This window comes from Lolium perenne, chromosome 4, assembly GCF_019359855.2.
Source record: "Lolium perenne isolate Kyuss_39 chromosome 4, Kyuss_2.0, whole genome shotgun sequence".
NCBI classification, from domain to species: Eukaryota; Viridiplantae; Streptophyta; class Magnoliopsida; order Poales; family Poaceae; genus Lolium; species Lolium perenne.
The window spans coordinates 383486650-383558738 of NC_067247.2; the positions used below are offsets into that span (position 1 = coordinate 383486650).

Genomic DNA, 72089 nt, shown 5'->3' on the forward strand with positions numbered 1-72089 from the left:
CCGGATGTGTCCGGGGAATCCTTCATGGAAGTGGGAGGCGGTGCCACATGGGGTTGATGCTTTTCTTGTTGATATACCTACAGCCGAGGATCTGTCGAGGATAGATGGGATGCAGATGAGTGTGCCCAAGATTAGTGCACTGACACGCGTACAGCACGCGACCGTTGGGAACCCCAAGTGGAAGGTGTGATGCGTATAGCAGTAAGTTTCCCTCAGTAAGAAACCAAGGTTTATCGAACCAGTAGGAGTCAAGAAGCACGTTGAAGGTTGATGGCGGCGGAGTGTAGTGCGGCGCAACACCAGGAATTCCGGCGCCAACGTGGAACCTGCACAACACAACCAAATTACTTTGCCCCAACGTGACAGTGAGGTTGTCAATCTCACCGGCTTGCTGTAACAAAGGATTAGATGTATAGTGTGGATGATGATGTTTGCAGAGAACAGTAGAACAAGTATTGCAGTAGATTGTATTCGATGTAAAGAATGGACCGGGGTCCACAGTTCACTAGTGGTGTCTCTCCCATAAGATAAATAGCATGTTGGGTGAACAAATTACAGTTGGGCAATTGACAAATAAAGAGGGCATGACCATGCACATACATGTTATGATGAGTATTGTGAGATTTAATTGGGCATTACGACAAAGTACATAGACCGCTATCCAGCATGCATCTATGCCTAAAAAGTCTACCTTCAGGTTATCATCCGAACCCCCTCCAGTATTAAGTTGCAAACAACAGACAATTGCATTAAGTGTGGTGCGTAATGTAATCAACAAATACATCCTTAGACATAGCATTGATGTTTTATCCCTAGTGGCAACAGCACATCCACAACCTTAGAACTTTGTGTCAATGTCCCAGATTTAATGGAGGCATGAACCCACTATCGAGCATAAATACTCCCTCTTGGAGTTACAAGTAATGACTTGGCCAGAGCCTCTACTAATAACGGAGAGCATGCAAGATCATAAACGACACATAGATAATAGATTGATAATCAACATAGCATAGTATTCATTATTCATTGGATCCCAACAAACGCAACATGTAGCATTACAAATAGATGATCTTGATCATGTTAGGCAGCTCACAAGATCTAACAATGATAGCACAATTAGGAGAAGACGACCATCTAGCTACTGCTATGGACCCATAGTCCAGGGGTGAACTACTCACACATCACTCCGGAGGCGACCATGGCGGTGAAGAGTCCTCCGGGAGATGATTCCCCTCTCCGGCAGGGTGCTGGAGGTGATCTTCTGAATCCCCCGAGATGGGATTGGCGGCGGCGGCGTCTCTGTAAGGTTTTCCGTATCGTGGCTCTCGGTACTGGAACTATTATCGACGAAGGCTTATGTAGGCGGAAGGGTAGGTCAGGGGGTGCCACGAGGGCCCCACACGCCAGGGCCGCGCGGCCAGCACCTGGGCCGCGCCGCCCTGTTGTGTGGGCGCCTCGTCGCCCCACTTCGTTTCCCTTTCGGACTTCTGGAAGCTTCGTGGGAAAATAAGATCCTGGGCGTTGATTTCGTCCAATTCCGAGAATATTTCCTTACTAGGATTTCTGAAACCAAAAACAACAGAAAACAGCAACTGGCTCTTCGGCATCTCGTTAATAGGTTAGTGCCGGAAAATGCATAAATATGACATAAATTATGTATAAAACATGTGTGTATCATCATAAAAGTAGCATGGAACATAAGAAATTATCGATACGTTGGAGACGTATCAGCATCCCCAAGCTTAGTTCCTACTCGTCCCGAGTAGGTAAACGATAACAAAGATAATTTCTGAAGTCACATGCTATCATAATCTTGATCAACACTATTGTAAGCACATGTAATGAATGCAGGGATTCGAAGCAATGGTAAATAAAATGAGTAAACAATTGAATCATATAGCAAAGACTTTTCATGAATAGTACTTTCAAGACAAGCATCAATAAGTCTTGCATAAGAGTTAACTCATGAAGCAATAAATTCAAAGTAAAGGTATTGAAGCAACACAAAGGAAGATTAAGTTTCAGCGGTTGCTTTCAACTTGTAACATGTATATCTCATGGATATTGTCAACATAAAGTAATATAATAAGTGCAATATGCAAGTATGTAGGAATCAATGCACAGTTAACACAAGTGTTTGCTTCTTGAGATGGAGAGAAATTGGTAAACTGACTCAACATAAAAGTAGAAGAAAGGCCCTTCGCAGAGGGAAGCATTGATTGCTATATTTGTGCTAGAGCTTTTATTTTGAAAACAAGAAACAATTTTGTCAACAGTAGTAATAAAGCATATGTATTATGTAAATTATATCCTACAAGTTGCAAGCCTCATGCATAGTATACCAATAGTGCCCGCACCTTGTCCTAATTAGCCTGGATTACCTGGATTATCATCGCAATACATATGTTTTAACCAAGTATCACAAAGGGGTACCTCTATGCCGCATGTACAAAGGTCTAAGGAGAAAGCTCACATTGGATTTCTCGCTTTTGATTATTCTCAACTTAGACATCCATACCGGGACAACATAGACACCAGATAATGGACTCCTCTTTAATGCATAAGCATTTAGCAACAAATAATATTCTCATATGAGATTGAGGATAGTTGTCCAAAACTGAAACTTCCACCATGGATCATGGCTTTAGTTAGCGGCCCAATGTTCTTCTCTAACAATATGCATACTCAAACCATTCAACTCATGGTAAATCGCCCTTACTTCAGACAAGACGAACATGCATAGCAACTCACATGATATTCAACAAAGTGTTGATGGCGTCCCCAGGAACATGGTTATCGCTCAACAAGCAACTTATAAGAGATAAGATGCATAAGTACATATTCAATACCACAATAGTTTTTAGGCTATTTGTCCCATGAGCTATATATTGCAAAGGCGAAGAATAGAAATTTAAAGGTAGCACTCAAGCAATTTACTTTGGAATGGCAGAGAAATACCATGTAGTAGGTAGGTATGGTGGACACAAGTGGCATAGTGTTTGGCTCAAGGATTTTGGATGCATGAGAAGTATTCCCTCTCAATGCAAGGCTTAGGCTAGCAAGGTTATTTGAAACAAACACAAGTATGAACCGGTACAGCAAAAATCACATAAAAGACATATTGTAAGCATTATAAGACTCTACACCGTCTTCCTTGTTGTTCGACCCTTACTAGAAAATATCTAGACCTTAGAGAGACCAAATTTTAGCAAGCTCTATGTATTTCTTCACTAATAAGTGCAAAGTATATGATGCAAGAGCTTAAACATGAGCACAACAATTGCCAAGTATCACATTATTCAAGATATTATACCAATTACCACATGTAGCATTTCCCGTTTCCAACCATATAGCAATTTAACGAAGCAGATTCAACCTTCGCCATGAACATTAGGAGTAAAGCCTAAGGACATATTTGTCCATATGCAACAGCGGAGCGTGTCTCTCTCCCACACAATGAATGCTAGGATCCACTTTATTCAAACAAAACAAAAATAAAAACATACAGACGCTCCAAGTAAAGCACATAAGATGTGATGGAATAAAAATGTAGTTTCACTAGAGGAACCTAATAATGTTGTCGATGAAGAAGGGGATGCCTTGGGAATCCCCAAGCTTAGATGCTTGAGTCTTCTTGAAATATGCAGGGATGAACCACCGGGGCATCCCCAAGCTTAGAGCTTTCACTCTCCTTGATCATATTGTATCATTCTCCTCTCTTGATCCTTGAAAACTTCCTCCACACCAAACTCAAAACAACTCATTAGAGGGTTAGTGCATAATCAAAATTCACATGTTCAGAGGTGACATAATCATTCTTAACACTTCTGGACATTGCACAAAGCTACTGAAAGTTAATGGAATAAAGAAATCCATCAAACATAGCAAAACAGGCAATGCGAAATAAAGGGCAGAATCTGTCAAAACAGAACAGTCCGTAAAGACGAATTTTTTTGGTGCACCAGACTTTCTCAGATGAAAATGCTCAAATTGAATGAAAGTTGCGTACATATCTGAGGATCACTCACGTAAATTGGCAGAATTTTCTGAGTTACCTACAGAGCCTACTGCTCAAATTCGTGACAGCAAGAAATCTGTTTCTGCGCAGCAATCCAAATCTAGTATGAACCTTACTATCAAAGACTTTACTTGGCATAACAATGCAACAAAATTGAGATAAGGAGAGGTTGCTACAGTAGTAACAACTTCCAAGACTCAAATATAAAACAAAGTACTGTAGTAAAATCATGGGTTGTCTCCCATAAGCGCATTTCTTTAACGCCTTTCAGCTAGGCGCAGAAAGTGTATATCAAGTATTGTCAAGAGATGAAGCATCGGCATTCTTACCAGAGGCTCTGCGCCTACCCTTCTTACTCTTATTCTTACTCTTTGGTTTGGGGAATATATGATTGCATCCAGTATGGAGGATTTTAGAGTCCCCTTTTCCACATCTATGGTTACTCCAAAGAGCTTCAGAAGGGATCTTCCAAGTGTGATTTGTCCTGTACCTACACATTCAATAACGAGATAATCAGTGGATACAGTTTTTCCAAGAAGGGTTGTGAATACTCCTTCAGCTATTCCCTTAGGAATTATAACAGAGTTATCAGTGAGAGTTATTCCTTCTCCTCCTTCAGTAAGTCCCCAGAGTGTCAAAGATTTATAAATACTTTCAGGCATAAGGCAAAATTCAGTCATAATATCACAACGAGCATCAAAAATTTTACCATCAATATTAACTTTAATAGTGGGGTCCCACATTGATGGTTCAGAGTTTATTGGAACATAATCAAAATGCTCACGAATCCGACCATACCCTTCTTTCAAGCAAGACACATATGTCTCAAGAGTATTCAATCTATTATAAACACTAACAAGGGATGGATCATAATTATTAGTGGAGCTAGATGATGCAACCAATTTTTTTATGGCATTAAAAGCTTGATCCCCATCACAATGAAGGAAATCTCCTCCCACTACAGCATCTAAGGCATATCTATAACGAAGAATAAGCCCAAAATAAAAATTACTAAGAAGCAAACTTAGTGTCATTTTAGGTTCAGTTTTATTATATGAATCGAAAATTCTAGACCAAGCTTCTTTAAAGCCCTCTTCACCACCTTGTTTAAAAGTGAAGATCGATTCCTCGGGTGATAGTGTAACAACTACAGGACTAGTCATGGTAACAAAAATAAGGTAAATGCTAATAACTAATTTTTTTGTGTTTTTAATATGGAGAACACGACATTAAATAAAGTAAAGCTAGCAACTAATTTTTTTGTATTTTGTTTTAGTGCAGCAAACAAGAAAGTAAATAAAAGTAAAGCAAGACAAAAACAAAATAAAGAGATTGGAAGTGGAGACTCCCCATGCAGCGTGTCTTGATCTCCCCGGCAACGGCGCCAGAAATTTAGCTTGACACACGTACAGCACGCGACCGTTGGGAACCCCAAGTGGAAGGTGTGATGCGTACAGCAGTAAGTTTGCCTCAGTAAGAAACCAAGGTTTATCGAACCAGTAGGAGTCAAGAAGCACGTTAAAGGTTGATGGCGGCGGAGTGTAGTGCGGCGCAACACCAGGGATTCCGGCGCCAACGTGGAACCTGCACAACACAACCAAATTACTTTGCCCCAACGTCACAGTGAGGTTGTCAATCTCACCGGCTTGCTGTAACAAAGGATTAGATGTATAGTGTGGATGATGATGTTTGCAGAGAACAGTAGAACAAGTATTGCAGTAGATTGTATTCGATGTAAAGAATGGACCGGGGTCCACAGTTCACTAGTGGTGTCTCTCCCATAAGATAAATAGCATGTTGGGTGAACAAATTACAGTTGGGCAATTGACAAATAAAGAGGGCATGACCATGCACATACATGTTATGATGAGTATTGTGAGATTTAATTGGGCATTACGACAAAGTACATAGACCGCTATCCAGCATGCATCTATGCCTAAAAAGTCCACCTTCAGGTTATCATCCGAACCCCCTCCAGTATTAAGTTGCAAACAACAGACAATTGCATTAAGTGTGGTGCGTAATGTAATCAACAAATACATCCTTAGACATAGCATTGATGTTTTATCCCTAGTGGCAACAGCACATCCACAACCTTAGAACTTTGTGTCAATGTCCCAGATTTAATGGAGGCATGAACCCACTATCGAGCATAAATACTCCCTCTTGGAGTTACAAGTAATGACTTGGCCAGAGCCTCTACTAATAACAGAGAGCATGCAAGATCATAAACGACACATAGATAATAGATTGATAATCAACATAGCATAGTATTCATTATTCATCGGATCCCAACAAACGCAACATGTAGCATTACAAATAGATGATCTTGATCATGTTAGGCAGCTCACAAGATCTAACAATGATAGCACAATTAGGAGAAGACGACCATCTAGCTACTGCTATGGACCCATAGTCCAGGGGTGAACTACTCACACACCACTCCGGAGGCGACCATGGCGGTGAAGAGTCCTCCGGGAGATGATTCCCCTCTCCGGCAGGGTGCCGGAGGCGATCTCCTGAATCCCCCGAGATGGGATTGGCGGCGGCGGCGTCTCTGTAAGGTTTCCCGTATCGTGGCTCTCAGTACTGGAACTATTATCGACGAAGGCTTATGTAGGCGGAAGGGTAGGTCAGGGGGCGCCACGAGGGCCCCACACGCCAGGGCCGCACGGCCAGCACCTGGGTCGCGCCGCCCTGTTGTGTGGGCGCCTCGTCGCCCCACTTCGTTTCCCTTTCGGACTTCTGGAAGCTTCGTGGGAAAATAAGATCCTGGGCGTTGATTTCGTCCAATTCCGAGAATATTTCCTTACTAGAATTTCTGAAACCAAAAACAACAGCAAACAACAACTGGCTCTTCGGCATCTCGTTAATAGGTTAGTGCCGGAAAATGCATAAATACGACATAAATTGTGTATAAAACATGTGTGTATCATCATAAAAGTAGCATGGAACATAAGAAATTATCGATACGTTGGAGACGTATCAGCATCCCCAAGCTTAGTTCCTACTAGTCCCGAGTAGGTAAACGATAACAAAGATAATTTCTGAAGTCACATGCTATCATAATCTTGATCAATACTATTGTAAGCACATGTAATGAATGCAGGGATTCGAAGCAATGGTAAATACAATGAGTAAACAATTGAATCATATAGCAAAGACTTTTCATGAATAGTACTTTCAAGACAAGCATCAATAAGTCTTGCATAATAGTTAACTCATAAAGCAATAAATTCAAAGTAAAGGTATTGAAGCAACACAAAGGAAGATTAAGTTTCAGCGGTTGCTTTCAACTTGTAACATGTATATCTCATGGATATTGTCAACATAAAGTAATATAATAAGTGCAATATGCAACTATGTAGGAATCAATGCACAGTTAACACAAGTGTTTGCTTCTTGAGATGGAGAGAAATTGGTAAACTGACTCAACATAAAAGTAGAAGAAAGGCCCTTCGCAGAGGGAAGCATTGATTGCTATATTTGTGCTAGAGCTTTTATTTTGAAAACAAGAAACAATTTTGTCAACGGTAGTAATAAAGCATATGTATTATGTAAATTATATCCTACAAGTTGCAAGCCTCATGCATAGTATACCAATAGTGCCCGCACCTTGTCCTAATTAGCCTGGATTACCTGGATTATCATCGCAATACATATGTTTTAACCAAGTATCACAAAGGGGTACCTCTATGCCGCATGTACAAAGGTCTAAGGAGAAAGCTCACATTGGATTTCTCGCTTTTGATTATTCTCAACTTAGACATCCATACCGGGACAACATAGACACCAGATAATGGACTCCTCTTTAATGCATAAGCATTTAGCAACAAATAATATTCTCATATGAGATTGAGGATAGTTGTCCAAAACTGAAACTTCCACCATGGATCATGGCTTTAGTTAGCGGCCCAATGTTCTTCTCTAACAATATGCATACTCAAACCATTCAACTCATGGTAAATCGCCCTTAATTCAGACAAGACGAACATGCATAGAAATTCACATGATATTCAACAAAGTGTTGATGGCGTCCCCAGGAGCATGGTTATCGCTCAACAAGCAACTTATAAGAGATAAGATGCATAAGTACATATTCAATACCACAATAGTTTTTAGGCTATTTGTCCCATGAGCTATATATTGCAAAGGCGAAGAATGGAAATTTAAAGGTAGCACTCAAGCAATTTACTTTGGAATGGCGGAGAAATACCATGTAGTAGGTAGGTATGGTGGACACAAGTGGCATAGTGTTTGGCTCAAGGATTTTGGATGCATGAGAAGTATTCCCTCTCAATGCAAGGCTTAGGCTAGCAAGGTTATTTGAAACAAACACAAGTATGAACCGGTACAGCAAAAATCACATAAAAGACATATTGTAAGCATTATAAGACTCTACACCGTCTTCCTTGTTGTTCGACCCTTACTAGAAAATATCTAAACCTTAGAGAGACCAAATTTTAGCAAGCTCTATGTATTTCTTCACTAATAAGTGCAAAGTATATGATGCAAGAGCTTAAACATGAGCACAACAATTGCCAAGTATCACATTATTCAAGATATTATACCAATTACCACATGTAGCATTTCCCGTTTCCAACCATATAGCAATTTAACGAAGCAGATTCAACCTTCGCCATGAACATTAGGAGTAAAGCCTAAGGACATATTTGTCCATATGCAACAGCGGAGCGTGACTCTCTCCCACACAATGAATGCTAGGATCCACTTTATTCAAACAAAACAAAAATAAAAACATACAGACGCTCCAAGTAAAGCACATAAGATGTGATGGAATAAAAATGTAGTTTCACTAGAGGAACATAATAATGTTATCGATGAAGAAGGGGATGCCTTGGGCATCCCCAAGCTTAGATGCTTGAGTCTTCTTGAAATATGCAGGGATGAACCACCGGGGCATCCCCAAGCTTAGAGCTTTCACTCTCCTTGATCATATTGTATCATCCTCCTCTCTTGATCCTTGAAAACTTCCTCCACACCAAACTCAAAACAACTCATTAGAGGGTTAGTGCATAATCAAAATTCACATGTTCAGAGGTGACATAATCATTCTTAACACTTCTGGACATTTCACAAAGCTACTGAAAGTTAATGGAATAAAGAAATCCATCAAACATAGCAAAACAGGCAATGCGAAATAAAGGGCAGAATCTATCAAAACAGAACAGTCCGTAAAGACGAATTTTTTTGGTGCACCAGACTTTCTCAGATGAAAATGCTCAAATTGAATGAAAGTTGCGTACATATCTGAGGATCACTCACGTAAATTGGCAGAATTTTCTGAGTTACCTACAGAGCCTACTGCTCAAATTCGTGACAGCAAGAAATCTGTTTCTGCGCAGCAATCCAAATCTAGTATGAACCTTACTATCAAAGACTTTACTTGGCATAACAATGCAACAAAATTAAGATAAGGAGAGGTTGCTACAGTAGTAACAACTTCCAAGACTCAAATATAAAACAAAGTACTATAGTAAAATCATGGGTTGTCTCCCATAAGCGCATTTCTTTAACGCCTTTCAGCTAGGCGCAGAAAGTGTATATCAAGTATTGTCAAGAGATGAAGCATCGGCATTCTTACCAGAGGCTCTGCGCCTACCCTTCTTACTCTTATTCTTACTCTTTGGTTTGGGGAATATATGATTGCATCCAGTATGGAGGATTTTAGAGTCCCCTTTTCCACATCTATGGTTACTCCAAAGAGCTTCAGAAGGGATCTTCCAAGTGTGATTTGTCCTGTACCTACACATTCAATAACGAGATAATCAGTGGATACAGTTTTTCCAAGAAGGGTTGTGAATACTCCTTCAGCTATTCCCTTAGGAATTATAACAGAGTTATCAGTGAGAGTTATTCCTTCTCCTCCTTCAGTAAGTCCCCAGAGTGTCAAAGATTTATAAATACTTTCAGGCATAAGGCAAAATTCAGTCATAATATCACAACGAGCATCAAAATTTTTACCATCAATATTAACTTTAATAGTGGGGTCCCACATTGATGGTTCAGAGTTTATTGGAACATAATCAAAATGCTCACGAATCCGACCATACCCTTCTTTCAAGCAAGACACATATGTCTCAAGAGTATGCAATCTATTATAAACACTAACAAGGGATGGATCATAATTATTAGTGGAGCTAGATGATGCAACCAATTTTTTTATGGCATTAAAAGCTTGATCCCCATCACAATGAAGGAAATCTCCTCCCACTACAGCATCTAAGGCATATCTATAACGAAGAATAAGCCCAAAATAAAAATTACTAAGAAGCAAACTTAGTGTCATTTTAGGTTCAGTTTTATTATATGAATCGAAAATTCTAGACCAAGCTTCTTTAAAGCCCTCTTCACCACCTTGTTTAAAAGTGAAGATCGATTCCTCGGGTGATAGAGTAACAACTACAGGACTAGTCATGGTAACAAAAATAAGGTAAATGCTAATAACTAATTTTTTTGTGTTTTTAATATGGAGAACAAGATATTAAATAAAGTAAAGCTAGCAACTAATTTTTTTGTATTTTGTTTTAGTGCAGCAAACAAGAAAGTAAATAAAAGTAAAGCAAGACAAAAACAAAATAAAGAGATTGGAAGTGGAGACTCCCCATGCAGCGTGTCTTGATCTCCCCGGCAACGGCGCCAGAAATTTAGCTTGACACACGTACAGCACGCGACCGTTGGGAACCCCAAGTGGAAGGTGTGATGCGTACAGCAGTAAGTTTGCCTCAGTAAGAAACCAAGGTTTATCGAACCAGTAGGAGTCAAGAAGCACGTTAAAAGTTGATGGCGGCGGAGTGTAGTGCGGCGCAACACCAGGGATTCCGGCGCCAACGTGGAACCTGCACAACACAACCAAATTACTTTGCCCCAACGTCACAGTGAGGTTGTCAATCTCACCGGCTTGCTGTAACAAAGGATTAGATGTATAGTGTGGATGATGATGTTTGCAGAGAACAGTAGAACAAGTATTGCAGTAGATTGTATTCGATGTAAAGAATGGACCGGGGTCCACAGTTCACTAGTGGTGTCTCTCCCAAAAGATAAATAGCATGTTGGGTGAACAAATTACAGTTGGGCAATTGACAAATAAAGAGGGCATGACCATGCACATACATGTTATGATGAGTATTGTGAGATTTAATTGGGCATTACGACAAAGTACATAGACCGCTATCCAGCATGCATCTATGCCTAAAAAGTCCACCTTCAGGTTATCATCCGAACCCCCTCCAGTATTAAGTTGCAAACAACAGACAATTGCATTAAGTATGGTGCGTAATGTAATCAACAAATACATCCTTAGACATAGCATTGATGTTTTATCCCTAGTGGCAACAACACATCCACAACCTTAGAACTTTCTGTCACTGTCCCAGATTTAATGGAAGCATGACCCACTATCGAGCATAAATACTCCCTCTTGGAGTTACAAGTAATGACTTGGCCAGAGCCTCTACTAATAACGGAGAGCATGCAAGATCATAAACAACACATAGATAATAGATTGATAATCAACATAGCATAGTATTCATTATTCATCGGATCCCAACAAACGCAACATGTAGCATTACAAATAGATGATCTTGATCATGTTAGGCAGCTCACAAGATCTAACAATGATAGCACAATTAGGAGAAGATGACCATCTAGCTACTGCTATGGACCCATAGTCCAGGGGTGAACTACTCACACACCACTCCGGAGGCGACCATGGCGGTGAAGAGTCCTCCGGGAGATGATTCCCCTCTCCGGCAGGGTGCCGGAGGCGATCTCCTGAATCCCCCGAGATGGGATTGGCGGCGGCGGCGTCTCTGTAAGGTTTTCCGTATCGTGGCTCTCGGTACTGGAACTATTATCGACGAAGGCTTATGTAGGCGGAAGGGTAGGTAAGGGGGCGCCACGAGGGCCCCACACGCCAGGGCCGCGCGGCCAGCACCTGGGCCGCGCCGCCCTGTTGTGTGGGCGCCTCGTCGCCCCACTTCGTTTCCCTTTCGGACTTCTGGAAGCTTCGTGGAAAAATAAGATCCTGGGCGTTGATTTCGTCCAAATCCGAGAATATTTCCTTACTAGGATTTCTGAAACCAAAAATAGCAGAAAACAACAACTGGCTCTTCGGCATCTCGTTAATAGGTTAGTGCCGGAAAATGCATAAATATGACATAAATTATGTATAAAACATGTGTGTATCATCATAAAAGTAGCATGGAACATAAGAAATTACCGATACGTTGGAGACATATCATGCACAGGCTCTTGTCTCTTCTTGGGTGCACCAGGATGTTACCCCGGAGTTTGTTATGGAGCCTGTTTGGGTGCATGTCGACGGCGTACCTGATTCTGTGCGTCACTTTTTAGGTCTTTGGGCTGTGGGGTCTCTTATTGGCACCACTTTGGATGTTGATCTAGTTTCCCTTCGGAGTATGGGGATTATTCGTATTCTGGTGGCTATGCGTGACCCTTCGGCGTTGGAGAAAGATAATGGATGCTTGCAAGTGATCGCACTTTTACAGCTTAATGGTTACAAATTTTGCTTTCGTCGGGAAGCAGCTGGGTTCAAGCCAGACGCCAGGTTTCGTCCTTATTTCTGAAAGGACGGTGATGATGATGACGGCTCCCATGGTTTTGAGGAGGAGCGTATGGATGATGCGGCGGCGGATGCTGCGCCGGATGCGGCCAATATGGAGGTAGATGGACATCCATCGACGCAGCCACAGGGTGCTTCAGCGGTGTCGATGGCGCAGCTGGCTCTGACTCCATTTAACCACTCGCGGTGACGGTCAGGGGGCGCCAGATTGTGGAGCGTGCGAGGGTGGAGTCTCCGCACCTTGTAGCCTCGCCGCCTGTGTTCTCTCGTTCGTCTTCTTCGTCTAGGGTACGGACTTTCATGCAGGGTCGCACTCGTCCAGTTTCATCTTCTACTACTACGACTACGTCGCCACGCTCGCTGCAGGGTGTGCCGGACGGAACCGGCGCAAGCGCCTGTGGTGGTTCCGCCACAGTCGGCCACGGTGATGGGTACGGGACCCCAGCAGGGGCAGCAGCCGGCCTCGTCTATGTTGCAGTGCGCCTCGGCGGTCATGCCGCTGCATGCCCAGGCGGCCAAGGCGCCGCTCGTCCAGGCGGCTACGACGCAGCACGCCCAGGCGGCCACGGTGCGACACGCCCAGGCGGCCACGACGCAGCACGCCCAGGCGGCCAAGACGCAGCTCGCCCAGGCGGCCACGGCGCTGCACGCCCAGGCGGCCACGACGCAGCTCGCCCAGGCGGCCACGACGCAGCACGCCCAGGTGGCTTTGCCGCAGCACACGCAGCACACCCAGGCGGCCACACAGCAGCAGCGCCCTGGCGACGGCTCTTCAGAGGCCATGCAGCAGTCGGCCGTGGCGGGGTCCGGCTCGCTGCAGCGACGGCCCAGCGAGGACCCCGAGGAGGCGATGCCTGAGACAGTGGCTCTGCCACCTCGGGTGGATGGTCTGCTCGGGGCGTTGATGCCGCCCCCACGGGCGGAGGAGGAGCTTTCGTCTTCGTCACTGTCGCCTCTGAAGAGGGGTTCGCCGCGGGTGGAGTCTGTTCAGGGGGCTTCACCGACACCTCCCCCTGGTGCACTGAGCTCTTCATCTGCTTCGACAGCCTCTTCGTCAAGATCGGCTTCACCGTCGCCGGTACCTACCTTGCAGCAGCCTCCTCCTCCTCCTCCTCCTCCTGTCGTTCAGCCGATGGTGAGACGGAGTGGGAGGCATGCACTTGCGGAGGATGGATCAGGGGCTACGGACGAGGACGTCATGCAGCGTGCCATGCGATGCAAGGCGGAGATGAACCTTGATACAGCTGGTATGAAACAACCTTCCAAGTCTTTTATTTCTTTTCCAGATTCACGTATTTCATCTAATTTGAGTAGTCTTGGGGCCTCATTGGGTAATACATCTGATGAGATCTCGGTTTCGGCTAATGTGTTGAGACAGATGGAACTTGACCGTTTAACGGTTGTTTCGAACGTTTCCACTGGGCCTGAAACTTCCATCATAGCCGATGATGAAGAGGATGACATCCTAGATGGTCAGCTTCTCTCGGGTATCATTGGTAATATCTTAGAGGTCGACTTAGAACACTCGGAGCTTAGTTCAGTTTATGACCTAAAAGCTTCAGCACGTGGTTCTAGGTCGTCACCTGGTAAGAAGTCTCGTAGATATTGCAAGAGGTCTAAATCTAAAATAGTTTCTCAATGAATGGCATGTTTCGGAATAGCAGAGGTCTTGGTGACTTGGCTAAGCATTCGCACATTGTCGATGGTTGTAGAGAGTATGATTTAGATTTTATTGCAATATCGGAGACGGGTAGGCGGAGTTTCTCACAGAGTTTTCTTGACCGTTTATCGGGCGGGATTAACTTTCAGTGGTTTTCTCGCCCACCTCGTGGTCGGTCTGGGGGCATTTTACTTGGCGTCCGCATAGACACCATGACTGTTCTAGCTAGTTCTGATGGCGAGTATCACATTAAGCTCGACATTCAGAATAAGGCTGATGGGTTCATGTGGAGTCTGGTTGCTGTGTATGGTGCTGCCCAAGACACTTTTAAGGCTGACTTTTTACGTGAGTTGGTAAATCTTACTAAAGATAACCCATACCCGATTTTTATCGGTGGTGATTTTAATTTACTAAGATTTCCTCATGAAAAAAGTAAAGGTCTCTTTGCTGGACATTGGCCTTTCTTGTTTAATGCTGTCATTGATAGTCTTGACTTGAGAGAGGTGTTTATGTCCGGTCGACAGTTTACTTGGGCCAATAGCTTGCGTGAGCCCACATACGAAAAAATAGATCGTGTGTTGATGGATACCGAATGGGAGAATAAATACCCCATGGTGTCTGTCCGTGCACTAGAACGTATTGAAAAATTGTCTGACCATGCTCCTATCCTCTTAACTACTGGGAACCCTAGACCTGTTTGTAAACGGCCTTTCAAATTTGAACTCGGCTGGTTACAGAGAGAAGGGTTTCATGAGATGATTAAGACGGTTTGGGAAAGGCCAGTTGGTGGTAGTACTCCAATCTTGAGATGGAATAATAAGATGCGTGCAATGCGCAGACATCTGTCTGGTTGGGCTACCCATATGACATGTATTCTTAAAAAAGAAAAGGCTCGCTTATCAACCTTGATTGGTGAGCTTGAGGCTTTTGCTGAGGTAAGACCGTTGTCTGCGCACGAGATTGAAATTAAGAATCAGTCCAATGCGCAGATGGCGAGTCTACTTCGCGAGGAGGAACTCAAATCGTACCAACGGTCCAAGGCCCAATTCATTTTGGAAGGAGACTCAAATACGCAATATTTCCATGGTATAGCCAATGGGAGACATCGGAAAAAACGTATTCATTCTCTTATTCAAGATGAAGGGTTGATTGAAGGTCATGAGCAACTCAAATCGTACATTACTAATTATTATAAAGGCTTGTTTGGTCCTCCAGATGAAAGCTCTTTTTCTCTAGATGAGGACTTAACAGCCGACATACCCCAAGTTTCTATTGAGGAAAATGGTTTACTTACTGCACCTTATTCAGAGGAAGAGGTGCAGAAGGCTATTTTCCAAATGGAATGCAACAAAGCACCGGGTCCTGATGGTTTTATAGCGGAGTTTTACCAAACCTTCTGGGATACTATTAAAGTGGATCTTCTAGATTTGTTCAGTGCTTTGCATATTGGACAACTAGAATTATTTCGTCTAAATTTTGGTGAAGAAATCTTGTTACCAAAAGTTAATGAGGCAGAAAGGATTCAACAATATAGACCTATTTTCCTTTTAAACGTAAGTTTCAACATATTCACGAAAGTGGCCACCATTAGACTTAATACGGTTGCGGATCATGTAGTTCGGCCATCTCAAACCGCTTTCATGCAAGGAAGAAATATCCTTGATGGAGTGGCGGTTTTGCATGAGACGGTACATGAGATGCATACTAAGAAATTAAATGTGGTTATTTTAAAATTAGATTTTGAAAAGGCTTATGACAAGGTCAAGTGGTCTTTCCTACAACAGACACTCAGGATGAAAGGTTTTTCTCCTGAATGGCATGCTTTAATTAATGATTTTGTGTATGGAGGTAGTGTGGAAATTCGGGTTAATGATGACACCGGCCATTATTTCCAAACACGAAAAGGGTTACGCCAAGGGGATCCGTTATCACCGATGTTATTTAACATTGTGGCGGATATGCTGGCTATACTCATAGAGCGGGCCAAGTCTGATGGTCAAATTGAAGGGGTGATTCCTCATCTGGTTGATGGTGGTTTATCTATCCTTCAATATGCCGATGATACAATTCTGTTTATGGATCATGATCTCGAAAAAGCTCAAAACCTGAAATTAATTTCGGTGGCTTTTGAGCAGTTGTCGGGATTGAAAATCAATTTCCATAAAAGTGAATTGTTCTGTTTCGGCGATGCCCAAGATGATACAGCTCTCTATACAGAGTGTTCGGTTGCGGGCAAGGCCAATTTCCCATTCGCTATTTGGGTATTCCGATTTATTACCGGAGACTCACGATCGCTGAATGGAAAATAGTAGAAGAAAGATTACAGAAGCGCCTTAGTAGTTGGAAAGGCAAATTGCTATCCCTGGGAGGAAGATTGGTACTCATTAATTCGGTACTGACAAATATGGTATTGTATATGTTATCATTCTTCCTTTTACCAAAAGGAGTTCTGCATAAACTCGATTATTATCGATCCAGATTCTTTTGGCAAGGGGATATCGAGAAAAAGAAATATCGACTCGTGAAATGGAGTGTAGTTTGTAGTCCCAAAGATCAAGGCGGGCTTGGTGTACATGACCTGGAAGTCAAGAATACAGCCCTGCTGGGTAAATGGCTTTTTAAGCTCCTTACCGAGGATGGGATTTGGCAAACTTTACTTCGGAGAAAGTATATCGGCTGCAAGACGTTATCTCAGCTGGTTTGGAAACCTGGAGATTCACACTTCTGGGCTGGTCTAATGGCGTCAAAAAATGTCTTTTTTCGTCATGGTACTTTCTCAATTAAGAATGGAGCACAGATACGTTTCTGGGAAGTTGCTTGGTTAGACAATGCACCTCTAAGTGAACAGTATCCTGCGTTGTATAGTATCGTTCGTTGCAAAGGAGATACCATTGCCACAGTAATGGCTACCTCTCCACCGAATGTGACGTTCCGACGTGTTTTGCTAGGACAAAGGCTTGTGACATGGAACGCTTTAATTCATAGGTTGGGGGATGTTAACCTAACACCTGAACCAGATGAATTTAGGTGGAATTTACATGTAGATGGCTCTTTCTTGGTAAAATCCTTATACACCGCCATAATCTATTCTGATTTACCGGTTGATAATAATAAGAACATTTGGAAGATGAAGATACCATTAAAAATAAAAATATTAGGATGGTACCTTCGTCGAGGAGTCATCCTCACCAAAGACAATCTTGTTAAGCGGAATTGGCAAGGAAGCTCTAGATGTGTTTGTTGTCATCATGATGAAACTATTAAACACCTCTTCTTCCAGTGCCAGTTTGCGAGATCTATTTGGTCTGTCATCCAAGTAGCGTCTACCTTGTATCCTCCCACTAGTGTGGCCAATGTCTTCGGTAATTGGCTTCATGGTATAGATTCAAGGTTCAAGTCGCTTCTTAGGGTGGGGGCGCTAGCAGTTATCTGGGCGCTATGGCTGAGTAGAAATGACAAGATTTTTAATGACATTAACTCCTCTTTGTTGCAGGTCATCTACAGATGTACAGGGATTCTCGTTGATGGTTACCTCTTCAGCGTATGGAGAACCGAGACCTATTTACGGAGGTCTATACACGATTGGAGGTTACGGCGAGGGATACTTTTTCCCTACATGGGTGGCAGCATAGTCTACGGATTGAAGCCCCACCCACCCCTTAGGCGTTTTGCGATTCATCGTTCCGATATGTATTTCGCCTAGTTTTTTAGTTTGGCATCTTTTTTGGACTTGACTTTCATAAACGGCTGTGTGCATCCTGGTTATGCAGAGGCTAGATGTAATTGCTTTCCCAAAAGTAATAAAGCATCCTTTATCGAAAAAAAACCGGCGGTTCCAGAAATAAGTGGAATTCACATCATTTGCCTTATGGCATTTTAGCGTCAGCGTTATGCATGCGTATTTCACAATAAAGATTTATAATAATTTATCCATCACACATAGAGTACGGTCATAATTTAAACAACTCATTGTTTTCATTTGACCAGAGCAAAAACAACAATTATTAAGTTCTTTATTATAAATCTGAAGGGCTAGGTAGCATGCCAACGATGAACATAATAACATTTTATTTTTGTTCCATACGTGCATTATTACCATATTCCTTGTTAGTTACTTTAGGCCATTGTATTCTTATATTGCGTTGTGTTGTATGACATCTCATACCAACCAATATGGTACAAATACCTAAGAATTTCATTGTGTGACCAATCAAAGAATACATTCATAACATGTATATCATCTATATACACCCGAGCTAGACTCTAGTCTTTTCTTTCTTTCTGCCAATTTTTTTTGTAGTTTCTCTTTTGGCCTTCCTCATATTTGAGGAAACATTCAACATCAATAATTTCTAGGCTTGTTGGTCAAATACCAATAAACTTGAGGATCGTACTTTGAAGTTGATCGTCACATGAAAAGTGTTCCGGATTTCACTATTAGTAATATATATTTTAATATGATGAATAATTTCACTCATAATTTTATCCATCTAGTCGTCTCCAGCCGTCTCTCCGGCGAGGCCCCCAATAACCCTTTTTACATCCGGATAGCATTATTTGGCCTAGCCGCGCCCGGCTCCTCGTTTCCCCCGGATTTGGCCTTCAATCCATCCGGAGAGCCCAGGCCATCCCCGCCCCCCCGGGGTGCGCTCAGGGACTCCGGACGAGAGAAAAGCGGGGATGGGCCTGTTCTGTCAGCGAGAGAACACACGAGCCCCACCACTTTCTCGATGCAAATCCCCCTCCCCTCCCGTTGCTATGTTGCCGCCGGCACCGCCCCTCGCCAATCCGCCAGCCGGTTGCCTGAACTCCGCTGTCCCTCCATCCAACAGCCTATATTCTGCCGCCCGTCGTGCCCTCTGCGTATATTCCACCGTCGGGCAACTCCCTCGCATCGCGCCTCGTCGACACGCCCGACAGGTGTTTGTCCAATTTCCTGGCCGGACATGGACTCCGACGAGGAGGAGGAGCAGATGTCCACCGAGCTTTTTGAAGAAGAAATGGCAGCCACCGCCCAAGACAAGGAGCACATGTTGATCCTAGCTTGCATATCCGGCTTGTACGTTGAGTCGTCCATTAGTCGCCGTGGTGGGTCGGCACCAGGTCGCCGGAAGTGCAAGCCGAGGTAGACAATGGAGGGCTACTGCATGCTCTACGTCGACTACTTCACCGACGACCCATTGCATGGTGAGGCTGTTTTTAGGCGTCGTTTCAGGATATGAGCCGGAAGCTCTTCTTGAGAATTGTGTATGCCCTTCGAGAGTACGATTCCTATTTCAGATGCAAGTTGGATTGCACCAGCATGGCAGGGTTTTTTGCGGATGCTGGCATATGGAGCTCATGGCGATTCTGGCTATGACTATCTTCGTATGGCGGAGTCCACCACCCTTGATTGTTTCTACCGGTTCCGCATGGCGATGATAGCAGTGATCAGGGACATCTACTTGAGGTCGCCCACTATCGAACACACTGCTAAAATCCTCGCTGTCAATAAAGCTCGAGGATTTCCAAGGATGCTTGGAAGCATTGACTGCATGCATTGGAAATTGAAGAACTGTCTGTTTGCCTGGCAGGTATTGTAGAAGGGTCACAAAAAAGGCTGCATTGTGATACCTGAGGCAGTGGTTACCCATGATCTCTGGATTTGGCACTCCTTCTTTGGTATACCGGGATCCAACAACGACATCAACGTCTTGCAGTGCTGGCCCATCTTCTCCAAGCTTGTTGAGGGTCATGTTCCCCCGGTTAACTTTGTGATCAATGCCCGACAGAACAACAAGGGATACTATCATGCAAACGGTATCTATCCAAAGTGGGCAACATTTGTGAAGACTATCTATGGCCCCGACCTCCTGAAGGAGAAGGAGTTTGTCAAGGAACATGTTGCCGAAAGGATGTTGAGCGTGCATTTGGTGTCCTGCATCAGAGATTTGTTGTAGTCCGGTTCCCCGCTTTGACTTCGTCCAAAGATCAGATGTGGGAGGTGATGAACTGTTATGTGTGCTTACACAACATGATTATCGAGAATGAGCGAAAGCATCCGGTTCCTCTGAGCGAACAAGCTGCACCATATGACAGAGAGGGTCCTCTTGCACAGCCTAATCACCAGGTGCTGACATCGTGGGTTGTGTTCATCGCTATGCGTCAGGAGATTCGAGACTCCACAATGCATCAACAGCTGCAGGATGATCTGGTGGAGCACATATGGACGCTTCGAGGCAACACCAACTAGTTTCCATTTGATTTGTTTGAAAAATTATCAATTTATTTACTTGTTTGGTTGAACTGTAAACGTTTATTTGTAAATATTGGCAAAATTGGTCAAATTCGTGAACTGTGTTGGATATTTGGCAGCTAGGGATGTTTTTAAAAAAAAATGCCGAACACCAAGCGTCTACCGAGGAGACGGCTGGAACTTCGGCGCTCCCCGGTCGAAACTTTCATCCAATCCAACGCTATTTAGCGCCGAATTTAGCCGTGGACAACGCCAACAGCTGGAGATGCTCTAAATAGGGGACAAGGGAAGAGAAGAACATATCCTTGATCCTCAACGAGCCGCCCCTGCCAATCACGATTCCGTCGCCTGCGGTAGAGTCAGTAGATTGGGCGGACAAGCAGCGGGGCTTCAGTTCCGGTGCACTAGTGGAGAAGAGGCCTTTCGTCCCAAGCAAATGTCCCCGTTTTGAATCAAACCGGGTCCAATGGGGGCACTGGTCCCGGTTTGTGATACAAACCGGGTCTAAAGACCCATCGGCAGGGCGCGACAGGCTGTGTCAGGGCTCGGATGCCTTTAGTCCCGGTTGGTATTACAAACCGGGACTAAAGGGTAGACCTTTAGTGCCGGTTCACTTTACCAACCGGGACTAAAGAGTTTTCTAGGTTTTTCGGTTCCCCACGCACCTCCACCCCCCCCCCCCCCCGTGGATCGCCTTTTTTAACACTGTAAAATAATAAAGAAAATGATAGAAAATTCAAAAAATAAAATCTTTTGAGATTCCTGTATGTTAAGCAACCTACTATTAGGGAAAATTAACAAATTTGAATTTTCACTTTTATTGCAAAAAATGTTTGAAAAATGGTAAAACCGCAATAACTTTTGCATACGACATCAGAAAAAAACGTATAATATATCAAAATGATCGTGGGAAAAAGGAACAAACCATGGCATACATCAAGGAACCAACAACACTAGAATAGGGAACTCGAGACATGTACTCAATATCATCTTCAGAGCTAGGACATTGCAAAGCTGACAACTTGAAATGAGAAGCAATAGGAGTAGTAACTGACTTTGCATCATGCTTATTAAAACGATGAAGAACTTTCTCAATGTACTTTTCCTGACTAAGAAATAACAAACTAGACTTTCTGTCCCTTTTAATTTCCATGCCTAGTATTTTCTTAGCAGGACCAAGATCCTTCATCTCAAACTCACTACTTAATTGATTCTTTAAAATAGTGATCTCTTTCATGCTCTTGGCAGCAATCAACATATCATCAACATATAGCAGCAAATAAATAGGTGATCCATTAACAAACTTGATATACACACAACTATCATACTGAGATCTCTCAAAACCATGTGTAAGCATAAATGAATCAAACCTTTTATACCACTGTCGTGGCGACTCTTTCAGACCATAAAGGGACCTCTTTAATTTGCAAACAAGATCCTCCTTACCAGGCACAACATAACCTTCAAGTTGGTCCATATATATCTCCTCCTCCAACTCACCATGCAGAAAAGCAGTATTTACATCTAGCTGCTCAAGCTCAAGATCATGCATAGCAACAATACCAAAGAAAGCACGAATAGAACTATGCTTCACAACCGGGGAGAATACATCATTATAATCAACACCTGGAATTTGACTGAAACCTTTTGCTACTAACCTTGCCTTAAACCGTGGAGGCTCATTAGGAGACAAACCTTCCTTTCTTTTAAATATCCACTTGCAGCGGACAGCCTTCTTTTGTTTAGGTAAGTGCACAACATCCCATGTGCCATTCTTCTCAAGCGATTGCATCTCTTCTTGCATCGCACCTACCCACTTCTCTTTATCAACCGAAGCAATGGCTTCAGTATATGTACCTGGTTCAATATCATGCTCCACCTGTTCAGCACAACTCAAAGCATAATCAACAATATCACATTCTTGAATTAATCGGGTAGGGGGTGCAATATTTCTCTTAGGGCGGTCAGCAGCAATGGACCGTCCTTGTCGCTGAACAATAGGTGGTGAAGGTGGAACATCATTATCATCATTGTTGGCTTCAGGAACTACATTTTCATTCTCCTTTGCGTGCTCCACCTGCACGCCAATTCTGTGCTGCTCATCATCAGAAACATCAGGAGAATCAATAGCATCAGAAATATCAGTAGACGGACTATCATTAAACATAACCGCCTCAGTAAAAACGACATTCCTGCTCAACACAATTTTCTTAGTTTCAGGATTCCATAATCAATATGCCTTAACTCCTGAACCATAACCTAGGAAGATGCACTTAACAGCCCTTGGCTCCAACTTTCCATTATCAACATGAGCGTAAGCAGTGCAACCGAAAACTCTCAAATCTGAATAATCAGCAGGCGAACCAGACCATACCTCAATTGGAGTTTTCTTATCAAGTGGAACAGAAGGTGACCTGTTGATGAGATAACATGCGGTGGAGGCTGCTTCAGCCCAAAAACTTCTATGCATCTTTGCATTAGACAACATGCAGCGAGCCCTCGAAATAATGGTCCTGTTCATGCGTTCAGCCACGCCATTCTGTTGAGGGGTGTACGGAATGGTATGATGTCTTACCATCCCATCATTGCTGCAAAACTCGTCAAATTCATTTGAACAAAATTCCATACCATTGTCAATACGGAGTATCTTAACCTTCTTTTCAGTTTGGGTTTCTACCATAACTTTCCACTTCTTAAAAGCATTAAAAACATCAGATTTATGTTTCAGGAAATATGGCCACACTTTCCTTGAGTAATCATCAATAATAGTAAGCATGTAATTAGCACCACCATTAGAAGTTCTACGGGACGGACCCCAAACATCAGCATGTACATAATCTAAAATGCCTTTGGTGGTATGAACGGAAGCATTAAATTTTACTCTTTTATGCTTACCAAAGATGCAGTGCTCACAGAACTCAAGCTTACCTAAATCGTAGCCATCAATTAGCTCTCTCATTGCCAATTCTGCCATGTCAAGCTCACTCATATGTCCAAGATGCTTATGCCAAAGGTTAGTCTTACTAGATTCATCAGAACTAATAGCAGCAGCAATACCAGGCAAAGTGCTACCTCTAAGGACATATAATTTCGCAGAATTCATATCACCAATCATAATAATGAGAGAACCTGATGATACCTTCAAAAGTTTGTTCTCACCTTTGTACTTGTACCCGTCACAATCAAGGGTACTCAAAGAGATCAAATTCCTCGCCCTGGAGGGTATGTGTTTCACTCCTGTCAACGTGCGTGTCATCCCATCATGGGTCTTGATCTGAACAGAACCAATGCCAACAATATTGCACTGGTTGTCATTCCCCACACGCACAAAATCTCCACTCTGCACAGACTCATAAGAACTGAACCAATCTTTGTTACAGCAAATATGAAACGAACATGCAGTATCAAGAATCCATTCATCATCACGTGAAACACATGCAACCAAGACAGCTAAGCAATCTCCATCAGAACTACCACTACCATCATTACAAGCAACAACAGCAGCCTCACCCTTACCGGTGACAACGGCAGCCTTACCATTACCATCATTATTTTTCGGTTGGTAAATTCCATTCCTTTTTTCCTTGTTCTGCAGCTTCCAACAATCATCAATATTGTGGTTAGATTTCTTACAATACCTGCAGAACTTGTCACGTCCTTTGGATTTCGAGCGACCTCTGTCGCCCTTGCTCTTATCTCTGTTGTTGTGGTAGTAGTTATCTCGCTGCTCAGGCCTGCCACGGACCTCTAATGCCTCCGCCTTGGAGGACGAACTTTCAGCCTGCACCACAGAATTCATTTTCTCCTTCTGTTGGAGAGCATCATACACTTCCGCGAGAGTTAGTTTGTCGCGGCTCAATAATATGGTGTCACGAAAATTACTGAAAGAATTAGGCAGCGAGCATAAAAGGAGAAGACCTAAATCCTCATCCTCATACTTAACTTCTATAGACTGCAAATCAGAAACAATCTCTTTCCAGGAAGATAGGTGATTCATTACCGAACCTCCCTCTTGCAACTTATGCGAGAACAGCTTCATCTTCACGTGCAATCTGCCCGTGAGATCCTTGGACAAACAGATCTCCTCTAGTTTGATCCATAACTCGGCGGTGGTTTTCTCCTGCAGCACTTCCTGCAGAATATTATTGGACAGATGGAGTTGAATCAACGATAAAGCCTTACGGTCTTTCCGCTTCTCCGCATCGGTCCAGGTATCCTTTGCTTTCTCGCCGAAAGCATCGATCGCTTCATCCAGATCTGAAGATTGGGCGAGAATCGCCCTCATCTTCACTTGCCACAAAGCAAATCTCGTGTTGTAGTCCAGCTGCGGTAGATCGAACTTCAGTGACGACATCTCGTAAACCCTAGATCCAAAGAACACGAGCTCTGATACCACTTGTTATAATCGATGACGAGGCGGTTCCTCGGCAATGCCCACCATGAGGGGCTTGGGTTTTATAGAAAGGCGACGACGGAAGTTCCGGGAGCGAGGCGGTACACGATGTACCCAGGTTCACGTCCCCGCGGTGGAGGATCGCTACGTCCTGCTAGCAATCCAGTATATGAATATATGGGTACAGGGGGCCGCCATAGGCGGAGTAGTTGGATCTAGTCTAGTTCTAGTTCGCGGGCTGCGATGTCTAGGCGTGTCGCCTCTGTGATCTATGTTTCTGATTATGCGTGTCCCTAAGGGGTGCCCCTGCGTGGCTTTATATATCAGCCAAGCTAGGGTTTACAAGAGTCCTAGTAGGATTCATATTGGAGCCTTCTTTCCTTGTAGTCCAAGTTGTTAACGCTTGCGGGTCCAGCTTGTCGAGTCCTTGTGCTGGTCCATCTTGATAATCTGCACCGGGTATGGCAATGTCGAGTACCCGAAGGGTTATGCCCACGTCAGTAGCCCCCGAGTGTCTGGCCGAAGTGAAGCTTCGGGCAGAGACTAAAGTTGTCTTCGCCGAATGTCTTGATCATCTGTTGAATCTTGTGCTTGATGTAGAGTCGAAGTTGCTTTTTGTCGGGTGCGTGAAGTGCTCCCGATGGGAGTAGCCCCCGAGTCTATGGGCGGATGCTTGCAGCCACGCATAGACTCAAGTTGTACTACTCGAAGATCTTGATTGTTGATGCCGACGTCTTCAACTTTATTCTTCTTTGTTGGCGAGGTTGCCATATTTTTTTATCGGGTGCGCGACTAGCGCTCCCGATGGGAGTAGCGCCCGAGCCTGTAGATAAATATGAAATAGTTATGTATAGGGTGTAAAAAATGCTAAGTCAAACACCGTAGACTTTTTCAAGTTCCGAGAACTTGATGCCGATGACTCTGATGATGCCATAGATAGAGGAGTCGATGATTCAGATGATATCCCAGAGGAGCCGCTGATTGAGATGATGGCCCTAAGGAGCCGATGATTGAGATGATGGCCCTGAGGAGCCGATGATTGAGATGATGGCCCTGAGGAGCCGATGATTGAGATGATGGCCCTGAGGAGCCGATGATTGAGATGATGGCCCTGAGGAGCCGATGATTGAGATGATGGCCCTAAGGAGCCGATGATTGAGATGATGGCCCAGAGGAGCCGATGATTTAGTTGATGGCCCAGAGGAGCCGATAATTTTATCGGGTGCGCGTCCAGCGCTCCCGATGGAAGTAGCCCCCGAGTCTGGGCACTGATGCTTGCAACCGTGAGTAGACTCAAGTCGAGTAACTCGATGTTTATAGTTTTCTTCAGGTGCCGTTGACACATTGTTGTATATTTCAAGGGGCAATCCTTAATGCACCTTTGAGCATCGTTGATGCCATTGTTTGTAAGTTTTTCGGTAGGTACATATATATGCACTTTTACCGTGTCAATGCCGTTGGCAAATTTTGAAGGAGCAAATCTTAATTGCCCGTTTAAGCGTATGTGTATTCGTTGGTCAGCAAATTGTTTGAGTGATCAGCTCGCGTTGCAGGTCTTGCTAAACCCGTTGTATGTGCAACTTTGCTTTCAACCGATGCATGTCTTGACTCCGTTGCTCTTTGATACCTTTGTAATTTAAAGTATCGAGCGTGGGTCGTTTTCGTACGTGTTTCATGATCCTTGCTATCTGCGGCATTCTTTGAGGCATCTATAGCAAAGGAAAAGAGTAAGGTCCCCGTTGCTGCATGATCCTTGCTATTTGCGGCACTCTTTGAGGGATCTATAGCAAAGAAAAAGAGCAAGGTCTCCGTTGCTGCATGATCCTTGCTATTTGTGGCACTCTTTGAGGCATCTATAGCAAAGGACAAGAGCAAGGTACTCGAAATAATCTTCAGGGGACCGTGAGCACAGTCAAATCTTCAAGGGACCGTGAGCCCAGTCGAATCTTCAAGGGACTGTGAGCACAGTCAAATCTTCAAGGGACTGTGAGCCCCGAGGTTCATTGTGATATACGAACAAGGTTCCTGACGATGCAGTTCGGGTGTCCCGAATTACTGCAATTCTTCAAAATTTGAGTCTTCATATCTTCTCGGGTTTCAGCGAACCGGCGCTCCCGATGGGAGTAATAGTCTTCATGTCTTCTCGGGTTCCAGCGAACCGGCGCTCCCGATGGGAGTAATAGTCTTCATATCTTCTTGGGTTCCAGCGAACCGGCGCTCCCGATGGGAGTAATAGTCTTCATGTCTTCTCGGGTTCCAGCGAACCAGCGCTCCCGATGAGAGTAACCGCAATAGTTCGAAGATATTCCAGGAGCTCCCGAGTAATCGCAGCGAATCGGCGATGCGGCGGGCGCATCCGACGTAATTGCGCCATCCAAGATAGTCCATGCGGCGGGCGCAACCGAAGTAATTGCGCCATCCAAGATAGTCGGTGCGGCGTGTGCAGCTGAAGTAATTGCGCCATCCAAGATAGTCGGTGCGGCACCTTGGCTGACGTGGCCGATGAAGAGGACGCAGTTGACATGGCCGATCCGCGGCGTGTGAGCATCCGAATATATCGGGTCCGTAATGTCGGGTCTGCGGCAAGCGAGCCCCAGTATGACGAGTGCGTGACGGTGGGCGCGGTCAGCCGAGCAGAGCAGTCGACGGGGCGAGCACCCGAATATATCGGATCCACGATGTCGGGTCCATGGCCAGCGAACTCCCGAGTAAAACGAGTGCGCCATGACGGGCGCGGTCAGCCGAGCAGAGCAGTCGGCTTTTTTTTTTCAATCTGACATATTTGACAAAGTGGGGTGTCGTTTGGCCAGAAGAAATTGATGCAGCCACGAGGCACCTAGCGATGTCGGCTCCTTGAAAGCGTAGGGTCCTTCGGAGTTGAACTGTCTGCGCCTTCTTCTCTCTATATTTTTTTTATCTTCTTCTTTTCACGCAAAACACCGGCAGTCTTGATATCCCGTTTTTGGATCAGAAATAGTCGATGAAGAAGACGGGCTAGCACCCGAATATATCGAGTCCGTAATATTGGGTCTGCGGTACCGGGTCCAAGACAGGCGAGCCCCTGAGTACATGGCGAGTGCGTGACGGTGGGCGCGGCCGACTGAGCAGGGCAGTCGAAGCATTGTTATGACCTGGTCTTTGTTTCGGGTGGCCGTGAAGTTTTCCACTCGTAATGCTCCCGAACCATAAATAAACAGACGTAATTTTCCATCTTAGGCATTGCTTCTGGCAAGAATTGATCCGGTTCTTGTCTTCTAGTTCATATATTTTGAGCGCATACATGCTTTGATTTGGCTGCGCGCCAGCCCGCAGTAGTGGTCATTGCTGCACGTCTCTCCGATCGTCTTTGCACTTGTTATTTTGTTCGTATAGTCACGTGAAACAACACGCGTGTGCTGCGCTGTAGAATCCCAAGCTTGCCCGCACGATTTTCTTTCCTTTTTCGGGTCGATTCAAGCACTGATTCCTTTCTGTAGAACTCCTAGATGGTCCGGCTTTGGTCAGTCGAGTGTGTCGTATGGGATTCAAAAAGGTTTTAAATAGCGCGTAATTTCGCCTGTTTTAGCGCGCAATAGCGGATTTGGACCCTCCACGCTATATTTGACAGAAAATAGTCGCTACAGTGCTAAACACGAAATAACACGCTAAATCGTGCTAAATCGCGCTAAAACACATAACACGTAGCGGCGCTAGCTGCAAAAAACAAAGGTCCATGCCAACTCAGCCGCCCAAAAGTCCAATTTCCCCAACAAAGCTAAATACCTAAAGTCCGTATACGTACGGAAAAATCTAACCTAAATCCCAGTTTAGTAGTTCCGCACGGAAGCGACGACGGTGGCTGCCTCTTCCAGCGTGACGTCGGCGTCCGTTGCTTCCTCCCACAGAGTTCTATCAGCTACTTCCTTCGGCTCGGATGTCGAAAACGCCTTAGAAAAATCACCCACAAGGTTAGAGCTGACTAGAACCTCCTCCTCATCCTGATTTGTAGATGTGTAGATGTATTGAACTATTCATATGTAGTTCTTCCGATTCTGAATGAGTGCTTTCAGTTGCCTTCTTGGCTCTAAATCATAATGTTAGTATGTGTTAAAAAATGTTGTCTTTAATTTGGTCATTGGAATCTACTTTGAACGATCTGGTTATGCAATTTGTCTGCTGGACAAGTTTTTAGTTGCCGAAATCCTTAACATTTGCATATCTTTTTGCAAAACGCTATTTTATACGCGTGTTATAGCGCGCTATAACGTGCATAGCGTTTGGAGAAGGTCCTCGCTAAATGAAATAGCGCGCTATTTAAAACCTTGATTCAAATAGAGTCATGTGGTGGCTCCAGTTTTAGGTCTGTCCGCCTGGGTCTTCCGATGCAGGCGATCTTCTTCTTTTGATAGCTGCTTATCCTTCCTGCTTTGGATGTTGTACAGAACCGACGCTGCCATATTTTTCTCGCGACTGAACCGTGCGTAGGTTGCGGCCACGTGTTTGATGAAGTAGACGGACGCCAGATCTGATCTTGTTAAGTTGAAGTAGATTGTTTGCCATATGCGATCTGAGTGTTGCTTGATGTTGAACTCGATGAATCCCGCCCGGATGACAAAATCCAATCGTCACGCTTCCCACAGACGGCGCCAATTGACGAGGCGGTTCCTCGGCAATGCCCACCATGAGGGGCTTGGGTTTTAGAGAAAGGCGACGACGGAAGTTCCGGAAGCGAGGCGGTACACGACGTACCCAGGTTCACGTCCCCGCGGTGGAGGATCGCTACGTCCTGCTAGCAATCCAGTATATGAATATATGGGTACAAGGGGCCGCCATAGGCGGAGTAGTTGGATCTAGTCTAGTTCTAGTTCGCTGGCTGCGATGTCTAGGCGTGTCGCCTCTGTGATCTATGTTTCTGATTATGCGTATCCCTAAGGGGTGCCCCTGCCTGGCTTTATATATCAGCCAAGCTAGGATTTACAAGAGTCCTAGTAGGATTCATATTGGAGCCTTCTTTCCTTGTAGTCCAAGTTGTTAATGCTTGCGGGTCCAGCTTGTCGAGTCCTTGTGCTGGTCCATCTTGATAATCTGCACCGGGTATGGCAATGTCGAGTACCCGAAGGGTTATGCCCACGTCAATCGAGATGCACAATAAACGAAGAACGAAAAGTAAAACACTGCAGGAGACACGAGATTTTAACGTGGAAAACCATTGCAACACACAAGGGAAAAACCACGGGCGTCAGCCAGCAAAACCTTCACTATTTCGGTGGTGTTTACAAACGCCGTGGGTGTACAATGATGCGACGAAACCCTAGCGGCGGCTTACAGGGAAAATATATAGACGGTGGCAACGATCCGTACCGCGGGGGGCTTCGCCCCCCGCACCCCCAGGTGCACCAAGCCTACCGGCGACGAGCCTCGCTCCGCTCGTCAGAAGTTAGCCTCTTCTTGGAATTTGGATCACAATGTAACATCTCCGAGGTCAGGATCGTTGGAAAGCTCAGGCATAAAAACCTTGTCAAGCTCGTCGGCTGGTGCCATGGAGGGAGGGAGCTGCTACTTGTTTATGAATTGATGCCGAATGCAAGCCTTGACAAGCATCTCCATAGCTCCACCAATCATGTGCTTTCGTGGACAGACAGGTATTTTTTTGATATTAATCCATTTTATTTAAACATTGTTAGGATTAGAATCCGGGAATATGCCACTTGGTTTTCTTCACACTTGCCCATCTATCTATTATATACTAAAAGCAGAATACGAGGGATTAAAATAGAGACACCACGTTAATCCACATCATTCTAAATTTTGTTAACTCTTAGATCTGTAATTTACGGTTAGGATTTACCGATAGATTACGTAAATTTTATGTTCACCCGGACAAACTTATTGAGACTTACGGTTTACGTGTCAAAGAAAAAATATACAAAACGTGTATACTTTTGGAACTAACGTTTTACATGTGAACGAGAGGATATACAACGTGTAGAGTTTGTTTTCCTCCAGACGTGCTACCCAGGATTCGTAAAAACAAAAAACGTGCTACCACAGGATAGACTACACATGCATCTGGCCGGCAAATATGCAAAAAAAAAAAAAAAAAAAAAAAAAACGTGCGCGATGGCACTGCCATGCAAAGAATTGCATAGTACAAAGTTTTGCGATCAGCCTAATCCACAAATTTGATCGCTATATGTTTACCTACTGACATTAATATGTTGAGTTATCCACATAATTATTTTCCCAAAGCATCAATGATGTTGTGCCAACATAAGCCTATTTCAAAAATTAACAATGGAGGACTGAAATCTTAGTCCGTATATAAAAGTAATTAGACAATAACGATGTGATCTACTCTGATTGATATTTTCTATAAAGAGAGAACATGCGGTTAATACTCCCTCTGTCTTGAAATTGTCAAACATTTATGTAAATTCAGATGTGCCTAAACAATATTTAGTGTACAGATATATCAATATTAAGACACATATATATACATCCTTTTCGGAACGAAAGAAGCACATAAAATTGCCACACATTTTAGGCACGAACTTGCATTTTGTCAAAAAAAAAAAAAAGGGTGATCATTGGTCATCTCATGAAGGCGCGCGATCCTTAGTTCGCTGATCGTGGCTGAATTTTTTAAAGAAAATCAGCTAGAAGATCCAAAAAAGAGAAAAAACATATCGCATGCACTTTTTTAGAAATAATATTTTATAACCGCTAGATTTTTATGACTTTTATTAGACCAGTTATATCTTTTAATCCCTATCATGTTTGTTTTAGTGCCATCCAAGCATCTGGTCTGGCCTAGCCCTAGCATATTGTATTGCGATTACCACCCTGAGAAAATCAGCTAGGGAACTATCCATCATTATTCGTCCCGCTATCATGGGCAAATCAGACTACCACCGATAGAAAATCAGCAAACAACATCACTCACACAATGATTCATGCATCGGTATTCACCCCGCTGTCATGGGCAAATCAACCAAACAAAGAATACCGTATGAGCCATTGATCAATGCATCGCATCAGTCAAGCATGCCTTGACCTTCGACTCAGAAGCAAAAGTTCATTGATTTTCGTCTTTCAGAATGCTAATCATAAGGCACTGTTGATGTTTTCCGCCAAGGAAATTGAAATGTGATGGTTTGATTAAGCTATTGGTGGATGATTAAGCTACTGGCAGAAGAATCACTAATCACATCTCACTAATCGTGAGGAGGCAACTCAATAGGCACATTGATAGGGTTCCGCTGCAAAATCTTTTGCAACGTTGATGCCTCCACACGTTACATGGTTGCGAAGAGATGATGTTCGGCTCATCTAGAAATTAAATTATGGTGAGAAAATTAAGGTGAATGTCTGGCTAGATGGAAAGTTTATGCGTACAAGGAATGCAAGTCTTTCATGGAATATTAAGGTACATGTTTCAACTAGATACACGAGGTTAATATAGTTTTCATGTTTAGGTATTTGAAACATGGAAGCAACCAATGGATATGCCATGTTAGTTAATTTTTCGTGCTCAGGTTTTTGAAGCCACATTTTTCTTACCGGTTGTAAAAAATACTTTTATTGCATATACATACAAATCTTGATTCCAATAATTAGGAATTTAACCCTCGAAGTAACGACCGGAAGACCTTCGCATGGGGTAATGTATGTCAGTTAGTTATATGCCTCAGTGATTTGTTTGATCACACTCTAATATTTGTTTGAATTAGCTTCCACTTCATGTCTTTCGGTTATATCTTTTATATATACTTAATTTCTGGAATATCTTTAAATATTTAATGAGTGAGAAATAATTTGATTGAATATTGAATATAGCTCTAGATACATAGACACTTTGATTTTTTTTACTTATGTTCCAAAATACAAACCTAAAAAATGTGATGTTGATCATATCTATCTGTACTGCTAATTCAAAGATTTTCAAATTTGTTCAATAAAAAGTATACATTATGAAGAGTTGAAATTGTTCAAAATCTAAATGTCACATATTTTCGAATGGGTGAAGTAGTTACATTAAGAAATTTTCCATTGAGAATGTTGAAGTTACGATAGAAAGAATGCAAGATGGTGAGGTCACCGCCTTATCTCTACTGTGACATCGAGAGTATCAGAACAATAAGAAATATAGATTCAATATAATGAGATTTTATTTTTTGAGCAATGGATATCACAATATTTTTCATTCAAATGATTGATAAATTTATTTTTTAATTTTTACTATATAATCAGAATTTAAAAATAAATAATAAATATTATTATACTACAGATGATGCCCTCGCATTTGCGAGGGCCACCTTGCTAGTTAACAAAAAACTAGCTAGGTGCCCCTCGGAAATGCGAGGCAATCATCTTTAGTATGTTGAAAGCAGCCGTGAAACGAATTTATAATTTCAAGGGGTTTCTATAGACATCCATCTGTTGTGTTAAATAAAATATCACATACATGAAAAAACATAATTAATGTCATTTGGTTAATCTGTTGTTTTACTGAACTTAATACATGTAAATATTCCTTAATTAGATTAATAAAGCTAGACCGTTATAATTTGGACCCACAATCTAATCAATGGAAAAAATATTTTAGACTAAGTGGATTATTGTGGTGTCTTCTTTTCCTATTTTTTAGAATAAGACTCTCCTTGATCTCTTCTATCTGCAGGTACAAGATCTCGCTCGGGTTGGGATCTGCGATACTGTACCTCCACCAAGAGTGGGAACAGTGTGTGCTGCACAGGGATATAAAACCCAGCAATGTTATGCTTGATGCAGAATTCGGTGCCAAACTTGGGGATTTCGGCCTCGCCAGGCTAGTTGAAAAAGGGCGAAGATCCCTTACAACCGCTCTTGCGGGAACTATGGGCTATATTGACCCAGAGTGCGCCTACACTGGAAGGACCAACACCATGTCAGACGTGTACAGTTTTGGTGTGGTACTCCTCGAGATAGCCAGCGGCAGGAAGCCTGGAGTTGTAGATGCGCAGGAAGAATACGCAATCCCCTTGGCCCAGTGGGTCTGGGAAAGGTACGACAGCGGGATTTTTATGGACGCCATAGATGAACGTATGAGAGGGAAGTTCGATGATCAAGAGGCGGAAAGAATGCTGATCGTTGGTCTCTCATGTTGCCAGCTCAATAGCAGTCTGAGACCATCTATTAGAGAGGCAGTTAGCGTGCTGCTGTTTGAGTCTCCACTTCCTGTCCTCCCTGCAAGGATACCAGTGGCAGTTCACATGCCGATGGTTGGCACTTCGGCTGCAACTGGTAGCAGCGGGGACAGCATTGCCACATCTAAGGTGAAACATCTTATCTTCATTTTCTTCCCTCTGTACCTCTTCTTTTCCTTCTCAAAGTACATGCTATACTTTTGTTGCTAGTCTTCTGTTACGTCCTTCTGAAGCTTCTAATACGTGACCGATGATGCAAGCAGTTGTTCCAGTCGTTTCTTGTCTCCATGGATGTCATCAATTCTGACATGTTTGTGCATACACAGGAACTGGATGGCCCTGAATGCATGTAGCCTTCGAACTGTCCAATCACATGACGAATTGTATGGACTGAGTGCGCAACTGCAGAGCCGAGCAAATTTGCTGGAGTATGTTCCGGTGACAAAGGTAGACAGAACGCTTCATCAGCAAGGAACATCATACGTTTAGGATAGGCAGACATTACAAAAAGTTAATTGTATATGTAATATGAGAGTAGTCCAGCACATCTTTTGTGATCGACTGTTTGTTTGATGCCTGTCTAAAATGCATGCGGCTGTGGTAGCATAGTAATTCTTGTAAGTTAGTCTATACTTTAACACCAACGCATTGGATCACACTCTGTATCGTGGATGGCAATTGATAGCTATATCAGGGATGAGTAAGAAAGGCACCTCTTTCAATATCATTCTGGTCTCTCCGGCACTTAATACTTGTTGCAAATACATGCAGAAGATAGTCTAAAATGTGTCTAAGTTCATTGAACTGATGACAAGTATTTAGAGCCAGATGGAGTACTATATACCACATCCACAGCTCTAAACAATAACCGATTTTTATGCGGCTGTAATATGATTCGCTAAGCTGCTAACGATTATAACTGAATAGGTAGATGTAAGGGCGCACGATGACAGGACAGGCGTCTCCAATGAAGAACTCGTCCAATTTTTTTTAGCCCGCAACCCTCCCTCCTGCACCCCACCCTCCCACCGCCGCCGCCGGTGATATAGGCTAAGCCAGCGTGGGTTGCCTGATTTTCACGAATTAACCCAATGAAGTGTGATTGTGGAGGGGATTCGCGGGAAGGTGGACGAACGCGAAGAACACGATACAAACACATGCATATCAATCGGTTATCCTCGTTGGTCCAAACGCAACTCGATAGAATTGCAAGACAAAGACCAAACGGTAGAATATCTGGCAAAAGATCGACAAATCCAAATAGAATTCCAAAGAGAAAAAGATCAATTTAGAATATAGTTGTAAAGCAAGAGATTCTCAATAGATAATCCGGATAAAATTGGATACAATAGATTGGTAATCTAAGGAGGGGGTTTTCCTAATCTACTAGGGATGGAAGGCACAAGCCAAGTTCATCTAAATATCATCTCTCTCTCATTAAGGTGGGGGTAGGTGCCTATTTATAGGTAGGGTCCGAAGGGGTAAGTTACAAGCGAAAAGGCTGAAATCTGCCTGTAGCTTCGTAGGGGTGGAAGTTCTGGCCCTTGGGGGTGGAAGTTCCGGTCACCCAGTAGTACCAGTTGGTGAGGGGTGGTAGTGCCGGCCGTGAGCGGCGGTAGTACCGACCTGGGGCGTCCAACTTCTTTTCTTCCTTCTCTTTCATGCTTCCGTGATATCGGCCTCGCGTCCTCGGGTCTCCATGGCATCCTCCCTTCCCTCCGTCCGTACTTGTCGTTGAGTTCCTATCATCAAGATTTGACGGAGTATGAAGTAGTATACCATTCCATATAGGCGATTGTAGGCACGCATAAAGGAGAAGATTCACCTTGGCGTGACGTGTTGGCGATGAAGCACATGATGCGGTGAAGAACGAAGGTCGCCCCGTATCATCTCCCCCACTTGAAAAAGAGTCGTCCTCGACGATAGCTCTTCATGAACTTGTATAGGAAGTAGATGACAACCACGCTTGAATGTCCCTTCACTTGTCATGGACCCTATCAACGGCATAAGAAAAGCAAAGCAATACTCAAAGCGTAGCCAATGTTCTATGGGATTAGCAAGGGGCCTTAAGTAGAAGGAGGTCACCTTATTGTAATGTCGGTGTGCTCTCATGGAGAGGTCTTGTGTAGTAGATGTGTGGGGTTGAACCCATTTGTTGACGCTCATCCACAAGTCACTTGTATCTTCACACAACAAAGACCAAGCAAAGTATGTGTGTGTGTGATAGAGGAGCATATCATCAACGACATGTCCATTCATGTTCACAACACCATTAGCACAACGAAAATATATGAAAAATAATGCATGTGCAAGGTTAATGTGTAAGAAATCCGTATGGACATCTTACAAATGCGGAAACATAGAAACTCCAAATGGTGAGACGACCATGGTGTCCATCTCATGTATAATCTCATTTTAATTATTGCACTCAAGGCATCGGAAAGACAATATTTTCAATATCCTTGAAGCAACACGAGGAGAATTTGGCAAAAACACTAGACGAAAGGTGTCCAAGATATCATCAACATGTGTGCACACAAACCATCGGAAAGCGAAATTGGTCCTCATATTTTTTTGCAACACAAGGCATATCATTCAAAAAGTTCACCAAGAAAACATTTGCATAACTATGCGTGCCAACAAACCAAATGAAAGAAAAATTGTTCAACTTGTTTGAGGCTATACCAACGGTAAGAATCACAACATTATGCTTGCAAAAGAACCATGAGAAAGACACTACAAGAAAAGTTCTGATCCTCAACGTCAAATTTTCGTCAGGTATGGCCCCTTTTTTGTCGCATATGGGCCTAACCCGATGATATGGGTTCTGTGGTCAATACATCGTCACGCAAAGGCCTACCACGGATTTTTCGGTCCGTCGCGTTTGGGCGCCCATTGGCTACGGAAAATCGGACCGTTGCAGAAGAGGTTTCGGGAGGCCGTTGAATGCAGACCTCATGCAAACTGACATATGGCAGACGCCGTTAACTCTCTGTTAACGCCGTTAACCGGCTGAAACCCCGTGGTAGATGGTAGGCCGACACGAGGCCTGCCACGCCTTAAGCAGGCCGGCCCATTTAGTTTGCGGGCCAGGCCAGCTGATTTAGTTTGACCGGTCAACTATATAACTGGGCTGGGCTAGTAGATACGTGGGTCGGGCCTAACCTCTAAGGTTGACTGGTCAAAACTTCAATGGGCCGGTCCACTAAGCATGTGGGTCGGGCGAATGCCTCCATTTGACCGGTCAAAAAGACGAGTGGGCCGGCCCGCTGATCAAGTGGGCCAGGCCGGATGTCTTCGTTTGACCCGTCAACAATTAACTGGGCTAGCCCAATAGTCATGTGGGCCGGGCCGAATTTCTTTGTTTGACCGGTCAATATGCAAATCGGGCCAGCCCAATAAGCATGTGGGTTGGGCCAAATATCTTTGTTTGACCGGGCAACAAACAAACGAGCCAGCCCAATAAGTATGTGGGCAGGCCGAAGGTTTTGTTTGACCGGTCAACATAATAAATGGGCCGACCCATTAAGCATGTGGGTCCCACTTTCATGTTATTGGGCCAGGCCAGTTAGTAAGTGGGTCCACCTTAAAGCAAGTGAGCTGGCCCAATAAGCATGTGGGCCCCACTTTCCTGTTATTGGGTTGGCCCAGTTAGTAAGTGGGGTCCAACTTAAAGCAAGTGGGCCGGCCCAATAAGTAAGTGGGTCAGCCCTCAAAATAAAAGAGGGTCCCACCTATAGTAAGTGGGTCGGCCCATTAAGTAAGTACTAGGGCACTGGTCGTTTGACTCGTCAACTTGCATTCTGGGCCGGCCCAATTAGGCGTATGAGAAGGAATTAAATTTCATGGGCCTGTAGCCAATTAAAGTTAAAAGCTGGTAACAATGATATACCCAATTACATACATATTGTAGCATTGAGTCCAAAATAATTAGGAAAATTACAAGGCAATTAATGTGCCCAAATAAAAAAATTACATATAATCATGGAGGGCTTCTATTAGCATCATCAATAACACGCTGATATTTGGAGATCGCCTTGATTGAATCTTGTGTACCCTTTGTCAACATATCAGCTACAGATCTTAGAGCATCGACACCATGTCTTTCATAAAGTACAACCTTGAGATATTTACTATTTTATAAAAGGAATGGTCTAGGTTGACCGCTATGAGAGGATGCATCAGAAGACATGTCAGAAGTTTTTGGGGGCCTCTCTTCTGATGAGGATTTCTTCATTACAATTGCATTCTGATATGTATTGCAAAAAGGGTTAAACAATGAACTACACAAACATGTATTAAGCATTGTTGATATGTATTAAGCACAGACTTACATTATATCGTTGCATGTGGCTCACTACGGAACCTTTTTTGCCCTCTATCTTCTACTAAGGACTACTTCATTACAACTGCATTCTAGTAATACAGCAAACATAATTACAATAGTGAGCTTTTCAAACATGTATCATGCAATGTACATATATGATAATAACAAGTTGTAGAAATAAGCACAAGATAATGTATGGAACTTGTTCTAAGCACGGACTTACATTATAATGTTGCACAGGCTCGCTACAGATCCTTTTCTAGCGTATATCTTCTAATGATGACTGCTTCATTACAACTGCATTCTGGTAATATTGCAAACATAGTTACAACAATGAACTATTCAAACCTGTATTATGCAATGTAGAGATCAAATAATAGCATGTAGCAGAAATAAGCACAAGATAAGATATGAAACGTGTAATAAGCACATACTGGCTCGCTGCAGGTCCTTCTCTTGCGTGCACTAGTCATGGTCAACATGCCTGTTATTTTAGGCTCATCCTGCCCCATTGTCCTTAATCTGTGTTTATATATCACATTTAAGACCAAGTCAGCTGGTTTCAAATAACAAAAACTTGAGCTGCCAAAGGAATAAGCTAATATTTACCAGATATCAGATTAAAACCAACTAGATGTTGCTTTGCATGAGATAAGAATTCCAGATATTCATATTTAGAGTATGAAATGAATATAAATATAATGCTAAGGTTTTCCACATAAAGTAAACTGACATTAAGAATGACCAGATGTCAGTTTCAAAGCAACTTCGCAGTTTCTCCAAGACAAGCATATAAAATAGATACAAACATAGTAAAGCGTGAATGGCATAGCTATGGGGTTCTAAGTGTTAATCTCTGGCAGAATGAACAATGCATACAACTTATAGATAATAACAGAAGTAAACTGCCAAAATTACCAACCAAGAACTCAGATTCCAACCTTCCCTAGCGTCACCGCTGTTAATTTTGGATGTTCTAATAAGCAGTTCGCATGGTCAATCCCTAGGAAAAATAACACTGAAAAGTTAGTCTACGATAGTACAAAGTCCAAACATGCATGCAACAATAACTACACAAGCTGTGCGACAAGAGCATTCATGGAAAAAATAGCTATAAGCTAATGACGAGGTATAAGAGCAAACAGATTGGAAATGCACATAGCACGATTATAAAGCAGTGTGACAGTAGTAGGTAGGAGAAAAAAGCTAGCAGCAAAATGAATGGGTATACGGCTATCAATATGTGGATGCACACATGTGCTAGTAGAATGAAATGGATTGTAGCGACCGGATAATGCTTTTGTACAATATTAAAACGAACTTCATGCGAAGCAACACATCAAGAAAGTGAATGGCATATGCGATTGATGACCCACAAGTATAGGGGATCGCAACAGTCTTCGAGGGAAGTAAAACCTAATTTATTGATTCGACACAAGGGGAGCCAAAGAATATTTGTAAGCCTTAACAGCGGAGTTGTCAATTCAGCTGCACCTGGAAACAGACTTGCTCGCAAGCGTTTATCAGTAGGAACAGTTTTATAGCAGTGGGAGTAGTGAAACATAAGCAGCAGTGTAATAAAGACAGCAGTAGTGATTATAGTAAACAGCAGGATTAAAATATTGTAGGCATAGGGATGGATGAACGGGCGCTGCATGGATAAGAGAACTCATGTAATAATCAAGGCAGGGCATTTGCAGATGATAATAAAACAGTATCCAAGTACTAAATAACCATAGGCATGTGTTCCGTATATAGTCGTACATGCTCGCAATGAGAAACTTGCACAACATCTATTGTCCTACCAGCCGCTGGCAGCCGAGCCTCTAGGGAAACTACTGGTAATTAAGGTACTCCTTTTAATAGAGTACCGGAGCAAAGCATTAACACTCCGTGAACACATGTGATCCTCATATCACAGCCTTCCCCTCCGGTTGTCCCAATTTCTGTCACTTTGAGGCCTCGGGTTCCGGACAGCAATATGTGTATACAACTTGCAGGTAAGATCATAAAACAATGAATATCATCATGAATCAATAACATGTTCAGATCTGAAATCATGGCACTCGGGCCCTAGTGACAAGCATTAAGCATAACAAGTTGCATCAATATCATAAAAGTACCAACTACGGATACTAGGCACTATGCCCTAACAATCTTATGCTATTACATGAACAATCTCATCCAATCCCTACCATCCCCTTCAGCCTACAGCGGGGGATTTACTCACACATGGATGGGGGAAGCATGGATGGTTAATGGAGAGGCGTCGGTGGTGATGATGGCGATGATCTCCTCCAATTCCCCGTCCCGGCAGGGTGCCAGAACGGAGTTTCTGATCCCCAGATTGAGTTTCGCGATGGCGGCGGAGTTCTGGATGTCTTCTGGCAAATTGGTCGAACCCCCCGTGCGTTTTAGGTCAAGGGCTTTAAGTAGTCCAGAGGGGAGCGTCAGGGGCTGGCCGAGGCGGCACCACCATAGGGCGGCGTGGCCCAGGGGCCCACCGCGCCGCCATGTGGTGGGCGCCCCTCGTGGCCCCCCTCCGTCTCGTCTTCTGGCTCCGTAAGTCTTCTGTGAAAATAGGCCCATTGCAATTATTTCCGGGGATTTTCCTGAAAGTTGATTCTCTGCACAAAAATAAGACACCAGGGCAATTCTGCTGAAAACAGTGTTAGTCCGTGTTAGTTGTATCCAAAATATACAAATTAGGGGCAAAACAATAGCAAAAGTGTTCGGGAAAGTAGATACGTTTTGGACGTATCAACTCCCCCCAAGCTTAGCTTATTGCTTGTCCTCAAGCAATTCAGTTAACAACTGAGTGCGATAAAAGAACTTTCACGAACACATTTGTTCATATGATGTAAATATTCTCATGATATGGATGAGTACTTAGGCAATTCATAATAAGATACATGCAAATAAAGTCATCTAATAGTTATGTCAATCATGAAAAAGATACCAACCAACTAATAATAAGCATCATGAATCATATCTATCAGCAGGATTGCAATGTTCATAAAAGATGTGATAAAGTGGTATCTCACTTGCCCGTATTTGTACAGCAAAACATAAATGCCCAGGCACCTCTGAAATTCATGGAAAGACTAGAAGTAAAGATTATCAAAGATAAAAGCATCAAAGTTATACCACAGTTAACCATATTCTGGGACAAACATATTATAGTAAGAATGACAATTATGCTCTCAAGAAGGTGCTCAAAGAAAGGATGGTGACTCAACGTAAAAGTAAAAGATTGGCCCTTCGCAGAGGGAAGCAGGGATTAACATGTGCTAGAGCTTTTCATTTTTAAAACAGAAGTAAAATTGTTTTGAGAGGTGTTTGTTGTTGTCAACAAATGGTAGTGGGCACTCTAACTACCTCGTCAACCAGACTTCCAAGAGCGGCTCCCATGAAGGACGTTATCTCTACCAGCAAGGTAAATCATCCCTCTTCTCTTTTGTTTACACATGTACTTTAGTTTCATTATGGATGACACTCCCCCCAACCTTTGCTTACACAAGCCATGGCTAACCGAATCCTCGGGCGCCTTCCAACATTCACATACCATGGAGGAGTGTCTATTTGCAAATTAAGTTGCTTACTGATAAATCAGGGCAAAACATGTGAAGAGAATTATTGATGAAAGCTAATTAATTGGGGCTGGGCACCCCGTTGCCAGCTCTTTTTGCAAAAATTATTGGATAAGCGGATGTGCCACTAGTCCATTGATGAAAGTCTGTCAGGAGTAAATGACAAGGTTGAAAGATAAAACACCACATACTTCCTCATGAGTTATAAAACATCGACACAAATTGAGAAGTACTTTGAAGGTTTTAAAGTTAGCACATGAAAATTTACTTAGAATGGTTTGAGATGCCATGCATAGGTATTTATGGTGGACACTTTGGAATAACTTGGTTTTCAGGGGTTTGGAAGCACGAGCAGCATTCCCACTCAGTACAAGTGAAGGCTAGCAATAGACTGGGAAGCGACAATCAAGAGAGCAATAACTGTCATAATCATGCTTGCGACAAAATAAATTAACGGAGGCATAAAAGTGATACAAGAACTCTGAGGCAAAGTAAATCATCGAGGCTTAATTGACTTTTGTCAGTCATATGCATGCGTGAGCATGTGCCAAGTCGATTCAAATGAATTATTCAGAGGAGGATACCACAATATCATACCTATCTATGAATAAAACAATGCAAGCAAATATTTATGACATGCTACTCATATTAACAAATTGGAGCTAAACATGAGAGATCATGAACTACTAGACTTTCATTAAATGACATATACCTCACATGAACCATCTAAGCATGCTCATATGGATGAGTATATGTACAGTAATCATTTTGTTTGAAAATCTTCCGCTGTTAAACTCGAAAAGTGCTCAACTAATGAAAGTTAGATAATAACCTGGGGAACATGCAAAATAATTGGCTTCTCAAAATAACATTCTGGCTATTTTTAGGAATTTTTTTAGTATCAGTCCAGAATCTGTTTTTTAGACAGCACTTCCCCAAATATCATCTTCCTCATATTAGAGGCAACCATCTGAAGCGAAACAAGTATGTACAAATATCCGGCAATTGTAATATTCAATGAATGAGTGATGCCGGCATACCTCCCCCCAAGCTTAGGCTTTTGGCCTAAGTGAAGATCAACCCCAACGAGGGTCAGGGTTCCACGCTGGTGGATCATACATGGCGTGGTCATAATAAGATCCCTGTGCAGAAGAAAAGGATGAAGGCTCCACATGCCCAAAATGCTGATGTAAAGAACTTGCTGCGTCGGATGACAAGTCGAGGGGTTCCTCGGCCTCCTCCATGCCGTCCCCTGCATGATGGCCGCTCTTTTCTATGTATGCATCAAGTTCATCTTCTGTGACCGACCAACTTTCCCTGGAATCAAGGTTAAACAAAGCAGGTGCAGGAAATCCAACTAGCCTTTCAGATTTAGTTACTCTCCCCTTTTTCTTGAAAAAGGTTATCTCATAGGACAGGTTATTCAAATTAGACCAATTAGAAACAAAGTCATGTTTTATCATGGAAACAATATCAAGTTTCTCTATAGAGAGCTGAACATCAAGAGGGTGAGGTTCTACACCATGCATAGCTAGCAAACGAGAGGCAATGAGACCTCCACAAATTCCTCCTTTATCACGGTTAGTAGCAAGCCTAAAAGCTATCAAAGCACCCAAATTATAAGTTCTATCACGTTGCAATGCAGCAGCTAAGAAAACCAAATCATGGATGGATAACTTATTTGCATTCTTTCTAGCAAGTACGCACTTGGTGATAAAATAAGCAAAATAGCGAATAGAGGGGAGTTGAATACTACAAATTTTACCACTCTCATCTGAGAAGCTTCTCCCTTGACAGATCATCTCGTATAGATTCAAGAGTTGCCGTGGCAGTCCCCTAATCTTCTCACATGATCCCCATTGTGGCACTTTAATAGCTGCACAAAAATCATCAAAGGGCAAGTTGATAGTTTTATTGTAGATTTTATATCGAACCATGGGGTTAGGTTGGGACCAATGGAATTCAAAATCCTGCACCACTGACATGGTTAGTTTTGCATATTGGTAAGGTTCACCAACAACAAAATCTTCTAACCCTGCATTAGAAATTAGATTTTGAACATCCTGAAAAATTCCTGCACTCTTCATGAAATCGGTGCATGGGTAGTAGGAGGGGTATACTCCCTCTTCACGGTGGACTCTCATAACTTCATGCACCTCCAATTCATGTTGGTTGAGTTGGTGTCTATTCCACTCCATTTTCTGAAATTTTTCAACAATCATTATAAAAAGGGATTTCTATTTTCGTGCCCTCAGGTCCTTAGTTGTACTCAGTTTTCCCCAGCTCCTTAGTTTTTCCTCAGTTTTCCCCAAGCCCTTGTTTGAAACCCGCAGAAGCAGCTCAGACGGCAGGATTCCCGTTTAGTTGACCGTTCTGTCACGTGTGGGGCCGCGTCATGTGGGCCCGCGTCACGTGGGGCTGGTAGAAAGGGACCGCGTGGGACAGGACGAGAAGCGTTTGGTTGCACGTGAACAGGAGCTGGGTTCTGTCTCTCTCGGCCCCAAATTGGCATTATTAAGTGCACCTTTTTCCCCTCTTTCTCTCTGTCCTTTTCACCAAATTAGTATAAAATCTAGAGAAGCTTGCATTTCTGACTTTCTTCAATTATTTGTGCCTTTTGGCCCTCGTTGTTTGCCCAATATGGCAGCAAATCTAGTACTCCCTCTGGTCCATATGTATGTAGTTAAATCTAGAAGCAAATCTCCAGGATAATGTACGATAAATTCACAGTCAAAGTAAATCAAGAAAACTAAGTACGGCCAACAAAATATAGTAGACTAGGGATAGATAATCCCTAGATAATATGGATAGATAATAAGCTGCATACACAGCAGCCAACATAGTAACAGGTTCTTCACAGCACCATCATACTAACATAACAACAAGGGATCCCTAGCTAACAACAAAGGGATCCCAACAACAAACTAGGAGGCAGCAGCAGCAGCACACGTCCAGGACTCCGCCTACCCCATCTGGCTCTGCCCCCACTTGTTGCTCTTGCTCCCCTTGGGAGCCTTGGGCTTGAGCGGAGGCATGCGCCCGGCGGAGATCTCCACCCGCTGCAAGCTGCGGAGGTGCATGCCGAGCGCCCTGTGCTTGGCGCGGAAGGAGTGGACGTTCACCGTCGTGCCGACCTTGGGGAAGGTGGTGCTGATGTTCTCAGCATGCGTGACGAGGCAGTTGAAGTCCGTGGCGCCGAGTCTCCTGGTGCAGAAGGGGCACCTGTAGACCTCCTTGGCGAAGTAGGAGATGTACTGGCCGACATGCAGCTTCCGCAAAGACTGGCGAGTCTTGACGTCCTCCTCCTCCTCGTCGCTGCCGACGTCGCTGCCAGACATCCGATCCATATCAAAACGTAAACTAGTGAATGAGTTGCAACGATGACTAACGTACATGATAACAAAGTTAAGAAAACAGAGTCAGCCTCGGTTAGAGTGGACATGATTATATATCTACAGGGGAAGGTGTAAGCGAACTAAAGCTCATGCACAACAGATTTGTACACAGCAATGGTTCGCTGAACCCTCCTCGTAAAAATTTGCGCCCAACCATTCATCATAGGCAAAGAAACAGATTCTAGATCTGAACTAGATCTGAACTTGAACACATTCGAGATTATTTGCAAAATTAAACGGTTGATATCTTTTGATTAGTGCATAAAATAACTGATTGAGATCCCATGATTACTTGCATAAATTAACTGATTGAGATCCAATATTACTTGCATAAATTAACCGAACAGCCGAACCCCAAATCTTAAACGAAATCAAGAAGTGATCAAAACAAAATGGAATAAAATCGGCGCAAATATTAGCCCAATACTCATCCATCTACAGATCCATCTACACCAGCAAAAATAGGGTTCAAAAAGGAATGGGGAACAAAAAAGGAAGCAAACCGTAGTTACCTCGTTCCATGGGTCCTCCAGGGAGGTGTCGTAGGGGTTCGGGGGCGGGACGTACGGCACGGGGTCGTAGGGGTCCCATCCCGCCGGGATCTGACTGCCACCGGCGGCAGCAGCCTCCGATGCACCGGCGACGGCGGTGGCGGCGGCGACGTCCGTAGAGGGGACGGCGCCGAAGATGGAGGTGTCGCGCTCGAGCCTACCTCGACGATGGGATTGGCATTCTCCTTGTCCATCTCTCCGGCGGAGGAAGAGGAAGAGGGAGAGGGTTTTTTGCTTTGGAGAAGATGATGGGACGTGAGAGAGTTGGCGATGCGTGAGCGAGTGAGAGTGACAGAGAGAGTGCGAGGAGGCGTCTATAAAGGCGAGGGGTGGTTAATGCGACCCGCATCCTACGCGTGCACAGGTGCACGTCTGCACGTCTTGGACTTCTGCAACGCGACACGCGTCCACGATTGCACGTCTAGACTTCTCCACCGCGACCCGCGTCTACGCGTCAACAATTGCACGTGTCCTCGAGTCTAACCCTGGAAATTTAGATATACTCAGGTATACCCTCGAGTCTTATACTAGCATTTTTTGTGTGCTCAATTTTCCCCTCGAGTGCTAATACTGGCTAGTGCAATATACTCAGTTTACCCTCAAGTGGCTGGTCAATGAGAGTCAACAAATGGGATTAACTAGTTAAATGAGTCATTTAATGTGCAAAAAAATCCGAAAAAGAGTGGCACTTACTCATGGAGTCTTTACCACAAATTGCCACTTCTCAAATCATAGATAAATCATAGATAAATTAAGTTTTACCACAAATTGCCACTTCTCAAATCACCTAGTAGCTATGAAGGTGCATGGTTTTCCACAATAAGCCCTTCCCAAAACAGCTTCCCCCAAATCATACTTTGTCTAAATGAGGCCACAATTCTCACACTGATGTATATTGGTATTGCAAATAGTTTGAGGTAGGCCAAGATGGGTTTCATTGTACAAAACACGCATTTTCCATTTTTTAAATCTCATATTTGAATCCCTTAGTCTATTTACTACTCAGGTGCCCTTGGTTTCTTGATAGTACTCAGTTTTGCCCTCTCTCTTCACAAATTCTCGCAGACGTGCAACATCGCCCTGATTGGTCTATCCCATGTCACGCGGATCGTGCCCGCCGACCGTTGATCGTATGATATAGGGAACGGGCAGGATAACCCCTCTCTCTCTGTTGGCGGTTAATTAGCTTCCACCCTCTAAGTATGCTGAAGGGCGGTTTTCTGTATTATTTTTCACGCGCTAAAAATTATAAACTCTTTTAGGCGTTATTTTTCACGCAAAAAATGATAAACCATCACCGATTTGTTGTTGCCATTACTTTTCACGCAAAAAAATGATAAACCATCACCGATTTGTTGTAGCCATTACTTTTCACGCAAAAAATCATAAACCATCAACAATTTGTTGTAGCCATTACTTTTCACGCAAAAAAAAATGATAAACCATCACCGATTTGTTGTTGCCATTACTTTTCACGCAAAAAAAAATGATAAACCATCACCGATTTGTTGTTGCCATTACTTTTCACGCAAAAAATCATAAACCATCAACAATTTGTTGTAGCCATTACTTTTCACGCAAAAAAAATGATAAACCATCACCGATTTGTTGTTGCCATTACTTTTCACGCAAAAAAATGATAAACCATCACCGATTTGTTGTTGCCATTACTTTTCACGCAAAAAATGATAAACCATCACCGATTTGTTGTTGCCATTACTTTTCACGCAAAAAATGATAAACCATCAACAATTTGTTGTAGCCATTACTTTTCACGCAAAAAATCATAAACCATCTATCTTTGTATAGAATGATAAACCTATCACGTACGATTTTTGAGGTCATTTAGAGAAGGCAGAAAAAACCTAATTTGTTAAATTTAGGGTGAAAATGATGCCATACATGATGCTGTTTTTCGAGGTTTTGACCTGAAAATCAATTGGGTATTATAAAGGGAAATAAAAAGTTCGAAAAATGTAAAAACGAAACAATCTATCTATCTATGTATAGAAGATCAGCTGTATGAAATTTGAGGTTATTTAGAGAAGGTAGAAATAATCACCTTGTTAGAAAAGCTGGTTTCAGCGAGACGAAACGGCATGCGCTTAAGCAATGTGATTTTTTCGAACATCTCCAAATTACCCCAAATTTTCCATACATGATGCCATACGTGTAACAACAAGGAACCCTATCTAAAAAGTGTCAAAAAAGTTTGCCCAACCGTATAGCTCTATCAAAAAGAACCTCACCATGGCGCTAGTATAATTTTGGGATAGTTACAAACTTTCGTTACCTAACCTTCAACATGAAACTTGTTTCAAATTCATTTTGGCCTACAAGAAACAAATCCCAACTTGATTCGAGCACCACAGCCTCCAAACGATGCCGATGCCGATATCGGCATGGTCAGAATGGCTATGCTCGCCGCCACTGCTAGGTCAACGTCGGGATGCACCCTCAATCCCGTTCCCTCATTCGATCACTGACACACCAGAGATACCGCCGAGGCCAATGCCGAACGTACATGCTGATGCCAATGCCGAACATGCATGCACGCCGCTGTGGGCACGGCCACGCCGACCCGCTATGCTGGACGCCACAGACCGCCGCGAGGTCTTTCCCTTCGCCACCACACTCTCCTAGCACCCACCTATACACGCCAGAAAGGAGAGACACTAGTTTTCTCTACATTGCTCGCGTTCGTGTCCGACACGGTCAGTCAAAGTTTTGAGGTGGTCGTCGATGTCGTCGACCATTTCTTCTCTTCTTTGCATGGTTAAACGCGTCTAGTTCATATCTATCTAATGCGTCTGGTCTCGCCTCATGCAGTTCTTTGTGGAGGTCGATCTCATCTCGGCACCCCGCATGCCACCTCCTCCGTGCCATCGCTGTAGAGCTCCGTTTAAAAATCTAATCCTACCCGTGTATTGCCCCTTGTATCAGCGTCATGGCCCCACTTGTCATTTGATATAGCGAAGCCCCACTCGTTCGCGTTTTGGTCAGGGATACAGCGATGCTTACGGTCAAACAAAGATGGATGGTCTGACGTGTCTTTGCAGGCTCTACGTGGCCCCACTAGTCAGAAGATAACGGTCAACCGTCGGGCAACCGGCCGTTACATCACGTGTGATGGTTTCAGACAAACGCTTGGGTAAAACTGAGGAAAAACTAAGGAGCTGGGGAAAACTGAGCACAACTAAGGACCCGAGGGCACGAAAATAGAAATCCCTTATAAAAATTGATTTTGAGACATATAAATGAGGGAAACTACTATAGGAACTTGGTAGAGTACTAAACATGCATCAAAACTAATTTTTACAACTTAGAACAAGCATGCAAACTCACTTAACATGTCACCGAAAGCAGCAAAATACTCAAGATGTACTCAACCAAACAAAATTCTATTTGGATAATCGGAGGAGTCACATACCGGAGAACAAATACCCCAAATCTCAGCAGCAAAGATGGGCTGAGCAAGGAGATCGAAAATCTCGAGCAAGAACAGCAATAAACTCGGGTTTGAACAATGGTGGTGTGTTTTCCCGTAAAAGAGAGTGGAGTGGTAGGTGGAGGAGTAAGTGGAGGGCTAGGTGGGGCCCTCACCACAGGGTGGCGCGCCCCCCATGCTGGCCGCGCCGGCACATGGGGTGCAGCCCCCAGGCACTCCCAGGTTGCATTTTGAAAAATAGGACCAGCGGTATAAGTTTTGTAAATCTTTGAAAACTTCGAAAAATGCACATTTCTGGGTGTTAAAATAACTATTACAGGGCAGAAAAAGATTTTCAAACTTCTAAACAACTAAAGCAGCTTGCAAAACAAGTAGTACTACAGAAAGTAAACAAGTGTGGAGAAAGAAAGAAATGTTGTTTAGCTCTTCTATGCATATAAAATGTACTTGTTAACAAGGTTGTTCAAGTCTTGCCACCAAATAAATTTTACATGACATAAGAAGAAATAAACCTCAAATCAATCATGTTAGCTTATATTGTATTGATATGGATCCAATCATAATATTTTGATATCCTTGTTTAGGCTCATATATAGGACAATCAATAACTCCCACTTTGATAGTTCTCAAATTAGAAATTGTATTAACTCCATATACTTTATCAATCCTCTTGGGAAAATAAACAGTATGTTCCTTGTCATCAACATTGAAAGTAACTTTTCCTTTATTGCAATCAATAACAGCCCCTGCAGTGTTAAGAAAAGGTCTTCTAAGAATAATAGACATATTATCATCTTCAGGCATTTCCAACACAACAAAATCAGTTAATATTGAGCAATTATTAGTAGCTTGAACAGGAACATCCTCACATATACCAACAAGAATAGCAGTAGATTTATCATCCATTTGCAAAGATATATCAGTTGGTATCAACTTATCTAAATAAAGTCTCGTGTAAAGATAAAAAAGGCATAACACTAACTCCTGCTCCCAAATCACATAGATCAGTTCTAACATAATTATTCTTGATGGAACAAGGAATAGTCGGTATACCTGGGTCTCCCAGCTTCTTTGGAACCTTGCCATTGAAAGAGTAATTAGCAAGCATAGTGGAAATCTCCTCATTAGGAATTTTCCTTTTGTTAGAGACAATATCTTTCATATACTTTTAATAAGGAGGCAATTTAATAGCATCAGTAAAAGGGATTTGCAGGAACAAAGGTTTCATCCAATCACAAAATTTATTATAGTGTTCTTCCGCCTTTGATTTTAGTTTCTTAACAGGAAAAGGCATTTTCTTTTGAACCCAAGGTTCTCTTTCATTACCATGTTTCTTAGCAATAAAATCTTATTTAGTATACTTTTTATTTTTAGCATGCTTTTCAGGTTCATCTTCAACTTCTTCTTTATCGGAAACATCATTCTTATCATTATCTTTATCATGTTCAATACCACTTTCAGTTTCAGCATCAGAAATAGAAATACTATTAGGATCATTAACAGGCTCAGAGGATTCTACAACAGTTTTATGTTTCTTCTTCTTTTTCTTAGAAGGAGCACTAATTTCTTTAGTTTGTTGAGAATCTTGTTCAACTCTTTTGGGATGCCCCTCAGGATATAGATGATCCTGACTAGAAACACCACCTCTAGTTGTTACTTCATAAGCATGTTTTTCTTTAGAAGTATTGTTTAACAAGTCATTTTGCACTTTAGTGAGTTGATCAATTTGAGTTTGAACCACATGAAAATGTTTAACAAGTATCTTAACATCATTGGAGGTTCTCTCCACAATATCATGCAATTTACTAATAGCTTGAGAATTTTCCATTAAATGATTCTCTACTCTCATATTAAAATTATCTTGCTTAACAACATAATTATCAAACTCATCTAAACATTGATCAGGAGGTTTTGAGTAAGGAATGTCTCCTCTATCAAAGCGTTGAAGAGAATGTACCTCAATTGTGAATGAAGGGAGAGTTATCTTACATAAATCTTCTATGGGAGGTAAATTCTTCACATCTTCAGATTTAATACCTTTCTCTTTAAGAGATTTCTTGGCTTCCCTCATATCTTCATCATTTAATTTAATCATACCCCTCTTCTTCAATATTGGTGTTGGGGTTGGTTCAGGTGTAGTCCAATGATCATGATTTTGGCTTATTCTAGCCATTAATTCTTCAGCTTCGTCTGGAGTTCTTTTCCTGAAAACACAACCAGCACAACTATCTAGGTATGCCCTAGACTCAATGGTTAGTCCACTATAAAATATATCAAGTAAGTCATGCTTTTCCAAATCATGTCCAGGCCGAGCTCTAAGAAGAGAGCAAAACCTTTCCCAAGCTTCAGGCAATTTGTCTCCATCTTCCTGGTCAAAACTATAAATTTTCAACAAAGCAATATGTTGAGCACTAGCAGGAAAATATTTTCGAAAAAAACATCAAGCAAACTACTTGAACTATCAATAGAATCAGGAGGCAAACTATTATACCAAGTTTTAGCATCATCCTTTAATGAGAAAGGAAATTTTTTAGCAACAAAATAAGTACGCTTCTTGATATCATCAGAAAACAAGCTACTCAAAGTAGAAAGCTCATTCATGTGCTCTACAACACTTTCCTTTTCAGTACCACAAAAAGGTGTTTTCTCAACAATAGATATATGAGATAAATCAAGAGAAAAATCATAATCCTTATCCTTAATGTTTATAGGAGATGTGGCAAATTTAGGATCAGGAGACAGTTTATATCTAACAGCACGTTGTGCAAGAAGCTTTTTAATGTTACTTGCATCAGTAGTAGCATTACATTTATCAATAAAATCATCATCAAGTTCCACATAATCTTCATCAAGATCATCACTAGAGTATTCAACAGACTCAAGTGAATTAACAGGTGTAACAGTATTTTCATTAGGAATTTCAGTATTTTCAATTTGTCTAGACCTAGCAATTGTAGCATCTAGAAAAGGACCTAATGAACCATTATCATCAAGCACAATAGAAGCATCATCAAAATTATAAGAGGAATTTTTAGATTCAGCAGAAGTACCAGCATGTGAAGCTTGTGGTGGTGAAACAAGTTGACTTATCACAGATGGTGAATCAAGAGCAGCAGAGGTACTCAGAGTTGTACCTTTTCTTGTAGTGGATGGTAATATGGCGACTTTAGCATCGCGAGGTTTACCCATGATGGAGGATTTGCAGCGAACAATATCAATTCGGGTGAACTTGCAAATAAAGCTATGCTCCCCGGTAACGGCGCCAGAAAATAGTCTTGATGACCCACAAGTATAGGGGATCGCAACAGTCTTCGAGGGAAGTAAAACCCAATTTATTGATTCGACACAAGGGGAGCCAAAGAATATTTGTAAGCCTTAACAGTGGAGTTGTCAATTCAGCTGCACCTGGAAACAGACTTGCTCGCAAGAGTTTATCAGTGGCAACAGTTTTATAACAGTAGCAGTAGTGAAATATAAGCAGCAGTGTAATAAAGACAGCAGTAGTGATTATAGTAAACAGCATGATTAAAATACTGTAGGCATAGGGATGGATGAACGGGCGCTGCATGGATAAGAGAACTCATGTAATAATCAAGGCAGGGCATTTGCAGATGATAATAAAACAATATCCAAGTACTAAATAACCATAGGCATGTGTTCCGTATATAGTCGTACGTGCTCGCAATGAGAAACTTGCACAACATCTATTGTTCTACCAGCCGGTGGCAGCCGGGCCTCTAGGGAAACTACTGGTAATTAAGGTACTCCTTTTAATAGAGTACCGGAGCAAAGCATTAACACTCCGTGAACACATGTGATCCTCATATCACAGCCTTCCCCTCCGGTTGTCCCAATTTCTGTCACTTTGGGGCCTCGGGTTCCGGACAGTAATATGTGTATACAACTTGCAGGTAAGATCATAAAACAATGAATATCATCATGAATCAATAACATGTTCAGATCTGAAATCATGGCACTCGGGCCCTAGTGACAAGCATTAAGCATAACAAGTTGCAACAATATCATAAAAGTACCAACTACGGATACTAGGCACTATGCCCTAATAATCTTATGCTATTACATAAACAATCTCAACCAATCCCTACCATCCCCTTCAGCCTACAGCGGGGGATTTACTCACACATGGATGGGGGAAGCATGGATGGTTGATGGAGAGGCGTCGGTGGTGATGATGGCGATGATCTCCTCCAATTCCCCGTCCCGGCAGGGTGCCAGAACGGAGTTTCTGATCCCGAGATTGAGTTTCGCGATGGCGGCGGAGTTCTGGATGTCTTCTGGCAAATTGGTCGACCCCCCCGTGCGTTTTAGGTCAATGGCTTTAAGTAGTCCAGAGGGGAGCGTTGGGGGCTGGCCGAGGCGGCACCACCATAGGGCGGCGCGGCCCAGGGGCCCACCGCGCCGCCATGTGGTGGGCGCCCCTCGTGGCCCCCCTCCGTCTCGTCTTCTGGCTCCGCAAGTCTTCTGTGAAAATAGGCCCATTGCAATTATTTCCGGGGATTTTCCTGAAAGTTGATTTTCTGCACAAAAATAAGACACCAGGGCAATTCTGCTGAAAACAGCGTTAGTCCGTGTTAGTTGTATCCAAAATACACAAATTAGAGGCAAAACAATAGCAAAAGTGTTCGGTAAAGTAGATACGTTTTGGACGTATCAGCGATCTACAAATAACTATACAAAACATGAGTAAAGAAACACCGCAATCAAACGGGTCAGAGTACTTACCAAGCCGCGGCGGGGTGGATGGGGGCGGCAGCTTGCATTCCAGTGGTGGCGAACGCGGGAGACGATGAATCGACCGTGTTTGAGGAGAAGCGGGCATTAGTGAAGCAAGATCTGGTTGGCTGGCAAGGGCTTCGGTGATGTTGATACAGCCGCTGCGCCGAGGTAGTCGGTGGAATAGATTGGCTTCTGTGGAGGGGGGCGGTGAAGTAGATCCGGTTCCGTTGGAGAGGATCCCGTGCGTCGACAGGAAATGCGTTGATTGATACGCTGTGGATGAGGTCGGCGGTCAAGTAGATCCGTCGGTGGCGAGGGGAGCGGATCCGGTGGGTGGACATCCAACATGATCAAGGCTACGCTGTGGAGGAGTATGCCGGCGTCGAAGCAGATCTAGTACTGTAGAGTCAGAGCTTTGGCGTGTGAGAGTATTTTTGAGCGAATGGGGCGAATGGTTGGTAGGTGGGTGGGCGCCTGTGGGGAGGGTTCAGGATCTAGGCAAGATATTTCATTGTTACCGAATGAGCCCTCCATGGTCGGTGGGTTGTAGCTTCCGGACCAGGGTTAAAAGGGTAAAACTGGTCACAGGATTTTTCAATGGATGCGGCGGGATGCTTTGGCGCGCGGCCGAAATTTTCAGTTTCAAGCTACGAGCATAACGACAAAAATAATGTTCTTCCCCAGGGAGCTCTCGTTTCTTCCTCTTCTCTCTCTCTCCAACCCGCCCCTTGAGAGTCTCTCCCACGCCCCCGGCTCCTCTCCCCCTTCTCTCCGGCGGCCTCGCCGGCCGGAGATGAGGCCTACTTCTCTCTGTATATCGTACACCCTCCGATCTAAATTAGTTGATTCAACTTTTCATAGACGTCGATGTATCTAGAGTAAAAACATGTCTGGATACATCCATATTTAGATAAGCAAAGTTGAGTCAATTAATTTGGATCCGAGGGAGTAGTAGTTGTTGTAAGCTTAGATCTAGTGTTTCCCATGTGGAGAATAGCATGATGCAGTCGGGGATCTTGTCATCGGCTTTAGATCTGGCCAATGGGAATCTGGCGGATCTTGTCGGCCAAACCCAGATCTGTTGCCATCAAGGTGATGGCGCTATCGGTGAGGCTTGCTTGGGTAAGTGCTTCAGATCTGGTCAATGGGGAAATCAAGCTGCGGACGTTCCCAGGAGTTCACAAGCTCGGGGAATATGATGGTGTCACCCGTCTTGTCCGTGCACATCTTCTGCTTTGTCGGAGCCAATATGCCGTTGATGTGGCTCTTCTTCTGCTTCGTCCTTGCGACTACCGGCGACACCGTCCCAAGTGGTGCGTCCCCAGCGACGAAGTTGCTGGCCAGGATGCAGAGCTCAGATGTGTGGTCGAGAAGGACTCAATGGATTTTATTCTATATATTTTTGGGTCCTTTTTTGTAAAGTTGCAGGTCATATTAGTTATTGTCTAGTTCTTTTGGAACTCTATGTAATTTTTTGGACTAGTTTCCATTGGCACCGATAAACTTGAATTTTGACAAGTTCACGGAAAAAATTTCCTTCACACATATGGCCTATCATGTATGGACATTATTGGGATTTAAACTATATGTAATGGCCAACACTTGCGGAAGTGGGCTCATCTAGTGTGCACTAGTTTCCATTAGCACCGATAAATTTTAATTCTGACAAGTTCTCGGAAAAAAATTGATTCACATATGGCCTATCATGTATGAATATTATTGGGATTCAAACAATACATAGATGGCCAACACTTGTGCAAGGGGGGTCCTCTATTGTGCACTAGTTTCCATTAGCATCGATAAATTTGAATACTGACAAGTTATCAGAAAAAATTGCTTCACACACATGCCCTATCATGAACATTATTGGGATTCAAACTATATATAGATGGCTAATACTTTCGCAACGGGGTCCTCTAATGTGCACTAGTTTCCATTAGCACTGATAAGCTTGAATTTTGATAACTTATCGAAGAGACTTGTTTCGCGATTGTTGGCCTATATCATGCATATATGAACATTTTTTGGATTCAAACTTTTATAGATGGCCAACACTTGTGAAAGTGAGGGGGGGTCCTCTAATTAATGTGCACTAGATAGATTCAATTAGCACCAATAAATTTTAATTTTGACAAGTTCTCGAAATAACTTGCTTCACAATATAATTAGTATGGCCTACCACATGTGTATAAACATTCTTGTGATTCAATCTATAGATGGTGGCAAACACACTTGCGCAAGGGTCGGGGTCCTATAATGTGTGCAGTAGAAGTTTCGATTAGCATCGATAAAGTTGTATTTAATTTTGAAAGTTCTCGAAAAAACTTGCATATGGCCTATCATGTATGAACATTCATGGGATTCAAACTAGATGTCCAACAATTGTGCATCAAGGGGTCGTTGATACGCGTACAGGACGCGTCCGTTGGGAACCCCAAGAGGAAGGTGTGATGCGTACAGCGGCAAGTTTTCCCTCAGTAAGAAACCAAGGTTTATCGAACCAGTAGGAGCCAACAAGCACGTTGAAGGTTGATGGCGGCGAAGTGTAGTGCGGCGCAACACCAGGGATTCCGGCACCAACGTGGAACCTGCACAACACAACCAAATTACTTTGCCCCAACGTGACAGTGAGGTTGTCAATCTCACCGGCTTGCTGTAACAAAGGATTAGATGTATAGTGTGGATGATGATTGTTTGCAGAAAACAGTAGAACGAGTATTGCAGTAGATTGTATTCGATGTAAAAGAATGGACCGGGGTCCACAGTTCACTAGAGGGGTCTCTCCCATAAGATAAATAGCATGTTGGGTGAACAAATTACAGTTGGGCAATTGACAAATAAAGAGGGCATGACCATGCACATACATGATATGATGAGTATAGTGAGATTTAATTGGGCATTACGACAAAGTACATAGACCGCTATCCAGCATGCATCTATGCCTAAAAAGTCCACCTCCAGGTTATCATCCGAACCCCTTCCAGTATTAAGTTGCAAACAACAGACAATTGCATTAAGTATGGTGCGTAATGTAATCAACAACTACATCCTTAGACATAGCATCGATGTTTTATCCCTAGTGGCAACAGCACATCCACAACCTTAGAACTTTCTGTCACTGTCCCAGATTTAATGGAGGCATGAACCCACTATCAAGCATAAATACTCCCTCTTGGAGTTAAAAGCAAAAACTTGGCCAGAGCCTCTACTAATAACGGATAGCATGCAAGATCATAAACAACACATAGATAATAGATTGATAATCAACATAGCATAGTATTCTCTATTCATCGGATCCCAACAAACACAACATATAGCATTACAGATAGATGATCTTGATCATGTTAGGCAGGTCACAAGATCCAACAATGAAGCACAATTACGAGAAGACGACCATCTAGCTACTGCTATGGACCCATAGTCCAGGGGTGAACTACTCACTCATCACTCCGGAGGCGACCATGGCGGTGAAGAGTCCTCCGGGAGATGATTCCCCTCTCCGGCAGGGTGCCGGAGGCGATCTCCTGAATCCCCCGAGATGGGATTGGCGGCGGCGGCGTCTCTGGAGGTTTTCCGTATCGTGGCTCTCGGTACTGGAACTATTATCGACGAAGGCTTCTTATAGTCGGAGAGGTAGGTTTAGGGGCGACGCGAGGGGCCCACACACTAGGCCGGCGCGGCCAGGGCCTAGGCCGCGCCGCCCTAGCGTCTGGCCGCCTCGTCGCCCCACTTCGTATCTCCCCCGGTGTTCTGGAAGCTTCGTGGAAAAATAAGATCCTGGGCGTTGATTTCGTCCAATTCCGAGAATATTTCCTTACTAGGATTTCTGAAACCAAAAACAGCAGAAAACAGCAACTGGCTCTTCGGCATCTCGTTAATAGGTTAGTGCCGGAAAATGCATAAATATGACATAAAGTATGTATAAAACATGTAGGTATCATCAATAAAGTGGCATGGAACATAAGAAATTATCGATACGCCGGAGACGTATCAGCATCCCCAAGCTTAGTTCCTGCTCGTCCCGAGTAGGTAAATGATAACAAAGATAATTTCTGGAGTGACATGCCATCATAATCTTGATCAATACTATTGTAAGCACATGTAATGAATGCAGCGATCAAAGCAATGGTAATGCAATGAGTAAACAAATGAATCATATAGCAAAGACTTTTCATGAATAGTATTTTCAAGACAAGCATCAATAAGTCTTGCATAAGAGTTAACTCATAAATCAATAAATTCAAAGTAAAGGCATTGAAGCAACACAAAGGAAGATTAAGTTTCAGCGGTTGCTTTCAACTTGTAACATGTATATCTCATGGATATTGTCAATGTAAAGTAATATAACAAGTGCAATATGCAAGTATGTAGGAATCAATGCACAGTTCACAGAAGTGTTTGCTTCTTGAGATGGAGAGAAATAGGTGAACTGACTCAACATAAAAGTAAAAGAAAGGCCCTTCGCAGAGGGAAGCATTGATTGCTATATTTGTGATAGAGCTTTGGTTTTGAAAACAAGAAACAATTTTGTCAACGGTAGTAATAAAGCATATGCATCATGTAAATTATATACTACAAGTTGCAATCCTCATGCATAGTATACTAATAGTGCCCGCACCTTGTCCTAATTAGCTCGGATTACCTGGATTATCACCGCAATACATATGTTTTAACCAAGTGTCACAAAGGGGTACCTCTATGCCGCCTATACAAAGGTCTAAGGAGAAAGCTCGCATTGGATTTCTCGCTTTTGATTATTCTCAACTTAGACATCCATACCGGGACAACATAGACAACAGATAATGGACTCCTCTTTAATGCTTAAGCATTCAACAACAATTAATTTTTCTCATATGAGATTGAGGATATTTGTCCAAAACTGAAACTTCCACCATGGATCATGGCTTTAGTTAGCGGCCCAATGCTCTTCTCTAACAGTATGCATGCTCAAACAATTCAACTCATTGTAAATCTCCCTTACTACAGACAAGACGGACATGCATAGCAACTCACATGATATTCAACAAAGAGTAGTTGATGGCGTCCCCAGAAACATGGTTATCGCACAACAAGCAACTTAATAAGAGATAAAGTGCATAAGTACATATTCAATACCACAATAGTTTTTAGGCTATTTGTCCCATGAGCTATATATTGCAAAGATGAAGAATGTAAATTTTAAAGGTAGCACTCAAGCAATTTACTTTGGAATGGTGGAGAAATACCATGTAGTAGGTAGGTATGGTGGACACAAATGGCATAGTGTTTGGCTCAAGGATTTTGGATGCATGAGAAGTATTCCCTCTCGATACAAGGCTTAGGCTAGCAAGGCTATTTGAAACAAACACAAATATGAAGCGGTGCAGCAAAACTCGCATAAAAGACATATTGTAAACATTATAAGACTCTACACCGTCTTCCTTGTTGTTCGACCCTTACTAGAAATTATCTAGACCTTAGAGAGACCAATTATGCAAACCAAATTTTAGCAAGCTCTATGTATTTCTTCATTAATAGGTGCAAAGTATATGATGCAAGAGGTTAAACATGAGCACAACAATTTCCAAGTATCACATTATCCAAGACATTCTACCAATTACTACATGTAGCATTTCCCGTTTCCAACCATATAACAATTTAACGAAGAAGATTCAACCTTCGCCATGAATACTATGAGTAAAGCCTAAGGACATATTTGTCCATATGCAACAGCGGAGCATGTCTCTCTCCCACACAATGAATGCTAGGATCCATTTTATTCAAACAAAACAAAAACAAAAACAAACCGACGCTCCAAGCAAAGTACATAAGATGTGATGGAATAAAAATATAGTTTCACTAGAGGAACCTGATAATGTTGTCGATGAAGAAGGGCATGCCTTGGGCATCCCCAAGCTTAGACGCTTGAGTCTTCTTCAAATATGCAGGGGTGAACCACCGGGGAATCCCCAAGCTTAGAGCTTTCACTCTCCTTGATCATATTGTATCATCTCCCTCTCTTGATCCTTGAAAACTTCCTCCACACCAAACTCAAAACAACTCATTAGAGGGTTAGTGCATAATCAAAATTCACATGTTCAGAGGTGACATAATCATTCTTAACACTTCTGGACATTGCACAAAGCTACTGAAAGTTAATGGAATCGAAAAATCCATCAAGCATAGCAAAACAGGCAATGCGAAATAAAAGGCAGAATCTGTCAAAACAGAACAGTTCATAAAGACGAATTTCTAAGAGGCACCAGACTTTCTCAAATGAAAATACTCAAATTGAATGAGGGTTGCGTACATATCTGAGGATCACTCACATAAATTGTGATAATTTTCTGAGTTACCTACAGATAATTAGGCCCAGATTCGTGACAGCAAAGAAATCTGTTTCTGCGCAGTAATCCAAATCTAGTATGAACCTTACTATCAACGACTTTACTTGGCACAACAATGCAACAGAACTAAGATAAGGAGAGGTTGCTACAGTAGTAACAACTTCCAAGACTCAAATATAAAATAAAAGTTCAGTAGTAAAATCATGGGTTGTATCCCATAAGCGCTTTTCTTTAACGCCTTTCAGCTAGGCGCAGAAAGTGTGTATCAAGTATTATCAAGAGACGAAGCATCAACATCATAATTTGTTCTAATGATAGAATCAAAAGGTAACTTCATTGTCTTTCTAGGGAAGTGTTCCATACCTTTCTTGAGAGGAAATTGATATTTAATATTACCTTCCTTCATATCAATGATAGCACCAACAGTTCAAAGAAAAGGTCTTCCCAATATAATGGGACAAGATGCATTGCATTCAATATCCAAGACAACAAAATCAATGGGGACAAGGTTATTGTTAACGGTAATGCGAACATTATCAACTCTCCCCAAAGGTTTCTCTGTAGAATTATCAGCAAGATTAACATCCAAATAACAATTTTTCAATGGTGGCAAGTCAAGCATATTATAGATTTTCTTAGGCATAACGGAAATACTTGCACCAAGATCACATAAAGCATTACAATCAAAGTCATTGACCTTCATCTTAATGATGGGCTCCCAACCATCCTCTAGCTTCCTAGGAATAGAAGCTTCGTGTTCTAGTTTCTCTTCTCTAGCTTTTATGAGAGCATTTGTAATATGTTTCGTGAAAGCCAAATTTATAGCACTAGCATTAGGACTCTTAGCAAGTTTTTGTAAGAACTTTATAACTTCAGAGATGTGACAATCATCAAAGTCTAAACCATTATAATCTAAAGCAATGGGATCATTGTCCCCAATGTTGGAAAAAATTTCAGCAGTTTTATCACAGGCAGTTTTAGCAGTTTTAGCAGTTTCAGGCAGTTTTTCACGCTTTGCATTAGAAGTGGAAACATTGCCAACACCAATTATTTTACCATTAATAGTAGGAGGTGCAGCAACATGTGGAGCATTAGCATTACTAGTGGTGGTAATAGTCCAAACTTTAGCTATATTATCTTCTTTAGCATTTTCTTCTCTTTCCCACCTAGCACGCAATTCGGCCATCAATCTTATATTCTCATTAATTCTAACTTGGATGGCATTTTCTGTAGTAATAATTTTATTATTATTATTTTCATTAGGCATAACTTTCGATTTCAAAAGATCAACATCAGCATCAAGACTATCGACTTTAGAAGCAAGTATATCAATTTTCCCAAGCTTTTCTTCAACAGATTTGTTAAAAGCAGTTTGTATACTAATAAATTCTTTAAGCATGGCTTCAAGTCCAGGGGGTGTGTTCCTATTATTGTTGTAAGAATTCCCATAAGAATTACCATAGCTGTTGCCATTATTATAAGGATATGGCCTATAGTTGTTACTAGAATTGTTCTGATAAGCGTTGTTGTTGAAATTATTATTTTTAATGAAGTTCACATCAACATGTTCTTCTTGAGCACCCAATGAAGCTAACGGAACATTATTAGGATCAACATTTGTCCTACCATTCACAAGCATAGACATAATAGCATCAATCTTATCACTCAAGGAAGAGGTTTCTTCGACAGAATTTACCTTCTTACCTTGTGGAGCTCTTTCTGTGTGCCATTTAGAGTAATTAATCATCATATTATCAAGAAGCTTTGTTGCATCGCCTAGAGTGATGGACATAAAGGTACCTCCAGCAGCTGAATCCAATAGGTTCCGCGAAGAAAAATTCAGTCCTGCATAAAAGGTTTGGATGATCATCCAAGTAGTCAGTCCATGGGTTGGGCAGTTTTTAACCAAAGATTTCATTCTTTCCCATGCTTGTGCAACATGCTCATTATCCGATTGTTTAAAATTCATTATGCTACTTATCAAAGATATAATTTTAGCAGGGGGATAATATCTACCAATAAAAGCATCCTTGCATTTAGTCCATGAATCAATACTATTCTTAGGCAGAGATAGCAACCAATCTTTAGCTCTTCCTCTTAATGAGAAAGGAAAAAATTTTAATTTTGTAATGTCACCATCTACATCCTTATACTTTTGCATTTCACATAATTCAACAAAATTATTAAGATGGGCAGCAGCATCATCAGAACTAACACCAGAAAATTGCTCTCTCATAACAAGATTTAGTAAAGCAGGTTTAATTTCAAAGAATTCTGCTGTAGTAGCAGGTGGAGCAATAGGTGTGCATAAGAAATCATTATTATTTGTGGTTGTGAAGTCACACAACTTAGTATTTTCAGGAGTACCCATTTTAGCAACAGTAAATAAAGCAAACTAGATAAAGTAAATGCAAGTGACTAATTTTTTTGTGTTTTTGATATGGAGTATGCAAACAAGATAGCAAATAAAGTAAAACTAGCAAATAATTTTTTTGTGTTTTGATTTAGTGCAGCAAACAAAGTAGTAAATAAAACAAAGCAAGACAAAAACAAAGTAAAGAGATTGGAGGTGGAGACTCCCCTTGCAGCGTGTCTTGATCTCCCCGGCAACGGCGCCAGAAAAAGAGCTTGATACGTGTACAACACGCGTCCGTTGGGAACCCCAAGAGGAAGGTGTGATGCGTACAGCGGCAAGTTTTCCCTCAGTAAGAAACCAAGGTTTATCGAACCAGTAGGAGCCAAGAAGCACGTTGAAGGTTGATGGCGGCGAAGTGTAGTGCGGCGCAACACCAGGGATTCCGGCGCCAACGTGGAACCGGCACAACACAACCAAATTACTTTGCCCCAACGTGACAGTGAGGTTGTCAATCTCACCGGCTTGCTGTAACAAAGGATTAGATGTATAGTGTGGATGATGATTGTTTGCAGAAAACAGTAGAACGAATATTGCAGTAGATTGTATTCGATGTAAAAGAATGGACCGGGGTCCACAGTTCACTAGAGGCGTCTCTCCCATAAGATAAATAGCATGTTGGGTGAACAAATTACAGTTGGGCAATTGACAAATAAAGAGGGCATGACCATGCACATACATGATATGATGAGTATAGTGAGATTTAATTGGGCATTACGACAAAGTACATAGACCGCTATCCAGCATGCATCTATGCCTAAAAAGTCCACCTTCAGGTTATCATCCAAACCCCTTCCAGTATTAAGTTCCAAACAACACACAATTGCATTAAGTATGGTGCGTAATGTAATCAACAACTACATCCTTAGACATAGCATCAATGTTTTATCCCTAGTGGCAACAGCACATCCACAACCTTAGAACCTTTCTGTCACTGTCCCAGATTTAATGGAGGCATGAACCCACTATCGAGCATAAATACTCCCTCTTGGAGTTAAAAGCAAAAACTTGGCCAGAGCCTCTACTAATAACGGAGAGCATGCAAGATCATAAACAACACATAGATAATAGATTGATAATCAACATAGCATAGTATTCTCTATTCATCGGATCCCAACAAACACAACATATGGCATTACAGATAGATGATCTTGATCATGTTAGGCAGCTCACAAGATCCAACAATGAAGCACAATTAGGAGAAGACGACCATCTAGCTACTGCTATGGACCCATAGTCCAGGGGTGAACTACTCACTCATCACTCCGGAGGCGACCATGGCGGTGAAGAGTCCTCTGGGAGATGATTCCCCTCTCCGGCAGGGTGCCGGAGGCGATCTCCTGAATCCCCCGAGATGGGATTGGTGGCGGCGGCGTCTCTGGAAGGTTTTCCGTATCGTGGCTCTCGGTACTGGAACTATTATCGACGAAGGCTTCTTATAGTCGGAGAGGTAGGTTTAGGGGCGACGCGAGGGGCCCACACACTAGGCCGGCGCGGCCAGGGCCTGGGCCGCGCCGCCCTAGCGTCTGGCCGCCTCGTCGCCCCACTTCATATCTCCCCCGGTGTTCTGGAAGCTTCGTGGAAAAATAAGATCCTGGGCGTTGATTTCGTCCAATTCCGAGAATATTTCCTTACTAGGATTTCTGAAACCAAAAACAGCAGAAACAAAGAATCGCTCTTCGGCATCTCGTTAATAGGTTAGTGCCAGAAAATGCATAAATATGACATAAAGTATGTATAAAACATGTAGGTATCATCAATAAAGTGGCATGGAACATAAGAAATTATCGATACGTCGGAGACGTATCAGTCGTCTATAAATATGTGCACTAGTGTACATTTAGCACAGGTAAACTTAAATAAATATATATATATATTTCGACGAGTTCTCGAAAAAACTTGCTTCCTGATATATGGAATATAGCAATATATAGATACCATGTGTATATGACATGCTTTGGGGATGAAATTAAACTATATATATAGATGACCAGCACATGCATACATTACAAGGGGGTCCTCTCATAATTAATTAATGCATATGCATGCACTAGCTAGCTACGTACTTTCGATTAATTAATTAGAACCGATAAATTTGAATTTTGACAAGTGTTCTCTCAAGTAAACATTAATTAATTATTTGGATTCAAGCTAGCTAGCTAGGCCAATGACACTTGCACACAACCCTAGTTAAACCCTAAACTAGCCTAAACCCTAATAAACCTTAACCCCTAAACCCTAATTAACCCTAAACCCTATACCTAGGCCAACAACACTTAATTGCACATCCATCTGGCCGAGGGGGGCCGCGGTCCTCTAAATGTGCACTAGCTAGTTTCCATTAACCCTAACCGTAAACCATATATATATATATATATATGTATATATATGAACATTGTTGAGGATTTCAATCTCTCTCTTTCTATCGTTGGTGGCCAACAACACAAATGCATGCACTTTATGCGCAGAGGCGGTGCCTCTCTAATAATGTGTGTGCGCACTCGATCGATCTAGTTGGTTTTGATTTTTTGTAGCACACTTGTATTTTAATTCATAATAAAATTAGACCCTAATAACCTCTAAACCCTATTTAAACCATATATAAGTGCATCAAGCAAGCCAAGTGACCTCTAAATGTTCCATTAACTCTAAACCCTAAACCATATATACATAAAACTAACCCTAGCTAATCAAACCCTATTTAAAACACATAACCCCAAGCTAATAACCCGATATAATAAAACCATGCTCTATATATAGTTTGTAAACCCTATATTATCCCTAATTAATATATATGGCCTATATCGATCATGTATGAACATCCCTGAGATTCATTAATTATATCATTAGCACTGATAAATTAATTACCTTGAATTTTGAAAATTTCTCGAATGAAAACACACTTTAATTAATTTGCCTCACAATATATATATATAATTAGTGTGCATGCATTGATATATGGCCTACCATGCATGCATATATATATGAACATTCTTGGGGATTTCAATCTCTCTCTATATATATCTCTATATCGTTGGTGGCCGGCCAACAACACAAATGCATATCATGCACTTTATACGCAAAGGCGGGTGCCTCTCTAATAATAATGTGTGTGCGCACTCGATCGATCTAGCTAGTTTTGATTTTTTTTTAGCACACAAACAAAAAATTTGTATTTTAATTCACAACAAGTTAAAATTAAACCCTAATAACCCCTAAACCCTAATTAAACCCTATATAAACCCTATATAGCTAGCGATAGGCCAATGACACCTAATTGTGCATCAAACAGGCCAGGGGCCTCGCGGTCCTCTAAATATGTGCCATTAACTCTAACCCCAAATCATATATATATATAACTAACCCTAGCTAATCAAACCCTACTTAAAACACATAACCACAAGCTAATAACCCGATCTAATAAAACCCTCCTCTATATATATAATAGCTTGTAAACCCTAGATTAACCCTAATTAATATATATGGCCTAGCTATGTCGATCATGTACGAACATCCCTGAGATTCATTAATTATATAATTAGCACTGCTAAATTAATTAACTTGAATTTTGACAATCACTACAAGAAAAGTTGCCATAGCCGACGAAGTTGAAGTCGTGCTGTGGTTGCTGCTGCACCATGGCCGATGTTTTTTGGTCTCTCCGTGGTGCATGTCAAAACTTTTTTTTCTCGTTTTTGAGGCCACCTAGCCCGACGAAAACGTCCAAAACGTCGCGTATTGTGGCCCGGGATGTGGTGCATCACGAATTCTCAGGTTCGCTGGCTGAGTCAACGCAAATCCGCACCGCCCAGGGATGTAGGGCCCAGATGGCAGCCTCTCTAGCATTGTTTTTTCTCTCGATCGCGCCATCTCGTTCAACGCTCTCCGATCGAGCTGTTTACGATGCAAGATCATGGGTCCCGCATGTCATCCTCTATGAACGAAAATTCTTTCTTTTCTTTGATTTTTCTGACCCCCTGATTTCTGGCTACTTCCTTTTTCTTTTGATCCCGTGCCGCCTTGGAAACGTTGAGACCGCTGCTGCAAAATGGGACCCGCATGTCATCCTCTATGTGCAATCAAGTTTCTTTTCTTGGAGTTATTTTTGGCACCTCATATTTGGTCACTTGCCTTTTTGTTTTGGGCCCGTGCCGCCTCTCAAACGGTGATACCGCTGCTGCTAAATGGGACCCGCATGTCATCCTCTATGTGCAATTGATGACCCACAAGTATAGGGGGTGTATCGTAGTATTTTCAATAAGTAAGAGTGTCGAACCCAACGAGGAGCAGAAGGTGTTGACAAGCAGTTTCGATGAAGGATTCACTGTAAATGCTCACAGACAAGTATTCAGGGGTTTTTGATGTAGCAGATGAATAAAGTACGAGTAAGTAAAGTGCGAGAGAAATAATTGCAGCGAGTAGCCCAATCCTTTTTAGCACAAAGGACAAGCCTGTTTGTTTACTTATAATGACCAAACATTCCTGAGGACACACGGGAATTTAGTCTAGTGCTTTCGCTTCATATAGCTAATTAATCTTCATTGTTTTGATAAGTGTTGTGTGGGTGAACCTATGCTAATGCACCGCCCTTCCTAGGACTAATACATACTTGTGATTATACCCCTTGCAAGCATCCGCAACTACAAGAAAGTAATTAAGATAAATCTAACCACAGCCTTAAACTCTGAGATCCTGCTATCCCTCCTGCATCGATATACCAACGGGGGTTCAGGTTTCTGTCACTCCGGCAACCCCGCAATTGGCAAACGAATACAAGATGTATTCCCCTAGGCCCATAAAGGTGAAGTATCATGTAGTCGACGTTCACATGACACCACTAGAAGAATAACACCACAACTTAAATATCATAACATTGAATATTACTCAACCATAATTCACTACTAACATTTAGACTTCACCCATGTCCTCAAGAACTAAACGAACTACTCACGAGACATCATATGGAACATGATCAGAGGTGATATGATGATGAATAACAATCTGAACATAAACCTTGGTTCAATTGGTTTCACTCAATAGCATCAATAACAAGTAGAAATCAATACCGGGAGAGTTTCCCCTATCAAACCATCAAGATCCAACCCAAATTGTTACAGCGGTGACGATGTGCAGCGGTGGAGACGGCGGTGATGATGATGGAGATGATGATGATGGTGATGGAGATGATGTCCAGCTCGATGTCGGTGATGATGACATCGATTTCCCCCTCCGGGAGGGAATTTCCCCGGCAGATTTCAGCCTACCGGAGAGCTCTTTTCTCTCTGGTGTTTTCCGCCCCGCAGAGGCGGCTGTGACTCTTCGCGACTATCCTCCGGAGCTTAGGTTTTTGGGACGAAGATGTACACGAAGGAGAGGAGGCCAGAGGGGGCTGTGGGCCCCCTCCTCACAGGGCGGCGCGGCCAGTGCAGGGCCCGCGCCAGCCTATGAGGGGGGCCCATGGAGGCCCTCCTCGGCTCCTCCTTCTGGCTCCCTTCATCTTCTAGAAAAATAGGATTTTTCATATAATTCCCGTCAATTGTTGATCTTCCGAAATATTGCATTCTGACGGCGCTTTTTCTAGCAGAATCCTGACTCCGATGCGCGATCCTCCAATAATCATGAAACATGCAAAATAGATGAAATAACATAAGTATCATCTCCAAATATGAAATATATCAATGAATAACAGGAAATTATGATAAAAAATAGTGATGCAAAATGGACGTATCAACTCCCCCCAAGCGAAACTGAACTCGGTAAACAGGACCACATGTTTATGGAGTGAAGAGTCGATAAATAAAATACGGACAAGAAGCATCATATCAATTCACACAAAACATTCTAGTAAACAACTTCCTCATATAATTCAACTTGAAACAAGTAAAAGGTAATCACAAATAAAGGTGCATAAGAAATCATAATTGGTGATGGCAAACTTCATTCTTGGTCAGAGAACAGATTATGTTAAAGTTTATATGGCACAAATTGCATACTCAATCATAATAATCTCCTTATAATCATTGATAACTGTCAAAGCTATATTCATTCAGATAAAACTTGTACTAAACAAGGAAGAATAAGAGACATGATGAAGTAAATCACAATATAGATGATTTGATCACAACAACTCAAATGCTTGCTTAAGATGGAGGGAAATAGGTTTACTGACTCAACATAAAGTAAAAGACAGGCCCTTCGCAGAGGGAAGCAGGGATTAAATCATGTGCTAGAGCTTTTCAGTTTTGAAATCATATAAAGAGAATAAAAGTAACATTTTGAGAGGTGTTTGTTGTTGTCAACGAATGGTAGAGGGTACTCTAACCCCCTTGCCAGACAAACTCTCGAAGAGCGGCTCCCATAAAGTTTTATTTTTGGTTGACACTCCTTCCAACCTTTGCTTTCACAAACCATGGCTAACCGAATCCTCGGGTGCCTGCCAACAATCTCATACCATGAAGGAGTGTCTTTTTATTTTAGTTTTATTTAGATGACACTCCTCCCCTCCTTTGCTTTCTCAAGCCATGGCTAACCGAATCCTCGGGTGCCTTCCAACAATCACATACCATGGAGGAGTTTCTATTTGTAAAATTATGAAGGTTAATTAATCGGGGCTGGGAACCCCATTGCCAGCTCTTTTTGCAAAATTATTGGATAAGTGGATGAAGCCACTAGTCCATTGGTGAAAGTTGCCCAACAAGATTGAAAGATAAACACCACATACTTCCTCATGAGCTATAAAACATTGACACAAATAAGAGATGATAAACTTTGAATTGTTTAAAGGTAGCACACGAAGTATTTTCTTGGAATGGCAGGAAATACCATGTAGTAGGTAGTTATGGTGGACACAAATGGCATAGGTTTGGGTTAAAGTTTGGATGCACGAGAAGCATTCCCTCCCAGTACAGGTTTTTCGCTAGCAAGGTTAATTAGCAAGCATAAGAGTTGAGGGAAGCAAACAAATATACATGTGATAGAAACAATCATGCATCTTCCTTGTAAGCACAAACAATTTTAACTTCAGAATAATAAGCTATGAGCTAACAAGAAAGGAAGACAATGAAACAACTACATGTATTTCTCTTTTCTACTTAAACCTCAAAGTGTTGTTGCTATCGACCAATGCTAAGTTTGCCAAAACCAAATAGATTACTCAATGCTCAAAAAGTGATACCAATACTAATAACAAGATCAATCATATAATAGAGATTGCAAACTAAAATAAGATGTGCAATATGTAAATGATAAGACTTCTCATTAATATTTCGTAACGATAACTCACACCAAGGGATACATAGACAACCAACTAAAGGAGAGATACTTCCACACTGCAACCCATCTTATATGATAACTTCCCTACTCATGATATGACACTACTTGATAGTGAAAAGTAAAAGATAGTGATGATGTGATACCGCGGCACTCCCCCAAGCTTGGAACAAACCAAGGGGATGCCAATACCGATGATGAATTACTCCTTCGGCGGTGGTGATGATGATGAGTTCCCATCATCAGACTTCCAAGGAAGAGGCTCTCCATCAACAAACGACATCTCGGTCTCGGGAATCCTGAAACTAGCAGCATAGCTTATGTGTTTAAACCTGTTTTCATACTCACAGTTCTGATTCTGAACGTCATAGAGTTGAGCTTGGAGTTTGTTGGTGGTGTCGTGAAGCGAGAGGATGTCATCCCACAGCCTTGCAGTCTCCTTCTTGTGTGCATCAATAAGTTCAGACACAATCTTGTGGAAGATGTCCACTTCACGCTCAGCCATCTTCTTGTAGTTGAAGACCTCTTGTTCTAGCTTCTCCATCCTGCCTTCCAAGCTTCCTTCTCCGCCTTTAGGACCCTGGACATCTTTGATCTGCAACTCTCCATCAACGAGCAGCAACTCCTTGGGGTGCATCTTCAGCTCGTTCATGTACGGGTTGACGACGTCCTCGCAGAAGCTGTCCTTCGGAGTTTCCGACGAAGACATGGTGGCTCTAGATCCGAAGCAGATCCTGGCAGAAAACAGCTCTGAACGGATCGTAGCGAACAAGAGGGGGGGTGAATGGCGCTACGGCAATTTTTAGTCTTTTTCAAGTTTTATGCAACGGAAGGTAAAGGTGTGACTTTTAGCAATGGGGGTGATCCTACAATGAAGCTAGAGCATGTGCAACAAGTAAAGGAATCAACAAGATAGTAAAAGTAAGGAGCGACACAACCGGGGGGGCGCGAGGCGAGTCGAGGTTTGTTTCCCGCAGTTCCCTCCACTAAAGGAGGTATGTCTGCGTTGAGGAGGTGCTAGTCTCACACAAGAGACTAGGCGGCCACACCACGAAGGAAGGCCTCACCCTCTTCCTCGAGAGAGCTCCACGGAGGTTCTCTCCCTCTTCCACTAAGGCACCGGTCGAGGCGGTGATTCCTTCACAAGGTTGGGGCGAGCTCCACACACACAAGGATGCTCCCAACACCCTATGGAGCTAGTACATCACCAAGCTAGACTCCATAGCTGCTCATCTCCAATGCTCCACCATAGGAACCCATCACCAATGCTCCACCATAGGAACTCCTCCAATGTTCCACCAAGAAACTCTCCAAGGCTCCACCAAGAAACTCTCCAAGGCTCCACCAAAGGAACTCCCCAATGCTCCACCAAAGGAACTCTTCTCCAAGATCCACCAAAGGAACCCTACCACCAAGATCCACTAAGGAATAGCTAGTATTTGTGAAATCTCTCTTGGTAGAACTATAGATCGGGGTCTCCTCCACCTATCCTCAAAATTAGGGCAAGATTGGTTGGAGGGGGAAGGAGATCCTCAAGGATTAAGCTCATCAACAATGGAGGAGAGAGAAGGGGAAGAGCTAAAATCGGGTGGGGAAGAAGGGGCCCTTAAATAGGCTCCTCCAAATCCAACCGTTAGTCCAGTTTTGGCCTAAGCGGTACTACCCGCTTTGGTGCAAGCGGTACTACCGCCCTGAGTTCGAAATCCCCCCAGATCTGGTCAAAGGACACAGAGCGGTACTACCGCCCGCGGTACCGCTCGTGGTACCGCAATAGGGTCCAGACCTTACTGGACTCGAAGCGGTACCAGAGCGGTACCAGGGCGGTATTGCCGTAACGCGTTACGGTACCTCGAGCGGTACCGTGAGCGGTACTACCGCTCGTGAGCGGTACTACCGCCCCAGGTACTGCAGGGGTACCGCAACTTGTTCTGGGGGACGAATTCACAGCACAACTCAGA

The 72089-nt window shown here is 42.7% G+C and overlaps 2 protein-coding genes across 2 annotated transcripts; both read left to right on the forward strand.

The window, feature by feature from the left end:
• The first annotated feature begins 19415 nt into the window (after positions 1-19415).
• LOC127348111 (uncharacterized) lies at positions 19416-20222 on the forward strand. The gene is made up of 3 exons (XM_051374209.1): positions 19416-19470; positions 19564-19856; positions 20055-20222. Exons 1-3 carry the CDS (start codon positions 19416-19418, stop codon positions 20220-20222), a joined length of 516 nt encoding a protein of 171 aa, XP_051230169.1.
• A 10146-nt stretch (positions 20223-30368) lies between these two features.
• LOC127297275 (L-type lectin-domain containing receptor kinase IX.1) lies at positions 30369-34783 on the forward strand. Its single transcript, XM_051327572.2, has 3 exons — positions 30369-30532; positions 33571-34204; positions 34402-34783. Exons 1-3 carry the CDS (start codon positions 30465-30467, stop codon positions 34426-34428), a joined length of 729 nt encoding a protein of 242 aa, XP_051183532.1. The 5' UTR covers positions 30369-30464; the 3' UTR covers positions 34429-34783.
• Positions 34784-72089: the final 37306 nt, after the last annotated feature.

Bases quoted from the DNA above. Each gene is read 5' to 3' on its own strand.
- LOC127348111 (XM_051374209.1), top strand. From the start codon at position 19,416: ATGGAGGGCTACTGCATGCTCTACGTCGACTACTTCACCGACGACCCA. The intron at 19,471-19,563 runs GTGAGGCTGTTT...TTCCTATTTCAG, and splicing joins CACCGACGACCCATTGCATG to ATGCAAGTTGGATTGCACCA. The intron at 19,857-20,054 runs GTATTGTAGAAG...AATGCCCGACAG, and splicing joins ACTGTCTGTTTGCCTGGCAG to AACAACAAGGGATACTATCA.
- LOC127297275 (XM_051327572.2), top strand. From the start codon at position 30,465: ATGCCGAATGCAAGCCTTGACAAGCATCTCCATAGCTCCACCAATCAT. The intron at 30,533-33,570 runs GTATTTTTTTGA...TTCTATCTGCAG, and splicing joins GTGCTTTCGTGGACAGACAG to GTACAAGATCTCGCTCGGGT. The intron at 34,205-34,401 runs GTGAAACATCTT...GTGCATACACAG, and splicing joins ACAGCATTGCCACATCTAAG to GAACTGGATGGCCCTGAATG.